Below are 72,089 nucleotides of genomic sequence, written 5' to 3'. Positions count from 1 at the left end.
TTCTGCTGATTATGTGATTGCTCATGACAGAAAGTACTTTTGAGATCCAGCTTCAGTGCTGCTGCCATAAAAAAAGCTTATTTAGACCAGATCAGCAATGAGTTTTGACAAGATAACTGTCCCTTTTGTCAAAAAACATTAGTTTTCTCATCTGCGTTGGGGGATTGAATTCGATTAGGTCATTCATCATGATGATTTGGTCATTTATAGACTGCTGCTGGTGACGTTATAAACTATAATTTACAGCTTAAGAATTTTTCATTAATAAAATACTAACAACTTTTGACAAACAATAAAACATGTAATTCTCCCTCTTCATTGTGAATAAATCTTCACTTCGTAATGTTTTGTGAGGAGCCAGAGGTATTCATTTTAGTTTATACTGTATATTTGATTTTTAAAGTGCCAGTAGCAGTTGACCCTGATCACTAGGTAGCTGCGCGGTACTTATACATGTTTTACTGAAGTTAAAAGTCCTCTGCATCTCAAACGGTTTGATGGTGAGTAAATTAACATACATTTTCATTTTTGAGTGAATTTTAATCATCACTATTAAAGTCTTCTTGTGGTTGATAATTGCAATTGCCTGTTACCAGTGTCGTAACTTTGTAGTTGTACTTCGCCTTGGGGTGCCCAACTCACATGCATTTATTGACTAATCTGACACAACCGGCGTAAGCTGAAACTTTATTTGCTAATCATGTCCACAGACCAGGAAAAATAGCCGGTTTTACACTACACTACGATCAACAAATAACCTCACATGACAGCAAGTTGCCTCTTTCAGCTCTTGCCATTGAGCGTAAGCCATTTTTATACAAATCTATGGTGGCCGAGAGAGTTTGACGTGCTGCAATTTAAGAAAACACGAGCAGTTACAAAAATTGAGAAAAGATCTTCATCAGTTTGACAGCACACATGCTGCAAGTCATTACAAAGTAAACACATTTTTAAAAAACACGCTGCATTTTTCTCACAACAAAAACAAATTATTAAAACGCACTGCATTTTCTCACAACACAAGCAATTTACGAAAACGCTCTGCATTTCTCACAACACAAACATAACAAAACACAACGGAAGTATTTCAAGGGGACCCAAAAACGTGATGGACGCCACTGTGCTGCGACTATTGCTCTGTGAAGTTGTCGGAGATCTTGAAAGGTGAGTTTTTTGTTTGTGTACTTTAATACTCTTATTCCCTTGTCTTTAGTATTTATTAGCCTAAATAACCACCTAAATAGTCAGTCACCGTATAAATCTGTATTTGGTCAGTCCAAACTTGTGTCCAATTACTCTGTATTTCATTGTGGACTTGTATGTTAAAAAAATAGTCACATTTATACAATGCCTCTAAAATGTCATTTAATAAAAGAATTCAGATTGGATATGATTTTTTCCATTGTTTGGGGTCAGTTCAATTCAATGGCGCAATAATTCCTCATTATTTGTCTTTTTTTTGGAAGAGAGAGAGAGCTCAAGCAACACTGTGAGGATTAGTTTTTCATGCACAAAGAGATAAATAAATACAAACTCACTCTTTTTTTACTTCATCTAAGAAAGCCCTGTTAGGTTTCTTTAGTGGGTTTGTCATGGCATTCATATTGATGTTGGTTCTATATATGAGGGTTTTGTCGCACAGTTAGCTTTTGGCTGATCTCCACTTAGGCTACTAAACAATATGTGATCATTTATATGTGCCAGTGCATCTCAATTGGATTCAGATCAGGACTTTTACTAGGCCACTCCAAAGTCTTAAATTTGTTTTTCTTTAGCCATTCTGAAGTGGAGTTTAGCCATTCAGAACCCAGGTTTGCTTCAGCTTGAGGTTCCTTACAGATGGCCGGACATTCTCCTTCAATATATTTTGGTAAACAGCTGAATTTATGGTTCCATTTATCACACCAAGTCTTCCAGGTCTTGAAGCAACAAAACAGCTCCAGACAATCACTCTACCACCACCACATTTTACTGTTGGTATGATGTTATTTTTCTGAAATGCAGTGTTATTTTTACGCCACACATAATAAAACACACACCTTCCAAAAATTTCAACTTTAGTCTTGTTAGATTATTTTCCAAAAAATCTTGGGGATCAACAAGATGTTTTATGGCAATGCTAAGACGAGCCCTTGTGTTCTTTTGGCTCAGCAGTGGTTTTCGTCTTGGAACTTTGCTCTACAAAGCATATTTTCCCAGTTTCATTCTTATGGGGGAGTCATAAACACTCACCTTAACTTAGGCCTGCAGTTATTTGGATGTTGTTGTGGGGTCTTTTGTGACCTATTGGATGAGTTGTCGCTGAACTGAGCTGTCGCCACAACTAGGAAGTTATTCCACTGTTCCATGTTTTTGCCGTTTGTAGATGATGGCTCTCATTATGGTTCACTGCAGTTCCAAAGCTTCAGGAATGGCTTTAGAAATGGCTTTTATCCATTTTCCATTTTCTTTGGATCTCTGCATGATGTCTAGCTTTTAAGGATCTTTTGGTCTACTTCAATGTGTCAGGCAGGTCCTGTTTAAGTGATTTATTGATTGCGAACAGGTGTGGCAGTAATCTGGCACTGCATGTCCCTATTTTTACTGCAGCACATTTTGGAAAATAAAATATTTATATGATGGCACATTGTGCAGCTTTTGGTTAAAATTATCATTTGAAGAGCAAAGTGAGAAGCGATCTGGTTCTTCACTGCTTTCCTTGCAATAAGAAGAGGAGAAAATCATGGCAAGATGCCTGTGGATTAATAAAATTTGCCAAAGACTTTGTTCTTTCCACTTTAGCTCTGATGTTTTTGAGGCTTTTAGACCAGGGCTACTGAATTTTTTTACCGGTGGCGATAGATAAAAGCATAACATTTTGTCAAACCAAATGCTGTACAGTCAATTTTCCTCAGATGGGGTCTGGATATTGAGGGAAAACAGACAAATCCTCAGGTTCCCCTGGAAATAAGCTGGAACTTTCTCCTTTAGTGGCATCATGACAAGTCAGCCTTTTAGATTCTGCCAGGATGGCATCTATCATTTCTTGTATCTTCTCATTTTTAAAGTAAATATTAGTATCAAAAATGCTTCTATTAATAGAAAATTTAAACAAAAAGTCACACATTGTGCAGCGCCACTGATTCGATCCAAGACCAGTGATGAGATGATCCCAAGGTTTCCATATCCTGGACCAGGCCGTATCCTGAGCAGCAGCTGTGGTGGTCATGGAGGAGTGGACTGCATGAGACTGTTCCCTGTTCAAGATTCATGTGATGCTCCAGGGACAGACGAGCCTTCGCTAAGGTCCAGTTTCCAGCTTTTGGTGCCTTTACTGCAGCTCTGCACAAAAAGTTTGACCAGTGGAGAAATGGTCATGCCCAACTGAGTCTGGTTTCTCTCGAGGTTTTTTAATTCTTCACTTTTGCCAACTGGTGAAGTTTTTTCCTCACCGCTGTCGCCACTGGCTTGCATGGTTCAGGATCTATAGAGCTGCGCATCGTTGGATTTGCTCTTCAGTGTTTGGACTCTCAGTAGTGATTTTTAAACCACACTGAACTGAGCTAAAATGAACTGAACTTAAACACTGAAAACTGAACTACACTGTTTCAATTTACTATGATCTTCGATGTGAAGCTGGTTTGACACAATCTACATTGTAAAAGCGCTATACAAATAAAGGTAAATTTAATTGAATTGAATTGAATATTGTGACACCGTGTTGGTATTTCATGTTCCTAGTTGTGTTTTCCAAGCAGCTCTTTTAGTGCAACCATGATGTCATGCACTGCGTGCCTAAAATGGTGGCCCTCATAGACTAAAATGTGCTAAAAGATATGTATATTTAAAATGGTGTTAATCTTGTAATCATGTTTTTTTATACAGATTTCAGTAAGATATATTATTTGTTGTATTAATACCTGGGGGTTTCTTTTAGGGCAGACAAGAATTAGCAGTTTTAAACATGTTGAATCTAATTTCACTAACACAATTCCTCTCAACATTATCTAATAATTAAAATAAATCTCAGGGCTCCAGACTCTCCATTTGAGAGTTGTAGTGCTGGTGGCGCTGGGCCTTCCTTTGGTGGCACCAGCCATGGGGTGGGGAAAAAAGTCAAATGTAAAATACGTGTTTAATGTATTATTGAGCTTATTACAAATTGGCTTAAAACTAAAGTCAAGTCTGAACAAAACAACAATTCATGCCTGATTAGGAGCAACACTTAACAATAAAATTGCATCCAACAAATAAACTTATGTTGAGAGATTAATAAAATGCAACAAACACCTGCGCGATTTCTGACTGAAAGCACATGTAAACATCGTATCAGAATAGAAATGGTCCCATGTAAACAGTACACCAAATCTTTCAATCAGATTGACAAATAAGTGGGACCTTAAAAAAAATGTTGCACCAGCAGGAAAAAATTTACACGACCATTTGATCACAGTCTGGAGTCCTGTAGTTTAACTTTAAGTTTTTTTTAATATTAAGTTAAAAAATCTTAACTTAATATTTTGGTGGGTGGCATGGTGGCTCAGTGGTTAGCACTGTCACCTCACAGCAGAAAGGTCACCGATTCAAGTCCCGGCTGGGCCAGTTGGCATTTCTGTGTGGAGTTTGCATGTTCTCCCCGTCTTGGCGTGGGTTTCCTCCGGGTGCTCCGGTTTCCCCCACAGTCCAAAGACATGCACTAGGTGAACTGAATAAATTAAATTGGCCGTAGTGTGTGTGTGTGTATGGGTGTTTTCCAGTACTGGGTTGTAGCTGGAAGGGCATCCGCTGTGTAAAACATATGCTGGATAAGTGGGTGGTTCATTTTGCTGTGCCGACTCCTGCTAAAGTAAAGCAACTAAACTAAAGGAAAATAAATAAATCAATGAATGAAATTAATATTTTGCTTTCATTTCCAAAAACTCCAGATAAGTCCAGAGTCACATATCTGCCCTCTAGCAGTTAATGTCTAAAACTGCAATTTACTTGTAGAAGACCATTGTTTCGCTATTTTTTGGGGGGAGTTGTACTTTGGCTCTGTTTTTCTGCTTGAGTTAATCCTATCCAGTCAGTTGAGTTGTGCTTATAGGTTATCATCTCATCAGTTACAAATGTCATCATCACACCAGAGCCTAATATTGAACAGTGGGAATCATTAGCCTATAATTTGACTTCAAATTAAACTGTCAGATTCTCTTTGCATTTGCCAACTCATTTCTATTTGAGGTTTCGTTATTTTCACAGGGGTGATTTCCCAGAAGTTTGGCTTTTTATATGATGTTTTAACTTTGTGGCCACAGATATGAATTAAACCTTCATGGACAGTTGCAGTTCACACAACACTAATATTAAACCAGACTTCATTCACCCCAGTGGAAAACATGTTAACGCTGTCTGAATCATTTATCCCATACTTAGTGCACTAAAATGGTAATAAGTAACAGATTTCGACCACAACTTTGGCGTCTTCTGAGGATGGGATGATTCAGATTATAGAGAGTATTTGATTGGACAGGAAATGTGATGAGAAGTGGAATTGCAGTATGATAACAACAAAATCACAGATTTACAACAAATTTATCATTTAAATGTGAATATCATCACTGTTTAAAAACACACTTAGATAATCTTAAGACTAACATGATATCAAGACCCAAGTTAATTACATTTTGATTTCAGTGGGGCTTTAACCTTGATCCGTTAATATTTACGTAAAGTTTACTGCTGTTATTTTAATTTCAGTGAGATACTGTAATACAATTTATAAAATTATCCCTCTGACATCCATAGTAGAAAAACTAAATACTATGGAAGTCAATGATTTTTCTATATTTCCAATATTCTTTCCAATATTCTTCAAAATATCTGTAATGTTGAAAAAGCAATAGAAGAAACAAACTCAAACAGGTTCAGATCTATAAAATATTCAATTCATCTTTATTTCTATAGCGCTTTTACAATGTAAATTGTGTTAAAGTAGCTTAACATAGAAGTTCTAGTAAAATGAAACTGTCAGTACAGTTTTCAGAGTTAGTTCAGTTCAGTGTGGTTTATTTTTCACTGCTGAAAGTTTCTCTTCACCAATTGACGAAAGTTAGGGGAAAAAGCTCCCCAAATGATACCCCCCAAAAGATCTAAAAATGCAACAGCAGTTAGTTAAATTCCTTGTTTGCAATAAAACATAAAAAATAATATCAATAATAAAATAATAGAAATTATAAATAATATAAGGTTATATTTTGCACATAGTCTATTTAAAGGTCCAAAGACTCAACCTGTTTATCATGTCTACAGTGTTCTTTGTTTAATTAGACTAAATACGCTGACAGGAAAACTTTCCAACATATGTCCATACATATACACATATACACATATATACAAATGTCAGTAGCTTAACTCATTCCTTTAATTCTGCATCCGTATAGATCTCACAAGGTCACGGTCTCATGTCAGAGTTCGTACAACTGACTTCTTACCTTCAGAGTCCACACATGTCTGTAATTACACCCCAATTGCTTCCCCAAACTTGAGGTATGGCTGTGGTTTTTTTTGCGCATGTGTCGTTCTCTTTGCTTCAAAAACAGGTGTGTGATTCTAAACAATATTGCTCAAGCATTTAAAGGAGGCTCCATTGACTTTTCATCTTTTCAACATGTTTCCACTTTGACAGTTCTCAATGAATGGAACGTAAACATACTCTTTCGACGCCACTGAATTCAGTGGCTAAATACAATGGAAGTGTTTGGCAAGATGTTCTCTGTGAATTCTAACTTGAGTCAGTGTTGAGAAGGCTGAGGTTCTACTATTCAGATATAATAAAACCCCTTAATAAATGAAAGAAATTAAGGTGTTGTCGAGGATTTGAGTAAACACCAAAGGGGTTGTTTTGAACCTGATACCACACTTTTTTTATCCATTTTTTTAAAATAAGGCTGTTCTCTTCACCAAGACTGAGCCAAGTCTAAATGAAACAACAAATTCTGATTGATTAAGAGCAACTCTTCACATAAAAATAGCGTGCATCAAATAATGAAACTCATGTTGACAGAATAATAAAACGGAGCAAACACCTGTGCGATTTCTAACTGAAAGCACATGTAAACATCATATCAGAATAGAAATGGTCCTGTGTAAACAGTACACCAAATCTTTTAATCAGAATGACAAAAAAAGAGTGCGATCTCCAAAAACAAAAAGTAGTCACACCAGCAAGAAACAGGTCACAGCCTGAAGTCCTGCAGTTTTTGGAAATGAAAGCAAAATATTAATTCAAGAAATTACTTTTATACAGTAAAAGATTATCTGTGAAATTTATAGAATTTACTGTATGAAAATATTTTCTTAAATTAATATTTTGCCTTTTTTCCAAAAACTCCAGATAAGTCCAGGGTCAAATCCGTCATGTCTAAAACTGCATTTTACTTTGCAGAAGAACATTGTTTCACTTTTTTTTGGGAGTTGAACCTTGGCTCTGCTATTCTGGGGTGCGTTTCCAAAAACCATCATTAGCCAATTAAAGTCACAAGTTGCATGGTTACAAACATAGTTTGTTGATTTGGCATTTTCCAAATCCATCGTTCCAGCGAACATTCGCAAATTGTGTCGCAAACTTGTATGCTTGCGACTACACCTTTGGAGCTGTAGTTAGAAACAGAGTTCCTGGCTATGTTCTATTCCCAGTTATCCCCCCTATTCATTTAGAACATTCTAACATTTAAACTTGGAATGATTAAAATAAAACAGCATTAAAGTCATCTCTCTTATTTGCTTTCATAGTATTTTTTAGTTCAGTTTTAGTGATCTTCATGTTTATAATTGCGCTCCCTTCGCAGTGCACTTTGAAAACATTGATGTCATTTTGAACACAGTCGTGGCTCATGGCGAAAGCTATAGGTGACCTATTATTTAAAAGCGGAATTTATGTTACGCCTCCAAAGCTTGTGAAAACAAATAAATATAGCATACGTTAATGCTTTTAATTTATATTATTTATTAAGAAATGTATCTGTACTGTATATGACATGAGCTTGTTGGTTAGAACATTTCTGCAGAGGTTTACATGTGTCGAATTGTAAAAGTGAACTTTTCAAAAAAATTTTAATTAAAAAACAATATCCTACTTGTCACGATCGGAGTAAGGGGAAAAAGGGGCGAGGACCCAAGTGCAGGGTAAAGTAATATTTATTAATTAAAATAAAACAAAACAACAACAAAAACCACCCCGAGGGGGAAAACACTAAACTATAACACAAACAGAGAAACAAACTTGACTGGGTTGGCTGGACGAAGCAGGGCTGGACAGGGATCAAGACTGGACCACATACAGGACTGGAAAATATTGACAACGAACTGGCACAGGACAGCAGACATGAGGAGAATATAAGCAGGAGAAATTAATACACAAACAGATGAACATAATTAACTAATAATGGGTTAACAAGGAGGGTGGGACTAGACAATAGACGGAGAGCACCTGACACAATGAGACAACACAAGCCAGGTGCTCACATTAAACAAGACTAGAACACGCAGCCAATGAGAGAACTCATTAACCGCGTGTTCGTATGACGAGACACTGAAGCACACAACAAAAGCACGCGACCCATGTAAACACAGAGCCACGTGCTTTGACAACAGACGCAAGACACGAGCACACGATAAGTGAACACCTTACCGTGCGCTCACATAAATGCAACGCGCATGTTTCACCTCAGCGCCAACCAAAACCGAAACCAACAAGACAGAGACGCTGAGAATGAAACAGCGCGATGCTGACGAAACAACACAAACACGAGTACAAGAGCGCGCGTCCCAAGGACGCGCAGACCCCGCGCGCCCGCGTCAAGCGGGAGCGCGCACGGTCCGCGCGCACCTTTGATGACGCGCACCCAGACAATGACAAAACAAGTGCTCGACCCAAGAAAACTCGAGCCGAGCACTACAGGACAAGACAAAACAGAGCTAGAGTCCGGACTCTGCCACCAAAACAAGAATTTACAAGACCAGAGTGGCAGAACCCTGACACTAGCCCCCCCAAAAGGGACGCCACCTGGCGTCCCTAAAGGGAACATCCAACAAGGTACAAGACAAACAAGAAACACCACAAGACAACAAAACAGGCAACATCAACAAACACAAGACAGGGAAGTGAACAGGCACGACACCATAAAGGGGGGGGAGGGAGGGGAGCCAAGCCAGACCCAACAAAATGAACAAGGGAGGGATGGGAGGGCAAGGCCAGGGAGGGACAGGAGGTACAGTCCAGGGCGGGACCAGAGGGACAGTTCAGGGCGGGTTCAATGGGTCAGTACCCCGGCAGGAAACCAGAGTGGAGCCGGAGGGTCCGTCCAGGGTGGTAGAGGGGCACACCAGGGAGGAGCAGGAGGGACGACCCAGGGACAGTCTGTCAGGGGAGACGAGGCAGGCTGCCTGATGGGAGCAGGCAGGGCTGGAGGCCTGTGGGGAGCCAGCAGGGCTGGAGGCGGCTTGACTGAAGGCCTGAAGGTCACCGACTGGACAGGAGGCCTGTGGGGAGCCGGCTTGACTGGAGTCGGCTTGACTGAAGGCCTGCAGGGCGCCGGCTGGACAGGAGGCCTGAGGGGAGCCACCAAAGCTGGAGGCGGCTTGACTGAAGGCCTGAGGGGAGCCGGCTGGACAGGAGGCCTATGGGGAGCCGGCAGGGCTGGAGCCGGCTGGACAGGAGGCCTGTGGAGAGCCGGCAGGGCTGGAGCCGGCTGGACAGGAGGCCTGTGGAGAGCCGGCAGGGCTGGAGCCAGCTGGACAGGAGGCCTGTGGAGAGCCGGCTGGGATGAAGGCCTGCGGGGAGCCGGCAGGGCTGGAGCCGGCTGGACAGGAGGCCTGTGGGGAGCCGGCAGGGCTGGAGCCGGCTGGACAGGAGGCCTGTGGGGAGCCGGCTGGGATGAAGGCCTGCGGGGAGCCGGCAGGGCTGGAGCCGGCTGGACAGGAGGCCCGTGGGGAGCCGGCTGGGGTGGAGGCCCGTGGGGAGCCGGCAGGGCAAGGAGCCGGGCTGGGGCCGGCAGGGCAAGACGTCGGGATGGTGCCGGCAAGGCAAGGAGCCGGGCTGGGACCGGCAGGGCAAGACGTCTGGATGGAGCCGGCAGGGCTAGACGTCTGGGTGGTGCCGGCAGGGCTAGACGTCTGGGTGGTGCCGGCAGGGCTAGACGTCTGGGTGGTGCCGGCAGGGCAATGAGCCACGCTGGGGCCGGCGGGGCAAGACGTCTGGGTGGTGCCGGCAAGGCAATGACCGGGGCTGGAGCCGGCACGGGGCGGCGCTCTGGGGCTGGAGCCGACACGGAGCGGCGCTCTGGGGCTGGAGCCGACACGGAGCGGCGCTCTGGGGCTGGAGCCGACACGGAGCGGCGCTCTGGGGCTGGAGCCGACACTGGCGGGCGCTCTGGGGCTGGAGCCGACACTGGCGGGCGCTCTGGGGCTGGAGCCGACACTGGCGGGCGCTCTGGGGCTGGAGCCGACACTGGCGGGCGCTCTGGGGCTGGAGCCGACACTGGCGGGCGCTCTGGGGCTGGAGCCGACACTGGCGGGCGCTCTGGGGGCTGGAGCCGACACTGGCGGGCGCTCTGGGGCTGGAGCCGACACTGGCGGGCGCTCTGGGGCTGGAGCCGACACTGGCGGGCGCTCTGGGGCTGGAGCCGACACTGGCGGGCGCTCTGGGGCTGGAGCCGACACTGGCGGGCGCTCTGGGGCTGGAGCCGACACTGGCGGGCGCTCTGGGGCTGGAGCCGACACTGGCGGGCGCTCTGGGGCTGGAGCCGACACTGGCGGGCGCTCTGGGGCTGGAGCCGACACTGGCGGGCGCTCTGGGGCTGGAGCCGACACTGGCGGGCGCTCTGGGGCTGGAGCCGACACTGGCGGGCGCTCTGGGGCTGGAGCCGACACTGGCGGGCGCTCTGGGGCTGGAGCCGACACTGGCGGGCGCTCTGGGGCTGGAGCCGACACTGGCGGGCGCTCTGGGGCTGGAGCCGACACTGGCGGGCGCTCTGGGGCTGGAGCCGACACTGGCGGGCGCTCTGGGGCTGGAGCCGACACTGGCGGGCGCTCTGGGGCTGGAGCCGACACTGGCGGGCGCTCTGGGGCTGGAGCCGACACTGGCGGGCGCTCTGGGGCTGGAGCCGACACTGGCGGGCGCTCTGGGGCTGGAGCAACCCTCGCTGAAGAGGCCTTCCTCTTCAGCCTCCGCTTTTGGGTGCGGGTTAACCCTTGGGGGTTGGTCATAGGCTGGGAGATGGTGCTCGTGATGGTGGTGAGAGATGGCCTCTTTCCTCTCCGTTTCAGAGCAGAGGACAGCAGAAAGCTGGGATCAGGAGTTTCACCCTGAGCCGCCTGACGAACCAGATGCTCCACAAACTGATGGTAAGACAGCCCTCCCAACTCAAGCATCTGCTGGATATTGAGGGGCTTGTCGAGGGCATAGTTGAGGAGGTTCACCAGGGCTTGGTCATTGAACCCCAGCCCCTCTGCTGCCACACCAAATTTAGCCGCAAACTTTCCCACCTTCATGCCACGTTGCCGCAGTGACTGCAGACTGATGAGCTGCAGCATGCGGCTGGAGAACGGGCTGTCTTCACTCTGCTGGGTCCTCATTTGGCCAGTTCGTACTGTCACGATCGGAGTAAGGGGAAAAAGGGGCGAGGACCCAAGTGCAGGGTAAAGTAATATTTATTAATTAAAATAAAACAAAACAACAACAAAAACCACCCCGAGGGGGAAAACACTAAACTATAACACAAACAGAGAAACAAACTTGACTGGGTTGGCTGGACGAAGCAGGGCTGGACAGGGATCAAGACTGGACCACATACAGGACTGGAAAATATTGACAACGAACTGGCACAGGACAGCAGACATGAGGAGAATATAAGCAGGAGAAATTAATACACAAACAGATGAACATAATTAACTAATAATGGGTTAACAAGGAGGGTGGGACTAGACAATAGACGGAGAGCACCTGACACAATGAGACAACACAAGCCAGGTGCTCACATTAAACAAGACTAGAACACGCAGCCAATGAGAGAACTCATTAACCGCGTGTTCGTATGACGAGACACTGAAGCACACAACAAAAGCACGCGACCCATGTAAACACAGAGCCACGTGCTTTGACAACAGACGCAAGACACGAGCACACGATAAGTGAACACCTTACCGTGCGCTCACATAAATGCAACGCGCATGTTTCACCTCAGCGCCAACCAAAACCGAAACCAACAAGACAGAGACGCTGAGAATGAAACAGCGCGATGCTGACGAAACAACACAAACACGAGTACAAGAGCGCGCGTCCCAAGGACGCGCAGACCCCGCGCGCCCGCGTCAAGCGGGAGCGCGCACGGTCCGCGCGCACCTTTGATGACGCGCACCCAGACAATGACAAAACAAGTGCTCGACCCAAGAAAACTCGAGCCGAGCACTACAGGACAAGACAAAACAGAGCTAGTGTCCGGACTCTGCCACCAAAACAAGAATTTACAAGACCAGAGTGGCAGAACCCTGACACTACTTATTAATAATAATAATCATCATCATTATTATTATTAATATTATTATTAAAGTAGGATTTTTTTCATTTCCTAATAAGTAATAAATATTACATTTCATTTCTTAATAAATAGCCTCATTATTTATTTATTTATTTATATGATTTATATATGAGATTAGAATACGTGTTAGCTTTTGTAAGTGATTTTGTTTTAGAATAGAATGTGGAATTTTTTTGATAATATTTGTAAAGGAAACATAAGCGCTACACTGTATGTGCCATTTACACCTATTTCAACTAATATGGAAAGCGAGTGCATGTTTTTACCAAAACCAATATTGGATTTTTTTTTATGCATGTGAGCATGTAAAACAATTTAATTTGCACAAAGAAATTATGGGGTTCTTCCCTAAAGAAGTTGTTACTCCACTCCTTTTAGAGCATCATTATGGGCGTTTTATGTTATAATAACGTGGTTCAAACGATGGTTCTGCGACAGAGAAACTACGGTTTTGTGAAACATCATCGTTCATTTCCCAAACGATGCATCTCACTATGATAGTTCAGCCGTGAGTTATGTCGTTGTTTGGGAAACGCACCCCTGCTTGAGTTAATCTGATCCAGTCAGTTGAGTTGTGCTTACAGGTTATCATTTTATCAGTTACAAATGTCACCATTAGCATCTTATTAGCATAATAATCGCTAATCACACCAGAGCCTAATATTGAACACTGGGAATCATTAGCCTATAATTTGACTTCAAATTAAACTGTCAGATTCTCTTTATGTTTGTCAACTCTTTTCTATTTGAGGTCTCGTCATTTTACAATGGAAAATACAATACATTTTTTCCATTTTTAATCAAAATTGGAAAAAATAATTAATATTTAAAATAACTGCTGTCTTATTAAATGAATTTTGAAATTTTATTTATTACTGTCATTAAAAGACTTTAATAAGACTTTAATAAGCCACTTCAGTCTTGTAATGTGAAGTGACACTGGACAAAGGAGCGTGGATCCAAATGCAGGGTTTATTATGCAGAGAATGGTCAGGCAAGCAATGGTCACAATCAGAAGCAAACAGATGTATGTAGGTAAATCCAGAGTCGTAGTCAAATACACAGGCGATATTCAGTACAGGCAGGCAGCCGGCAACGTAAACAAGCAAACAATGCAAGAGTCAAAAACGCAGCAAGACAAAGCAAGGAAAACACGTCGTAATGTTCACAAAACTGTTTAACAAGACTCAGCAATGAGGGTCAGAGTGAGCCGTATATATGGGAGTGTACTCAGTCTATGAGCAGCATCAGCTGTGGAAGTGTAATCAATGGAGACTTGGAGCAGGTGTGTATGTGTGTTGCATGACTGGAACTTGTTGTCCATATACCAGCAGCTTTGTTGTCTGTTAGCGATCTGTACAGGCTGAATCGCTGGTGACAGTGACAAGTCTACGGTGATCCTTCAGTATCTTTCTAATGAAGATTTGCCACTCAACTGACATTCTATATTATTATTATTATTATTATTATTGTTGATATTGTTATTGTAGAAATGCTAATTGGGAATTGAAACAGCGACCTTCTTGCTGTGTGTCATGATCACTACAGATGCTGCTAAGAACTACAAATCCCTTCAGGCCATGTCACACACACCAAATGCTGATCACGACTGATGACACACACACACACAGCTGAGACCTGTATCACTGATCATTCGGACTATATATACACCTCACACATACCAGCTTATCATGGAGTCTTTGATGCATGTACAGTTGAGGCCAGAATTATTAGCCCCCCTGAATTATTAGCCCCCCTGTTTATTTCTGTTTAACAGAGAGCAAATATTTTTCAAAACATTTCTAAACATAATAGTTTTATTAACTCATTTCTAATAACGGATTTATTTTTTCTTAGCCATGATGACAGTAAATAATATTTGACTAGATATTTTTTAAGACACTTCTTTACAGCTTAAAGTGACATTTAAAGGCTTAACTAGGTTAATTAGGTTAACTAGACAGGTTAGGGTAATTAGGCAAGTTATTGTATAACGATGGTTTGTTCTGTAGACTACTGAAAAAAACATAGCTTAAAGCGGCTAATAACTTTGACCTTAAAATGGTGTTTAAAAAATTAAAAACTGCTTTTATTCTAGCTGAGATAAAACAAATAAGACTTTCTCCAGAAGAAAAAAAAATGATCAGACATACTGTGAAAACTTCCTTGCTCTGTAAAACATAATTTGGGAAATATTAAAAAAAGAAAAAAAATCAAATGGAGGCTAATAATTCTGACTTCAACTGTACCTTGCATGTCCTAGTGTCTTGTTTTTTGCCTGTTTGTATTTTTGATCATTGCCTTGTTTATAGTTGTTCCTGTTTTGACACCTAGTATGACCTTATGCCTGCTTTTTGACCATGTGTTTGGATTGCCCTTTTTGTACCAGCCACTTCTGTTTGCCTTAAATATAATCTTATTTTACCTGCACTTGGATCCTCGTCTCTGTTGTTCCTTGTTTTGATCCCACGTGACACTGTGATGCAACCATGCTAACTACTTAGCCACCTTGCCAGTCTCATCAAAAAAATCTTACAAAGTAAAATATATCATGTTTCCTCAAAAATATAAAGCAGAAACAAAAAATGTTTTCAATATTGATAGTTATAAGAATCATTTTAATGACTGCGTAGTGCGTGCCATTAACATCCATATTAACCATAAAATAAAATATGAAAAAATTCATTTTGATCAAATAAATGCAGCATTGGTGAGGAGAAGGGACTTCTTCAAAACAATTTTAAGTCATAAAGTAACTCTTGACCAAAAATTGACTAGACTTTTTTATTAACTGAGTTCCAGTTTTAGATGTTGTGATGTGGCACTCGGCCAACCTAATTTAACTGCAGTAAAAGTGGAATCACTCGAGGGCGTTCGTCGCTTTCCAACTCCTCTGCCTGGATCGCAATCACTCGCAGCGTGAGAAAGCCATTCTTCACCTGTCAGACTGTGTTTGGGTCACGGAAAAACAACAGAGCGAAATGTAAAAGAGAGAGGAGAAGCAGAACGGAATGGGAGAACATCACATGCTCATCCGGATTTTAAGGAACCGTTACAGTTCATTAGTTTATGTTGAAGATTCTTGGAACTTTTAAAAGCCTCCAAAAATAGGCTGAACCGTGTGTGTGTGGAGAGACAGATCAGATAGGATATGTTTGCATGTGTGTGTGTGTGTGTTAGTGAGACTGTAATCTCTGTCCTTCCATCTCTGACACTAAAGCTTTTTATTTACCTTTCACTCACTCACATACTCATGCTCACAGACAAACGTCTCTGTGTTCATCAAAGTGTATTTCACATTACAATTGACTTCAGCTTCACTGGCACGATCACCGATCTCGCCTTCTCTCTCAGACACATGCTAACTCCATTTTCATATGAGAAACATATTCAAACCAAACCCCTGGCTATTGAAGCAGTTCTATCATCCAGTTTTTCTTCATTCAACACTGTAGTGAGCTGTCTAGATAGACATCATAGATATGCTACAGATGTCAAGGCCTTCCAAAAAGTATGCAGACACATTAAAGGGTTAGCTCACCTAAACATGAAAATTGTGTTATTACTTACCCTTGTGTTGATACAGTGACCTAAGACCTTCGTTCATCTTCAGAACACAAATTAAGATATTAAGAGCTCTATATTTGACCCTCTATAGATAGAAACAGCCATGACATTCTCCAGAAAATCCAGAAAAGGAACCAAAAATATTGCTAAAACATTCCACGTGACTTCAGTGGTTCAATTGTAATCATACAAAGCTCCAAGAACAATTTTATGCACCAATAAACTGTAAAAACCACTTTGTTTGCCAATGTTTTCCATATTAGGTATGCTTACATGTTGCGCTTCTTACTCTAATGATAATACGTTGCACTGCCCATATAGTAAACATGCATGTGGAGGATGAGAGAGCTCCTGGATTTCATCTAAAATATCTTAATTTGTGTTCTGAAGATGAACGGAGATCTCAGTGGATTAAAACAACATGGGATTAGTAATTAATTAATTTTTTTTCATTTCTGGGTGAACTTACCCTTTAACGAACCACCACAGTGTAAATTTGACTCTTTGCTGTTTTTAAAATGGATATAACAGACCTTTAATTAAACATTTAATTTACAATTGCCAAATGTTAAAAGTTGTTTAGATAAAAGCAGATCAAAACAGTTGCATCTTTAGGTATACAGGTATACACCGACTCCTGATGGTCCTGAGTGTTAATGCCGCCTTCTAAAAAAACCTCACAACTAACCCTGAGAAAACTATTTAAAACACTGCATTATGCACTCCAGGTCATAACTGGCCATGCCACATGGTAAAGAGAAACAACACATGTGCACATTTGGTCTTGTGTGGTTGTCAAGAGCACCATTTTTACAAATTTACATTTTTGTAGCTTACATGGTGTCATTTTCAAAACTTGAAATCCATTTTCATGTTCAGTTGTATGCATAAAGTGCATTTTTATTTTTATTTTTTACCAGGCTGTTAGCTTAATAACATGCTATTCTCAGAGGTGCTAAACATAGTAACCCACTGTCACAAAAAATGTATAACGTAATTTAGTTAGTTAACTCATTGGGGTTTTATAGGTTACATATTTACACTGACTTAAGGCAAATTTAAACGTGAGATAAAAGAGAAAAAGGTTTGGGTGGTTTGCATATCTTAATGTTAACAGTTAATAAACTTTTCCTGCACACAGCATGCACTACTGGGTAAGTAAACTTTTAAACAATTAATAATTTTATTTTATGGTAATTAACTGTTTACCTTCATGGTTTCCACAAAATACAGCATAACTGTTTTCAAGATTAATAATAATATTTTTTAGTTATTGTTCTTTTTTATGATTATATGGTGCTAAAAATACAGCTTTGTCATCAGAATAATAAAATAAAGGTTAAATCTGTAAATATAAATAAAAATCTGTATTTTGAATTGTAAAAATATTTCAAAACAATATAGTTTTACTCTTTCAAAATATGATTTAAGGTGATAGCAAACTCTTTAAACTTTAAAAAGCACTATGTGTGGTGTTATAGTGCCATTAGTCAGTTACATATAAAGATAAATGAATTTTTTATTTGGGTATGACAGACTATATATATATATATATATATATATATATATATATATATATATATATATATATATATATATATATATATATATATATATATATTTATATATATATATATATATATATATATATATATATATATATGTATATATATATATATATATATATATATATATATATATATATATATATATATATATATATATATATATATATATATATATAGGGTTGCACAATGAAACTGACACACCTGGTTTTAGACCACAATAATTTATTAGTATGGTGTAGCATCTCCTTTTTAGCCCAATAAAGCATCAATTCATCTTGGGAATGACAGATATAAGTCCTGCACAGTGGTCAGAGGGATTTTGAGCCATGCTACTTGAAGAATAGTGGCCAGGTAACTACGTGATGCTGGTGGAGGAAAACATTTCCTCGCTCCTCAAAAACACCCCAAAGTGGCTCAATAATATTTAGATCTGGTGACTGTGCAGACTGGTGGCTCAGTGATTAGCGCTGTAGCCTCACAGCAAGAAGATTGCTGGTTTTGAGTCTCAACTGGACCAGTTGGCGTTTCTATGTGAAGTTTGCATGTTCATTGCGTGGGTTTCCTCTGGTTTCCCCTACAGTCCAAAAACATTTGCTATAAGCGAATTGGATGAACTAAATTGGCTGTAGTGTATGAGTGCATGTGTGGATGCAAGAGTGTATGCAGTACTGGGTTGCAGCTAAACATATTCCGAAATAGTTGGGGGTTCATTCTGCTGTGGCAATCCCTGATAAATAAGGAACTAAGTCAAAGGGAAATGAATGAATGACTGTGCAGGTCATGGGAGTTGTTCAACTTCACTTTCATGTTCATCAAACCACTCTGTCACCAGTCTTGTTTTTTTTATTGGTGCATTATCATTCTGATACACGACACTGCCTTCAGGATACAATGTTTGAATCATTGGGTGCACATGGTCCTCCAGAATGGTTCGATAGTCCTTCGCAGTTACACACCCATCTAGCACATGTATTAGGCCTAGGCAATGCCATGATCATACCTGCCAACACTCATGTTTTTTCTGGGAGTCTCCCGTCCGCCACCCTCCCATTTTGTTATTTCTCCCGGAAAACTTACACCCCCATCATCCTCTGCTTCATGCAACAGTCTGAGTGCTACGATTTTTTGGGGGCTTCTCCACACCGTTACTTTCCCGGATGTGGGAAAGACAGTGAAAGTGGACTCATCAGAAAACAATACATGTTTCACACTGTCCACAGCCCAAGACATTCGCTGCTGGCATCAAACGACATTCGACATTGGCACGAGTGACCAAAGGTTTGGCTATTGCAGCCCGGCTCTAAGTATATTGACCTGTGGAGCTCCCGACAAACAGTTTTGGTGGAAACAAGAGAATTAGTGGGGAGTTGGGGGAGGGGTTAAGGGGGGCTTGGTGTTGGGGTGAGGTGTCTGAATAACACAGTTAAGAACCGGGTAAGAAACTGTACTATAGACCGGGTTTCAGGCAGCCGATGCGATTGGATTTTATACCAAAGTCTGTGACCTGGGGGTTTTACAGACTGTACCAAAAAGCTGAGGCCTGGGGTTGGGGGGGTGGGGGGGGGGGGTGGGGGGGGGGTGAAATTACGGGAATTTTCCGGCCGAAATAACAAAACAGGAGATGGGTCTGAAATTTGGTAGACTCCCGGGAAAACTGCAGCTTAACACTATAGCTGCAGTCAGGCTAGAGTTTGAGCTTGCGAAATTCTGTCTTACGGAGCTGTGAAAAGGGGCGGGATTAAACAAGATGATTAGACATTAAAAAAGTGAGCGATTGGTCCATGTTTTAAATTCCTGTCCAGAGAGGTCATATTTTGATCCTCAGTTGGTCTCATGGAGTCACGTGATGCGATTTTGCAGGTCAGAGTTCACCAAGCTTGAACTTTCCAAAGCAGCCATCTGCGAAACTTGACGCACAAGCTTGCGTTTCGGGTCTAAATGAGAATGAATGGAAGTCTATAGGGAGAAAAGTCCAGTGTGACCTCAGCTTTAATACGTTTTGAAACAACAATTAAATTATTGGTTTAATTGGTGTTTCCGTTTCATTGTCCAACCACTGTTGTTTATTTCAGAAACCAGGCAGCTGTTATGTCACCTGAGTTAAGATGCTGTCTATGTAGGTGGCAGATAGCAAGTATAGCTCACTTAGGTGCAACTTTAAGCACACTGCTAGTTGACTCACTCACCCACGTTCACACACACACACACACACACACACACCAAATTCTCTGTAGGCAGTCCAAAACAATCATCCATAATCTTTTCTGAAAGCATGTTGAATAACACTAAAACACGCCACGGTACATTAAAGTCTGTTTTTCCTCCAGGGCTAAGTCAACACTCATGTACATAAAATGCACTGTGACTGTGGTTACCGACTCTTATCTGGGAGGATCAATTGATTAGGCAATAAATCAGTCAACCTGTGCCCCAGGTTTCCCCCGCACCGAGCGGTTTCGGAGAGTTTCAGCCCAGCCCTGAAGCGCGGCGGGGGCGCGGGCGCGGCAGGTGGGAGCCGTGAGGTAACAGGAAGGGCTGGGCCACAGGTGAGAGGCAAAGACAAAGCGGCAAGAGAAAACGAAAAAGGAAAAAAAAAATGCAGATTTGAGGAGGCACAGAGAGAGACAGGCAGACAGAAAGAGAAACAGGAATGCAGAAACTCCCCATAGGCAGCTGCGCAATCCTCTGGAGAGAGAAAAAAGGAATTTTTATGTGCTGCAGGTGATCGGGGCTAAAAGAAAGCGTGTATGTGTGTGACGAACGATTATTGGAGAGGAAAACGGGGGGAAGACACTGACGAAGAGCAACGGCTGACCGAATGAGAACGGAGGGAGCGATAAAGACTCTCTAAATAGGCTTCTGCTGATGAACTGATGACAGACGCGTGATTTAATACGTGATTGGCAGGGGAGACTCGCGCTCTGCTCAACATATGGCAGAAAGATCCAGGCGCGCTCGATGGCACGAGATGAGAGGTTTCGGCTTTTAAAGTAAAACAAATAAAACTACTTTACAGTCGCACAGATGCATAAACAGTCACACACACATTCACTCGAGCTGATTCAGAGCGACACGTGATGACACACACACACTCGCAGGCGCACAATGCGATCTTTGTTGCTGATGTGTGGTCATCCATTTAGCGGCCGAAGAGCGACTGGACTCTGCATTACGCATTTCACTGATTCTTCGGCCGTGTGTGTGTGTGTGTGTGTGTGTGTGTGCGTGAGAGAGAGATTCCCCAAACCAAACTCATTTTTTCCCGTCATTTCTGATAATTGCACATAAAAGAACGCGTCACACCCCTCTCTCTATGTGTGTGTGTGTGTGCCGTGATAACACCAGCGCAGGTGTGTTGCTCAAAGGGAAACACAAATTCTCATTGATCCTTTAATTTTACCCCAAACATAGCCTGAGGAAATGAGACATAAGCACCTGAACATTCGCTCATTTCAAATGCTGCTTGATAGTGTTTATACTGTAATGTTTATGCCTTAAGTGACAGTTTAAAATGTGACATTTTAACCTCAGATATGGGCAGTGCTGTAAAGTAACACATTACAAATACTCAAATTACTGTAATTGAGTAGTTTTTTTATCGGGAATTGTAATTTACTAAGTAGTTTTAAAAATGTGTACTTTTACTTTCCCTTTAGTGCATTTTTAGTGCTGTATTGGTACTCCACTACTTTCCTTCCACCTGCAGTCACAACTTTATTTTTTCCTGTCTATGGTGATTAGAAAAATCAGTCCTGCGATTCCTGTCCAATCAAATCGCACATAGAAAGTAAATCACATCATACCGAAAAACCTTAAGACATGCAGCTAACTGTTTGGAAGCATTACAAGTGTCCAAGATGTCCAAAATCTTTAAACGCAATGACCCAGAGACTAGACTGAATGTCATTGATGAGAAGATGGCGGATGTTTTCTGTATGCACTACAGAATATTACATTTACACACACGCATCAGGCTTACACAGCGTAATACTACTCACTACTCTTAAAAGGGCTACTTTTTACGCATACTTTGAGGAATATTTACAACAGATACTTTACTCACAAGTAATGGTACTTTTTCCACCACTGGATATATGGGTCAAATATGGATAAAAAATTGAGTTTGTCCATTTCCCCAACAGAATAAAGAAAAGGTTTTGAACGACTTGAGAGTGAGTAAATAGCACGCAAGGTTTCATTTTGTGGTAAACTACCCTTTAAAAAATCATGGAGTGCATGACTGTAAGTACACAGGTGAATTGTGTTTCCTACACTGTAAAACCCAACTGTCAACTTTATCAAATGAAATGAGTGTAGTTAACTCAAAATTTACTGAAAGTTAATTCTCATTTGAAAAGAGTTTTGAACACAGTGTTGAAGGTAATGAGTTAATATACCTTATTACTTCAACTCAAATGGAGTAAGTTCACAGTACTCTTATACAGTTGAAGTCAGAATTATTAGCCCTCCTTAATTATTAGCCCCCCTCCTGTTTATTTCCCCCCCAATTTCTGTTTAGCAGAGAGATAATTTTTTTCAACACATTTCTAAACATAATAGTTTTAATAACTCATTTCTAATAATTGGTTTATTTTATCTTTGCCATGATGACAGTAAATAATATTTGACTAGATATTTTTCAAGACACTTCTATACAGCTTAAAGTGACATTTAAAGGCTTAACTAGGTTAATTAGGTTAACTAGGCAGGTTAGGGTAATTAGGCAAGTTATTGTATAATGATGGTTTGTTCTGTAGACTATCAGAAAAGTATATAGCTTAAAGGGGCTAATAACTTTGACCTTAAAATGGCTTTTAAAAAATAAAAAATTGCTTTTATTCTAGCCAAAATAAAGCAAATAAGACTTTCTCCAGAAGAAAAAAATATTATCAGACATGCTGTGAAAATTTCCTATAATACATCATTTGGGAAATATTTAAAAAAGAAAGAAAAAAAATGCAATGGGGGAGGCGGGGGGCAGGGGGGGGGGGGTGTGGGGGGGGGGCTAATAATTCTGACTTCAACTGTACTTATATTAGTTTTTTTTATTCAAATGTTTTGTAGCAATCGTTTCCTCAAAAGGTTTTAGTTGCCTTAACTTATTGGGTTTTATAGTACTCAGTTGGTTTGAGTTCTCTTCATTTATTGGGTTTTACTGTGCTCAAATTGCTTCGTTTACTGAAATGGATTAAGTTCACAGCACTCATTTGGATTAGTTTTTAAACTTAAATGGTTTGTTGCAATTGGTTTCCTCAAATGGTTTGATACACTACCGGTCAAAAGTTTGGGGTCAACATGATTGTTAAATATGTTAAAATAAGCTTCTCCTGCTCACCAAGGCTGCATTTATTTCATCAAAAATACAGTACATATTGTAAAATTGTGAAATGTCATTGTACTATGAAATTATAAAGTAGTTTATAATTTAATTTAATGATTTATTCCAGTGATTTTTTTAATCAGCTTCATTACTCCAGTCTTCAGAGTTCACGATCCTTCAGAAATCACTCTAATATTAATTATTATCATTATTATTATTATTATTATTATTATTATTATTATTATTATTATTAATGGTAATAGAAACAAAGCAATAAAGAAAACAGTTGTTTAAAATTGTATTAAATATTTAACACTTCTTTTACATTTAATAAATGTTGCCTTGATGAACAGACTAATTTTGTAAATAAAAAACATGAAAAAATAAATAATACTGACCCCTGACCAGTAGTGTACATGTTTTTGCTTTTTATTTTGTATTTCTTTCGTCAAATTCATGTAGAATGGTACTGTTTCTAAAACAATGTCAACTGTTCACAAAAGTTTTAACATAAAAACAAATTACTTTGGATTCTGAAATGTATAGGTAAAGTATAATCAAAGTCTATTTATAGTGTTCTCATTTATATCTCTAAGTAAACTTGTACATTTTTACCTATTTATTATATTTTGGGAATAAATTTTATTAAGTGAACATAATTACCCTTTTGCTTTTGAGCATGAATGTGCGTGAATGTCCATTTTTTTAAACTCTTAAATGTTGAAAATTAATTTATATGTTAATTTACAATATCTGTGAATATTAAATACATACAAGTACAAGTAAAATACATAAAAGTACACCCCTCACAAATCTATCTTTTAAGTTTGTATAGTTTATATTTTTAACAGGAAGCTATGCAATATTATATTTGTGAATTTACATTAGATTAGTCAGTACTAAAGCCAAATCAGCAGCTTATCTAACAAAATAACTAACGATAACAGTCCAGAAACAGGAGCTTATCTAACAAAATAACTAACGATAACAGTCCAGAAACTAGTACAGCCAGATTTATATGTTATAGAAAAATATTAAATACAAATTTAAAAAAGAGCAAAAATCAAGAGCGGCAACGAGATTGAAAAATTTAGTTGAAATTTTGTTGGTTGTATTTTGTTGTTGTTGTTGTTGTAATATTTAGCTTGAATTTAATTATATAATCTTTCAATTTCTAAATATGTTTGGTGACTAAAATATTATTTTAATAAATATTTCTGTTTAATAAATCTGTTTTGTTTAAATGCACTAAAAGAAATTGCCTAAATTCAGTGAGAAATAAATGAAAATAATCATTTTCAAAATGGGCTGTACTCAATTACTGCTGAGCACTGTAAATAAGTGTAATAGCTAACTAAATTTGTGTGTTTATGTGTGTGTGCGTGTATATGTGTGTGTGTCAGTACTAGGTGAGCGCTAGGGAAGAGGAGAGGCGTGAGAGAGAGATAGAGGGGAAGAGAGGGATGAGAGGATGTGGGATTACATGAAAGAATGGAGTGGTCATAAATTTTGCTCAGACAGACGAATAAAACTCTTGCTATTCTCCCAGTCCCTCTGGTTTTCCTCAAGGGGTAAGAGTACACACACACACACACCCATAGTGTAGCCAGTAAAGGTCTTTTGTACTCATTGCAAAAAAACATGTGACATCATACAGTCGTACCCCAGAGAAATAAATAGTATTAAATAAATATAACAGACATATACACACATACAGAAAACACTGTACAGACTGTACACAAACACTCATATCTATACACTCTCTCACCTGCATTTTAGCTCATGTTCATGTGTGAAATGCCTTATCTGAAAAGCAAAGAACTGTGGAAGTACCACGGTAAATGAATTGTAATGCTATAGTGTGTAAATATATAGGTATACCATTTCTAAGTTCTTCTAAAAATACCATGTGAGAAAATATACCACAGTACTGATTGGTTGGCATTGTTCTTAAACAGTAATTCCATAGTACTTTGATCATGGTGCGAAATTTCCCTCCTTTTCCTTTTGCCAAGAATACTATGGTACATAAAAACATGGTTTCCTACATTAAATCCCTGACTCTTCATTGAAGTGTCATATAAAAACCATAGTATATTATAATATACTGTGATTAGTTACTCCACATTACTACTAACACCATGGTACCAAGGCAAAATTATTGACATACTGTATCATCTATTCCATGTTTCTACAAAAATACCAATTCCAAATACCAATACCAAATACCATTTCTAGAAAACGTAGTATTACCAAGATATCAAAGTTTTTGAATAATATTTTATCAGATGGCCGATATTCTGTTGGTACACACGCCATCTGAGCATCAGATTAGTGCATCTGTTACCAAATGTGTAGGTGTGTATTTGCGTCTGGAAAAAGACGAGTCAGTGAGGCATTACTGACTCAGTTTGTGAGGCAGCAAAAATCCATTGTTTCTTTGGTTATGCCACATTTCCTCCACTTTTGCCCATTGACCCTTTTACTACTGCATGACTCCAAACATGATTCACTTTCCTTCTGCTGAATCACGTCTCGCTCTCTCAATGGGCGCTCTCTTTCCTTTGTCTGTGACGTACAGGCGGCTCTTTTCTGTTTGGTGATTTAATGCAAAGCGTGACCATCTGAAGTTCTTAGATCTCCATCCATAGAGCATGAATCAATCTGTTTCTTCCGCTCTGCTACAAAACCTAGCAGGCTGCTTCCACAGACGGCATTCCGTGTTCCTGATGTGGACACGTTTGGGCCCAAACCTGGTCGAACTTTATCTATGCCTTGCAAATAAAATGCACTGTAAACAGCCTGAATTATGACAAATCCAAATTCAAATATAAATATATTTCAATTGATGTCACAAAACATCAGTAGTTCAGTGTAGCTGCTTGATTATTCCATCCAACAATTATGCACTTGTAACAGAGACCAGCTAGTACTCTGCAGGTAAACCTCAATCCTCTGACCTCTAAAGGTGGTCTAGCGACAAACGCTAGAGGTCATGGTCTTTAGCCTCCTTGGTAGAGTTACCAAGTGGAAAGTGGAAAGTCGCCGGTTCGATCCCAGCTCAGAGCGGGTTGGGTGGTGTAGGATCAGCTGGGTTACATTGCTGCTGTGACCTGGATGGGAGTGAGGTTTAGGGGGGTGAGTGTAGCAGAGACCAGCTAGTGAAGTGTTGTACAGGTAAACCTCACTCCTCTGACCTCTAAAGGTGTTCTAGCGACAAACACTAACCATCGTCTTTAGCCTTCTTGGTAGAGCAACCACCTCCCATGCGGATGGTCGCCGGTTCGATCCCAGCTCGAAGCAGGTTTGGTGCAGGACCGGCGGGGTTACACATTCTGTGGATGAAAGTGAAAGATTTCTCCATGCAGGTTTAAATTGGTCACATAGTTTCACCACTAAATCTTTTCCACCAACACAGTTTCAGTGTGAGGTCCTGGCTTATCTGTTCTTGACAGTGACATTTCTAGGAATTCTGAGCCCTATGCACAGGTAAAATTTGGTTTCCCTGAAGACGTGGTACAGGGGAATTGGATAAACTAAAAATTGTAGTGTGCATGTGTGAATAAGAGAGTGTGTATTGGTGTTTCCCAGCACTGGGGGTTCATAAGTTTCATAAGGGGTTCAGCACTCTCAGGGGTAGGTTGTGGTAGGATTGGAATAATTGGAATGACAGTGTGGTGACCCCTTAATAACGAAATAAAGTTAAAGGAAAATTAGTGAGTGATAGTGAATTCATTGTGGTCTCTTCTAGTGTCTTCTAGTCCTATGTACTCTGTCCCCCTTTTCCCCAACTTATGACACCCCTGGTCCTAAACCCTGAACAATTTAGCTAATAGCAAATGCTGTGAATGGTAAAAAATGAAGTGCTGAGCACTTGCAGAAACAACTAGATCTGCAATAGTTGGGTGTAGTGTAGACCAAAGCGACCTGGTTTGAAATGAATCTTTTGAGTGAATAGTGTACATTGCTACACTGCTGACAATAGGCAATGCATCTTTGTTTATGGCCCCAAAGGTGACCGCACCTTGTTAGAATCAGCTCACTAAGTTTTGGACCCAAGCCTCTGTCATCTTAAACACGCAGTCGTTTCTTCAATCTGGTGAAGTCTTTTGCAGATCTCCACAGCCAACTCTGCAGCTCTCTCAGTACCCAGAATCCCTCTACCTTCCGTGAGAAGTCATTTGGGGTGGGATGGGATGACAGCACAGGGGCCGCCAGTAAAGTGTGAACCTCAGAGACTGGTCCTCCATACTGATAGAGGAGCGAGAGCGGGGAGAGCCCAGTGTGAGAGGATGGGATAGAGCGAACAGATCTGCGAGGGTGCAAGGATGGTGAGGAAAAGAGTAAAGGCTGCTTTCGGTATCCATCTCCAAATTTTAAAGATGTGTAATTCATGGTGTTCAGTTTTATTGTTTTCTCTTCTTCCACGCTTAGCAGTCTTCTCCGTTTGCCCCATCTCTCCATTCCTTCCTCCTTCTCACCCTCTTCTTTGGTGACCCAACTCTCTCCTTCTTTTCTTCTCCCTCTTCTCCCCCTCTCCGCCCTCTCCTTCTCTCTGTCCCGCTTAAGATCCGCCCGAGTCGTTCCCTCTCTCACACCCGAGGCAGTCTTAGTGCCTTGATTTCGAGGGACGTAACTCCGTAAAGGGGCAGGGCTGTTCTCACTCACGCCCTGAAACTGTGATGACATGGCTGGGGCGTATCCTTGAGCAGGGGTGGCGTATCCTGTGGAGGATGGCAGGTTGGTGTAGCCCAGGGCGTTCATAAGCCCAGATATTGAGCCAAGCAACCCGCTGAGGCCAGAGCAGAAGTGCAGGAGGGAGCTCTGAAGGTACGGGCACAGGGTGGAGCGCGCCAACTCCCTCACCGCACAGAGAAGAATGCTGTATGCATGCTGGTTCTGTGCCAGACGAGCACCATTTTCCAGCCCGCGCCATAAGTCCACACGTGTTGCTGCGCTGGGCACGGACAGAGACGAGCTGTTGGGACGTGGAGGAGAGAAGCCAGGATCACTGAATGGAGGCCCGAGATACGACAGCTGAGAACCAGAGATGAGAAGAGATATTAGAGAATAATTACACTAAGTCATTTAAAACACTGAGATTTTCAAGACCATGGTATTTTAAGAACATGTTTAACAATGTAGTTTTCCCATCTACTGTACATCCTTATTAGCTTTGATGGTTCTAAGACCTTTAACATCCAATAAATTACAGCCTGATCACCCTGTAGCTCAAGACCGGTTACTCGCTGAAGCTAAGCAGGGCTGAGTCTGGTCAGTATCTGGATGGGAGACCACATGGGAAAACTAGGTTGCTGTTGGAAGTGGTGTTAGTGAGGCCAGCAGGGGGTGCTCAACCTGTCTGTGTGAGTCCTAATGCCCCAGTAAAGTGAAAGGGACATGATACTGTCAGTAAGTGCTATCTTTTTGATGAGACGTAAACCAAGGTCCTGACTCTGTGAACATTAAAAATCCCATGGCACTAACCCCGGTGTCCTGGCCAAATTCCCTCCATTGGCCCTTTCGATCATGACCTTCCAATCATCCCTATCCACCGAATTGGCTCTATTACTGTCTCCACTCCACCAATAGCTGGTGTGTGTTGAGCGCACTGGCGCTGTTGTCCTGTGGCTGCTGTTACATAATCTAAGTGGATGCTGCACACTGGTGGTGGTGTGGAGAGACCCCCCTCATGATTGTGAAGCACTCCATACACAATATAACAATACACATTACCTCACCTTAGCTTAAATCACGGGTCACCAAACATGTTCCTGGAGGGCCAATGTCCTGCTGAGTTTGGCTCTAGCCCTTATCAAATACATCTGAACAAGCTAATCAAGGTCTTACTAGGTACTTGAAACTTCCAGGCAGATGTGTTGAGACAAGTTAGAGTTAAACTTTGCAGGGACAATGGCCCTCAAGGATCAAGATTTGTGACCACTGCATTAAGTCTTTCCATTCCACAAAAGTTTTTTACAGTGGAAATGGGTTCTTAGTGTTGACATATTCTTCACACTAAGGGAGAAATGATGTGAGAAACCCAAAATTGTATTCTATTACATTGCCATACATTCTCCTTTTTTTGCAACCCATTTTTAAGAGTGTGTGCTCTAAAAGATTACAAAATAAACACCAATGTAGACGACTGTGGCCAGTAAAATGCTGTCTAGACTAACCACGTCCCCTTAAATATTAAATACTATCTGCTATGCGCTGGAAAGTAGCAAATCAAGGGATTTGGCATATTTCTATTGGTTTTGTGGTTGTTTGCATTGGTTTGTTGGCCTGTCAGCGATAGTTCACTCAAAAATATCCTGTCATCATAGTTTCTTCCATATTGTGAAGATATAGCATAACTTAGGGAATTTGGAATTTGGTTCAGTCCACTGGTGTTTTTATTTCATTTATTTTATTATCATTATTATTAATATTAGGTCCAGTTTTGACATTTTGATATATTAAAAAAGATAATGATAAAATTTCAAGTTATTCAAATATTCCTTAAAAATGCTTTTTTAAAAGGAATTATTCACTGACACGTTTACATCACATCTCTGTTTTGAAATCTGATGGGAACCACCTCACCTCCCTGTTTCATCATTAAGTAAACACATAAAAACAGTACACCAGTAAAACTGCAATTAATTTTACATGTTTTGTTTAACACACCATTAAATGTTAGGCAATTCTAGTAACGAATAATGTAAACTAAAGGATGTCTTACAATGGTCAGGAAGAGAAGGAAAAGAGATTGAGGGGGAAGAAGAGCATCCACAGGAAAACATCTATAAACAAAAACGTCATCCTCACACGCTGATAACACACACACACCCAAGCACACAAACAGACTGTGACTCACGTAAGTGTCTCTGATCTCCTTCAGCTGGTGGTCCAGGTATTTGGTCAGCTCGTATGTTCTCTCGATAGAGCTCCTCTCATTGGACAGAATGAGTGTTCGGTCCAGCACCTGAGCATTGCCCACTGCGACAGCCAATAAAAGCAGCACAGCAACCTGATCAACTAAAAAACAAACAGGGAATTAGAGAGGTAGTTCAGCCAAAAACGAACAGTCACACTTTATTTAGATGGCCCGTTCATTGAATTTAAGTTACATTGCATCTACCTGCCAACTAATTCTCTATAGATTATAAGTAGACTGTTAGGTTGGGGTTCGGGTTAGGGTAGGTGTAATTTGACATGTACTTTCAAAGTTTCTTATAGTCAGTTAAATGTCTGTTGAAGGAGCAGTATCAGCAGATATTAAGCAGACAGTCTACTAATACTCAAATGGACCATCAAAATAAAGTGTTACTAAATGAACACTTACTCACCCTCCATTTACTGACCCTCAAGCTATTCCAAAACTTTATGACTTTCTTTTTTCTGTTGATAACCTAATGAGGTATCTAATGTTGGAAACCAGACAATACTGACATCCACAGCAGGAACAAAATAGTATGGAAGCCAATGAGACCCAGATTGCAACATTGTTTTTGTGTTGAACAGAAAGAAACTCAAAATTTTGACATATATGATTTTTTTTTTCCTGTGAATTATTCATTTACATTATGTGAGAAATAGATCTGTCTCTAATCGTCTCTAAATAAATGTTTGCTTTATCTGAGATTATGCTGTCAATTTTTGTGAATTTCTGTATAAATTAAGTTGTAAGTTATAGTTTGATTACGGAGATTACAATTTCACGCAGATGTATCTGGCAGTGCTACTGCACTGTGGTAGAGTGTGTTTGTAGAGAAAAGAGAGAGAGAGAGAGAGAGAGAGAGAGAAAGAAAGAGAGGGGATCTTTGCAGGATTACAGGATTATTAAAGGGATTTATGCTCTAATTGAAAAGGGTCATACTTTTACATATGGTATTTTATACCAGAATGTTTTCCATGTACCTTCTCTGCAAAAATAACAATCCAGTATTGTAACTAATTCCAGTTTACATCAAATTACATTATTGATTTTGTGAGCTATTCATTCATCTAAATTTCTTTCATTTTTCAAAAAACAAACATCTTGATTCAAACTTTTAGCCTTAAATTTATTTTCTTTTTACACTGTAAAACCCAACAGTCAACTTTATCAAATGAAATGAGTGTAGTTAACTCAGAGTTTACTGAAAGTCAATTCTGCTCATTTGAAAAGAGTTTTGAACTCAGTGTTGAAGGTAATGAGTTAATTAAATACCTCATTACTTCAACTTAAATGGAATAAGTTCACAGTACTCTTAAACTCTTGAGGACCAAGGTGTTTTTTACATGCATTTTTATTTCTCTTTGCTATTTGAGCTTATTGGAACCTAATTAGAATAAAAATCTAAGTATCATCTTTTGATACAATGTACTTCTAGAGAAAAATGATGTCCATATATGTGGACTTGTGGTGCGAATTTACATAAAACACATTTTCCTGACTGTTTTTTTATGCATATTTAACTTAGACATTTTTTCAACTTGCTTTGAATATCAGAGAGTAAAAACAAATTTTTTCCCCATTTTGGACAGTTAAAAATAGGGTTTGGGACATTTTATATGCTGCAAAACAGTTGCAGGATGACACTGTATTTATAACAAAATATAAAGCATTCAAAGTATTTTAAATAGACACTTAAGAGCTAAAATGTGCTGTCCACGTATATGGACACTCAATTCCTAGGAGGATATAGATTCTTTTTTGACTCAAATGGTTTGTAGCAATTCTTTCCTCAAACGATTTGAGTTGCCTTACCGTATTGTGTTTTACAGTATTCAGTTGGTTTAAGTTCTCTTCATTTATTGGGTTTTACTGTGCTCAAATTGCTTCATTTACTCAAATGGATTAAGTTCAGAGTACTCATTAGGATTAGTTTAGAACTTAAATGTTTTTTGCTATTGGTTTGCTCGAATGGTTTGAGTTACCTTAACATTTTGGGTTTAACAGTGTACTCATCAAAGACAAGAAATGTATTTTCAGCTTCGAAATAACAAAATATAAAAATAAATGTTTAGTTTAAGTTTAATTTAATGTTTTTCTAAACAAAAAAATTCACTAACAAACACTTTTTACCATGATTTTTGGAAGAAACCAACTGAAATGTCAATTTATATACCAAAAATACTTGTGGATCCTATTTAAAATAGCATTAATTGTCATTATAAACATATTTATACCCTACCAATATCCTTTAAAACACTAGTTTATCAACCAGAAGTTTTTAGTCATTCAAAATATAATAGAAAAACACTTGTTTTTTAATATATTTTAAAGTTGTTAGACTTATTCTTTAATATATTAAGCACGTTGCTTTGTATTTACAGAAATACCTTATATACACTGTAAAACCCCAAAAAGTTATGGCAACTCAAACCGTTTGAGGAAAGCGATCACTACAAACCATTTGAGTTAAAAAAAAAAAAAATCTATTTGAGTACTGTCAACTTACTCCATTTGAGTTGAAGTAATGAGGTTTTTGATTAACTCATTACCTTCAACACTGAGTTCAAAACTCTTTTCAAATGAGTAGAATTAACTTTCAGTAAATTTTGAGTTAACTACACTCATTTCATTTGATAAAGTTGACTGTTGGGCTTTACAGTGTAGGAATGATGGAACATAATTTCACCTATATTTTTACCTTTTTTACTTGATGCAAACACCACAAGGAAACACTAAAGGAACAATTTGTCACTCAATCACAGCTCTAACCATAAATTCAGAGGCCCAAATTTTATTTGAATAAATGAGCTAATTTTAACAATCTCCAAAAATCATCTCATAAATAATCCATTATAAATAACCTTAGGATCTTTTTTCTTGCAAAGACTTGTCAACATAAGTGTAAATCATCAAATCTATAGTTATAACATTTGACAATATCTTGTCATGCATTTTTTCCAACTCAGGAGTGCGTGTGGTCCTCTAGTCTGGGACACGCTTTTGTTTTGGACTTTGTGTGTGTGTGTGTATGTGTGTTTGCAACTTTCTGTTTTGGATTATGTGTATATACATGCCTGTACACAGACTAGTGAACTTTCTGCATTTGGTATTGTGCGCAAGCCTGCGTACAGAAAATGTGCCCACCCAGAGCCCCTTTTACGCCCATGTCCTCAGAAATCACACTGAGAAAATGGCAGCAAATGAAAAGCAACCTTTAAAGTTCTGCAAGGGTCAGCTAGTGCTCCTATTATGAGTGTGTATAAGCCTCGGGGAGTCCTTCGGCAGAGACACATCTCATCCAGTGTCTCTCTTCTTTTTCTTTTTTTGTGTCAAGCATTCAGAGGAACACGGCAGAGATGTGTAATTACTTGTTGGAGGCATTGTGTTTTCAACAGGTGTGAAATATGTGCGCCTCCTCCCTTCTGCTTTTCCTTTCTCTGTCCGTCTCCTCTTCTCCAACCCCTTCCCCCGTCATCCCAATGTCCATTTTGTCCTCCGTCTTTCCTTTTTCTTTGTCACAATCACACGTTTTCCTTGTTTCTGTCTCCTATATTCCCCCTGTCAAGTTCTCCAGGTTGTTTTTTTTTATCTTCACACACACACACGCCTTTCCTCCCCTTCTTTAAAGTGGTTTATCTCTTTTTTGCCCCCGGCCAAAATAACAACAGCTTATTAACCTCGATTAGCCCTGCCAGTTTTTCTTTTCAACTCTGTTCCTCTCTTTTTTTCCCTTCCATTCTTTCTCCTCTAATTCGCTCATTCTGCTTGGAGAGGGAGGAATTCTCGTGAAATGCTCTTCTAAAACAGTGTACCTAAAACACACACACACACGCACACACTTCACAATGACACACCTTTTCCTCATGATAATCGTCAAAGTCTCTCTGTGAGATTAGTAGCAGGGAGTGGAAAAGTTCAGCAGTGCATCTCAGATCCTGATCCAATATCAGCTTATTGAAAACATCAGATAAACTGAACTGAATGATGTTTTCTGTGAGTTACAGTAACGCATTAAAATCTAAATCCACTCAAATCTTCCATTAAAGTCATGTAAACTTTGACTGACATCTTATTCTTATTAGAATTGTTTTACGTTCCAGGAGAATAACTGAATAAGGGTACTCTGAGGAACATTTTATTACTCTAAGGTTTCTCTTGCAGAGTTCAAGAGGCTTAGTGGAATTCACTATTGTTTCATTAAGTATTAACATCGTCTCAAAAGTTTGCACTCTTACATTTCCAAAGGGAATTTTTTAAAGCACGATATAAAAATAAAGGGTTTTAGTTGGCATTTGAAAACCTTCAGGAAACTTTCCATTCCTCAGTGGTTTCTTTATGAAATGGGTTTCAAAAGGGTGTTTTGCCACCAAAGAACCATTTTGGTTTTCTTTCAGTGAAGAGATTTTAAAGGTTATTTGTAGAAACGTTGATGCCAATAAAAACCTTTTGTTATAGTAAAATCCATAAAAGAAACATTTTGGTTTTCCAAAATAAACTTTCTGTGAATAGTTTTTCAACATTTTTTTTGTTGTTTTTAGGACAACAGTATAGAAAAAGATCTGCAAAGATGCTGTTTTAAACAAATCTGTGTTTTTGAAACTAATGACGACACAGAAGTCAATGATTGATTTGAATTATTTAGCCTGACATATTTACTACTCCAACATGATTTAAATGTTTCTCAAAATAAAATATATTGTGTTCAAAGGGAAAAAAGTTTTTGTTTTTTACCAAGACATTTAAAAATATATATATATATATATTAGAGCAATGATCACTATCAGACTGTGATATTTTTATCCAAGGATATCATACCATCAGAATATTATACCGGCCCATGCCTAGTTCATATTGTTTAATTGTTTGTTGTTTTAATTGTACTTTTAAGAAGTGGTCACTGTGAAAAAAATTGAAACCAAAATGAAATGACGTTCTTTTCAATAATAAAAAATATTTATAAGAATTTTAGATCGTTTAGAATTTCATAAAATAAATAATAATCTTCGTGACATCTGATAAAGAGCTGATCAGTGGGAAACTCTCTATGATTCCTTTGAGTTTTTTTTAAACATTATTAGTCTCTCTCTCTCTCTCTCTCAAAAGAAAAGTTTCTTTAATGGCATTCATAGTTTCACGAGGAACGTTTAACATTTATGGTAACATTTCATTCATAAAGTTTATTTTGAGTGGAAAAAAGTAGACTCTTAATAATTAAAGGACCATAAAAATACCGCTGTGTCCTCAAAAACCCTTCAGTAAACAGTTTTTAAATGAGTTACTTTTTTGTACAATATTTGAATATTCATTTAACATTTGAATATTTTCTTTTAATATTTTAATATTCTTTAATATAATCTAAAACATATTCACTGTATAATGAAAGATGCAAATAAAACACTATTATTATTATAAGTGAACCTGAAACCGTCAATTTGTTTTCACACTATTGAAAAAAAAACTTCTTAAGAGCAGTTAACTCAAAGGTTCTTGAGGGAACCAAAAACCGTTATTTAATTAAGTTGCAGAGAGAAATCGTTTCATTTTTTATTTTTTATTTTAAGTATTTAAGATAAAATTAAGCAGGAAGCACAATTTTAGATATTGAAGATATCCCTCTTTTTCTGCCACACACTATAAAATGCAATTAAATATTAAAAATAGACAGTCAATTAATTAAATATAAATATAAATTCAATGTTATGATATCTATTTTTTACAGTTTACAAATAAAACAATTTTTCCCATACAAAAGCTGCCATTTATTGTCCCTGCATGGCCAAAAATAAGCATTCAGATTTCTATCAAAAAATAAAGGCAGACAATTTGACATTAAATTAGTGATATTTAATTCTTAAGATCCTATCATCATCTTTGCAAACGTTCAGCCTCTCTGTTGATCTGAAAACTTCTGTTTTTCTCACAGCACAATGGATATTATTGAGAAGCTTATGAAGAATGTTGTTCTCCCTTACTGCTTACTTGGATGTACTGTAAGCACAACAGCTCTAAAACAGAGTTCTGGCATATTTACATAACCCCTGAAACAAATCCCTCACGACTTTATTGAATAGCAACAGCTTTCATTAGGACAGATCTGTGTGTGTGTGTGTGTGTGTGTGTGTGTGTGTGTGTGTGTGTGTGTGTGTGTGTATGTGTGTGCGTGTGTGTGTGCGTGTGTGTGTGTGTGCATGCATGAAGCCTACAGCTGGCAGCAATGATATGATGTCAAATCGGTATATCAGTCTGTCTTTCTCTCCGTCTCACACACATGCACACGTAGCCTCTCGCCTTCCATCTTCTGACTGATTTGTTGCCTCTGTGTTAACACTAAACAGACGACTCTTAGAGGCTCCAGTCAACAATACCAAGAATTCGGCATTATGGTGCAATATCATAAAACATGTTCCCTCCTATCACATCATATAAAGTTATATTGCCCATATGATGGGCTGGTCAGTTCAGCGCACAAAGAGCCTAGTCTTCCATATTCATGAGCTTGAGTGTGTGTGTGTGTTTGTGAAAAGGGTCAGGGTCATGTTGTGTGTCTGTGTACAGTTAAAGTAGAGATTTATGTGCAGTCTGTACTCAATCAAACGTGCATTCCTCCACTGACTAGACACACACACACAACTGGATGTTAGAATATAATACACACATGATGGATGTGGATAGCTTCGAGATACATCACTCACTCATTCGCACACTTGCTCCCCGTGATCCCTTACAAGAGGACGTACACTCCTCAATCTCCCCTGGATGCTTAGTTTGAAATTTAAATTGATGGAAGTTGGCCTGAAACATGCTGGACTTTGCCAAGGACCTTCAGAACAAAGCAGGAACGGATAATAAAACCTGTTTCCATGAACTTTCCTCACACGTTCTCCATCTCTGATCTTTCTTCCCATGCCCTTTTTTGGTCCACGGTATCTTTCTACCTCTATAATTACCTTCCTTTTTTTCTCCTCTTGCTTTTTTTAATTATCTCTTCCCTCCTTCCCTCCCCCTCACCGTTTCCCCATCTTTCTGACTCAAGTTTCTCATTTAACGACGGCCGAAAATAAATACGACGAAATGAAGAGCAACGTCCGATCTGGAGGATCAAATATTGAAGTTGAAAAGTTTGAGATGGAAAGAAAGAAAGAAAGAAAGAAAGAAAGAAAGAAAGAAAGAAAGAAAGAAAGAAAGAAAGAAGTGGGAGAGAGAGAAAGGGGCTTGGTGAAGCGAGGGGCCATGTTAATTTGGGAAAAATGTAAACAGCATGTGTAACTGTTCAAACCGTGACCAACTCATTTTATATCATTCCCCTGTGCTCTCGCTCTCTCTCCTTCTTCTTTTAGAGGGAATCTGGGCTGCGTTAACCCTCTTTCCTTTCCTCCATCACTCCATCTCTCTCTTTCTCCTTAAGCCCTGCACTTCCTGAAGCTCTTCATCCCTCTGCCTCACTTAAATCCACACACACGTACAAACACACACACTCTCTCTCTCTCTCTTTTCCCCCAAACCGACTGTCTTGCCTGCATCTTTGCGTGGATTAAAATGCAAATACAAGGGGCACAATGTGACATGTTAATGGTTGAGGCTTTTTTTTCTCAGGCCATCTGTGTGAGTGTATTTGGCAGTTTGGGTTGTGTGTGATAGATGCATTGTAGGGGAAAAGCATGCATGTGGGACAAAATGAAGTGGAAAAAGAGACTGTGTGTGTGTGCGTGTGTGTGTGCGTGTGTGTGTGTATGTGTGTGTGTGTGTGTGTGTGTGTGTGTGTGTGTGTGTGTGTGTGTGTGTGTGTGTGACCGTGACAGAATGCTCTGCTGCTTTGTTCAGGCGTAAATCGCATCATTTCGTCACACACTCTTCCTCCTTTTTACAGACAGGGCTCCCTGAAGACAGGTGGTGTGTATGTGTGTGGGTTTGTGCGTTTGGACCCTGACTAACATGAATCATGTACTTTCTCATATCAGTGTCGGTTAACAAGACAGGGTGAGCTTGCCCTATGAACCGCACGCACTTGAGAACTAGAATAGAAGCATAATGTGCATAATGTGTCCAAGTGTGTGTGTGTGTCTGTCTCTCTCTCTGTGTGTGTGTGCAGGTTTGTGAAGAACAGATTTATGAAAATAGCCTCAGATAGTGAAACATGAGGAAAATGAACTTGTGAGGACTTTTGAAGAAGTCTTCAATTTGAAAAGCTCATAAATCACGAGTTTTTAATCATCAGGTTTGCGTGAGAGTTGGAGCTTGAGTTTAAACAATGTTTGAACAAAACGTCTGTGAGATCTCTTCTGAGGAAAAATTTTGGGTTTTTTTGTAAAATACATTGTTATAAAAATAAGTTTGTTTGTTTAAACTACTCAAAATAATTAGACAGAAAAGAAAGTACAGAAAACAATCCTGTTTGTTTAAACTACTTATTTAAAATGAGCTGAAACAACAATTCTTGAGATTTTTTGCAACAACTTAATTGCTTTATGTTCAATCCACTTAAATTTGTACAAACTAATAAGTTAACTTAATTCATCTGATTATGTGGATCCCAGCATTTTTTACAGTGTAGTTTTTAGTAAAACTACCCCTTTCTTTGTATAAATATTAAATAAACTGCTCTTAGACATGTCACAGACACAACTGCTCTCTGGTGATTTGAAGTGCTTAATTTATACTCATTTATAAGTCACTTTGGATAAAAGAATCTGCTAAATGAATAATTGTAACTGAATTTAGACCTATACACTCAAATGATGTTTGCTGTTTAAAATGAGCTGAAACAATGCAAATATTGAGGTTTTTTGGGGTCAACTTACTTTTTTTATGTACAATTCACTTAAATTTGTAAATATTAGTAAGTTAGTTTAATTCCTTCATGTTTCCTCCACACAAATCAATTGTGTGGAACAAAGCTTTTTTTTTTACAGTACAGATGTGTACTTTTACCATTTCATCACATTTGTCATCCTCATACCATGTCAATAATAGCACCTCCTACGAAAATTGATCATGGTTTTATTAGGCTGTAGCAATCATGTTTTGGCTACTATTGTATAACCACATTTTACTAACATCATAGTTAAAGCCTGATTGATGTAGTGGTTGCTATTGGGTTCTGTTACTACACTGTAAAAAATCCTGCTGCCATCAATTTTTAAGCTGAATCAAATTAACCATATGAGTCCATTGGACTTATATTGTGTTAAAGTGACTTAAAACTTAAGGTTGTGTAACTTATAAAATTAAGTTAGAACATGGTTAACTCAGTTTGATAAGTTGCAATGAACTAAATGACACATGCTGTCATGACTTATTGATCCTATAGTTTTTACAGTGTACAATAACTACGCTTTTTGGATTTATTTGTAATAAAACCATGGTTGTTTTATATTTAATTTAAACTTAAGAAATTATATAACTTCTTTGACAACAAATAAATCTTATCAAAAACAAGTTTAATCAGAAAATACTTCTTTAATGGAAAAATCACATTACACGTGTTCAGTTTTCGCGCCAGCGTCACCTTTTGTTTGGCTGATTTGCAAATAAAACAAATCGATTATTTATATGAAAAGCAATGGCTAGAACTACGAACGTTTCATTAACCTAGAACTTTAAAGAAATGTTCTTATTAGCTACACTGGTTTATAGGCCTCAAAAGCTTTTAGAGTATCTGTGTTTGATAAATAGACTTAAAATAGACTTTAAAAAACGTGATAGAAATGTTCTCCTTCCGGCGCCAAATAAACGAATTACGATTGAAAGTTAAAAGCAAAAGCCGACTAATAAAAAATAAAAACAAACAAATACATGAACTCATGTATAAAATATTCATAAAATGAACTCATATAGTAGCAATTGAGAATTAGTAATAAAATTAATCAAAATGATAATCAATTAATCTAAATTGACTCTGAGAAGCAAAAGTCGGCCATCATCACTTACCTTTCCAGCGATACATTTTAATTGGACAAAATCTTCTATTTCCCTTCTTATCCGGTTATTTTTTCTTTGAGATCTCTTATGTAGTTTTGGGATTGGACATAATCACTCCTTTTATTTTGTGCGCTGTCCGGTGCTTTAGGAAACTCTCCTAAAGTTTTTCCCCCTCAAACTTGAATAGCGCCTGCTGGAGCGCACTAAACAGGAGAAAATAACAAATATCTGACGCGTGAATTAAAAAGATGTCAAATATAAAGTCTGACTGTGAGCGCGCGAGATGATTGACAGCTGCTGGGAGACTGATTAATCCAGGTGTCTGTCGATGAAACTCTGACTGACTGACTGACTGACTGGAGTGATTTTATACACATGCCTCATAGAAAGTTCTGTCCCCCTCTCCTCCTTCCCCAGTCCCTCTCTTCTCCTCCTCCTCTCCTCAGTGATTCACTGTTGGTTCATCTTCTCTGAAATGAAGGACCCTGCACGAGACTCGCAAACCACAAAGCTGGGAGGAATTACACTTCTGACAGATATTTCATAATTCCTCCGTTTATTTTCTGGTCTGCAACACGTGTAGTTTTTGTCGGGTCCGCTGACTCAATTATAACTCGGCGTTGAGTAATTGACTGAGAGTGGCCGGTGTTTGGACTGGTGTAGCTGTTTTGTGACCCAGTCTTTGCTTGTTTAATGTGTCACTCCTCTGGTATTAGCGCTATTGACAGTGAGATTATCGAGATTATGTGCACTTGTGTATGCGTGGGTTTTTCACAGGTGTGTGTAAACGGCGCCGGCGTGAGGATAAATAAACGCTTCATTTCACCCCTGACATTAAGAGAACAGTCAGGAAGAGATTAACACGATGATTATTGCAGAACCTGTGATGTTTGACTGATCTGCGGTCAGCTGAATCGGGATGCGGGCGTCCTCTGCTGTTTGACACTGGCAAATTACAGATCGACTGTCATCATACAGTATTTTATGATGATAATAATAATAATAATAATAACAACAATGGGCTTGCCTAATAATAATAGGCTAATAATAATAACGGGCCTTCCTTATAATAATAGTAATAATAATAAAAATAATAGGCCGTTAATAATAATAAAAACAATAATAATGATAATAATGGGCTTGCGTAATAATAATAATAATAATAATAATAATAGTAATAACAATAATAATGGGCATGCCTTATAATAATATATAATAATAATAATAATAATAATAACAACAATGGGCTTGCCTAATAATAATAATAATAATAATAATAGGCTAATACTAATAATAATAATAATAATCTGTCTGCCTTATAATAATAGTAATAATAATAAAAACAATAGGCTGTTAATAATAATAATAATGGGCTTGGCAAATAATAATAATAATGATGATAATAATAATAATAATAATAATAATAATAATAATAATAATAAGCTAAGAATAATAAAAAGTTAATAATAATAATAATAATAATGGGCATGCCTAATAATAATAATAATAATAATAACAATAATAATAATAATAATAATAATAATAATAATGTGCTTGCCCAATAATAATAATAATAATAACAATAACAATAATAATAATAATAATAATAATAATGAGCCTGCCTAAAAATAATAGGCTAATATTATTAATACAATTTAGCAAATTTATGGATAAAACAGTAGGTCAAGAAGTAGCTATATTTTATCTGTACAAAAAGGCAACTTTACAATAAATACTTTAAATAGGGTTCTATCATTAGAGAGCTTCATTAGAACTTTAGCTGATCAGAGATCCTTATAGACTATTTTGAGGGATGTAAACAAAAACAATGGTCCCAAGGTATTTCCTGTTTTGCATTTTAAATTTCTATAGCTTCTGAGAATCATATAGAAGAGCCACATATTGATAAATAATCAATAATGACAGCTGTTTTAACATTAAGTTAAATGAATTGTCTCTTGTTACAGTTATGAACTTGTTTGATAACAAGCAGGAAATGTTCATGGCTCAATGACATCACCACATTAAAACGGTCTAAAAAAATAAATCTATATGCTTCTAAACATTTTGAACTTGTGAGTCAATTACAGCAGGCTAGCATTAGACTATTTTAGCACCATCATTTGAAATCATTGTAGGCCTACATTATTACTCAATATTTTACAGAAAGTATTCAGCATTTAGAAAGACTTCCAGTTGCAAGTGTGAATTAAATAGTTTTAAATTTGTCTTTTTGATTTAGGCTTGTGTGTATTTTAATAATTTTAAATTGTTTATTGTTTTAATAAATTACATTTAAAAACACAAAATAATTTGTCTATTCATTTGTCCATTAAAAATGTATTTATTTAAGAAATATTAAACTGACAAATTGAATCTTTGAGTTTTATTTTTATGTGGCACTCCTGGTCCTCTATAACAGTCTGCTATATAGTACAGTGTTAAATATATAAATGCAATAAATAAACTTTATTTTAATACTATTTTAATAATACTAATACTTATTTTTACTTACTCTTATAATATCTAAATATATTCTTATTGTTTAGTATTGGTAATAATTTGTTTGAATAATTAAATATATTTGAATACTTATTGAAATAAACATAATTTTTTTATCTACGGATTTTTTTATAATTATAGACCTACTAATTGTATTATATTTATAACATTCTATAATATAGTGAATAAATATAAGTTTTTTTCTTTAATTACTATTATCAATAATAATAATAAGTCCGCAGATTTTTACCCCATCATTGATTCTGTTTATTTACTTGTGTAAATGTGTGTAAATCTATATTTATTCAGTTTTGAAAGGAATTACAGTAATAATATTGACTAATATGTAAAAATTCATATGATTTATTTACGATACAGTTTGTAAAGTAATATTTTCTGTCTTTTAGTAGATATATTAGATGTATGAGACACTTGCTTTGTTTACCAAATGAATTGGATCTAATTGGATTTGCAATGTAAACATTAAATAAAGTTAAAAAGCTATTGCTTTTTATTTCCTATATTGAAAGCAAGTTTTAGTTATGATGCTCCCAAAATAATTCCACATAAATCCGCAGATTTTTTTACACAATAATGCGTAGAAATAGCAAAAAATGTCCACAGATTCCTTCTGGCCCTAGCAATATGTATTATTTAAGTTATTTTAATTATTTACTATTATTAATAATATGTTGAATAACAGTAAATATATATTTAGTCATATATGAAGCATTTTAACAATTTTGCTTTGTTCACTTAATAATTTTATTTAATTTAATAATTCAAATTTTATTGTAAAGAATTACGATTTAATATGATATATACATTTTACTAATCTTAAACGTTTTAATTATAATACATAATTTATACTTTTTGGTTTTTACAATCATGGAATGATTATATAACGTTTATAATACTGGAATTTATTTATTCATTATTCAGTATTACTGATAATAATACATAAAAAGTATGCTAAATAATAAACGCATATTTAATAATTATCTGTTATAATAAATATCAAATAGATCTCTTTGCTGTCAATTGTAGTCAATTATTTAAAAATATATGTTAAATTATTATAAATATTTTATACAAATATTTTAGATTTGTTGTTTGTTTTTACATTAAATCTAATTCAATTAAATGCAATTAATAAAGGTGAAATCATACACTTTATAATAGAAACATATTACTATAACGTCTATGGGTAAAATAATAGACATTTATAATCTATTATATCATCATATCTATGTTATATCATGTCTATGGGTAAAATAACCATTGTGAACCCAATGCCATGGAAACGCGTGACCCTTGAGTTCTTCTTCCGGGTCACGGTGTTCGGAACCCGGAGGTTTGACGCGGGAAACCGGAGAATAGAAGGTCCTCATCGTTGTGTTTATTTGTGTATATTTCCTCAAATATCTTCAGCCACCGGGAAACACCTTCATACCTTTGTGAAGTCGTCCTTCACCCAAAGTAAGTAGTAAAAAAGTGAGTATAATGTACTTTTGCGCCCGAATGCATGCGGTTGCAGGACTCACGGCTGCTCCACATGTACGGCGGAGCGGATACTGCGGCGGCGCTTCAGAACATGCTCTACATAATTAAAACATTATTATAATCATATTTTACACATTTAGTGCCTTTAAATGCTGTATAATTATGTTTATAATTCAACAATTTGCTTGTTAAATGGGTAATAAAATGTAAAGTCGGTCGCTTATTAGCTTATAGACACACACACACACACACACACACACACACACACACACACACACACACACACACACACACACACATACACAACTGATCTGATTTCACAAAGATGAAGAATGAAAGCGGCTGTATTTCTCAATAGTGTCGGTGTTGATACAGATAACATGTTAATTACAGAAGAATTAAAGCCTTCAGAGTCAACCAGACTGATGCAGACGCGGTATTCTGTAGTTCTCTATTGTGGTTAACATTAGTGTGTTTGTTTTACAGAGATGGGAGACACTTTGGAGTTTAACGACATTCATCAGGAGGTGAAGGGATCTTGGGTAGGCGACACAAAGCTTTTTTTCACAGAGGAATGAGGTTTTTAAAATAACATCGAAACTAACTTACAAAAACTGAAACGACCCCTGGGGGTCGCAGTTTAACGTTTCATTTTAGAAAAGCCAACTGTGCTGAATGTCAGATTTTTTTTATAATCAGAGCAATTCCATGCAAATGTCTACACTGTCTTGAGAAAAATGAGGTTTTCACCAAAATATCAAAACCTTTTCTATTATTTTTGTATAAGCATGTATTCTACAGTACTTTAAACATACTCTAAAATGTCTCTGTCAATGTTTTTAAACAATTATATTTGATTTACCAAAGTCACACAAGTGGCGATTTTACATCTGTCACATCCATAACAGAGATATTTTCCCTCATAATTAAAAAATCTCAAATTAAATAAAATCTATTATTTTTGTTGTATAAAGAGACAGCTCTCATTTTGATTGTCATTATTTCTTTTGGGTTGTGCAGATTAATTCAGAAATTTTCTACTAAGTATGCTGTAGACTTCAAACTCGCCGACTTTTTTGGTCACATCCATAACGCATGTTTATTTTCCTCATTTAAACTATTAAAAATGTTTACACATTGATATTTTTCTGATCCCATAACTCTGTGGTTGTTTTTTAAAATATGAACAGATGTTTCAGTAAAATGTTAACATATACTTTCTATATGAATTTATGTTTTGAATTTTTATTGCAAACGTCACAACCGTAATGCTGAAATTGCTCAAAATGATCAACTTTGTTTTAAAAAATTAAGTGTTTTTTTTTAGCAAGTAAAACATCTCCAATAAAGCTGGGGTTCATTTATGTAATTAGGTCTATGTTTTATTTGTAATGGAGGCAATAAAAAAGCTTTATATTATTTTTAGTGCTGAGCAAAGATTAATTGTGATTAATTCCATCCAAACTAAAAGTTAGTTTTGATATAATATGTGTGAATTATATACATTTATTATTTATATGTAATACACATACATAGAAACAAAACTATACAAAGCAATTTTGTAACGCATATTTAAATGTGTATATTTAATTTGCATCATATACATATATTTTATATCTTAATATAAAATATTTTTTTTCAAATATATGCATGCCTGTTTGTGTGCATATACATAATAAATATATGTATATAAATATTTGTATATAAATACATGTACACACACATTGTCAAAATAATAAACCTATATTTTGAATGCGGTTAATTTTTTTGCCCAGCACTAATTATATAGTTTTTGATTAATAGTGATAATTTGCAATGTCAGTTTACCTGATCGTGCTGTTTTTTTTTTTTGTCAGGAGAAATAAGAATAGGAAAAATGGTACGACTGACTTTAGAGGAACTATATTGTGTTGGATTATATAATATGAATCTATATGACTTATTACTGATCATTTATGAATATGAATGATCAGTAATATGAAGTGAAACACAAACCGCATGCTGCCATAAAGTTTTATTTTGTCAGATCTAGGTGTTAATATATTGCTATTTATTTCAGTATTATTTATATTATTCCAAACAAAGCACTTGTTACTCAAAAGGCAAGATTCACAGTCAGTTATATGTGAGTGGAATATTCTAGTTTGCTAGCACATATACTATATTTTGTAGCATATATGCGCTCTTGGCCTTTTCACTGCACTCCAAAAACTACAAAATTGCTAAATCTATTTTTTGGCCAAGTTTATGTTCTCACATTTTCAAAATCTGTGAATATTATAAAAAAAATCTTTTAGTCTGGTCCAGCTTCATATTTATTTATTTATTTATTATTTTTTATATTTATTTGTTGATGACTTCTTCAGGGAGAAAAATTATTGAATGTATGAAAAGTAATGTATAGCTACATGCACAACTAAAGTTTAAATGATTTAGAATTGCTCACCCCGTGTTTGTGTTTGTTGTCAGAATGATGGGCGTCTGAGGTTCAGCAAGCAGACTGTGGTCTATAAAAGCCATAAAACAGGGAAGGTGGACAGTATTCCTGCTCCTGACCTCTCCGAGGCCCAGTGGCGTCGAGTCTGTCTGGGTCATGGGCTCAAACTTTCCACCAGCACTGGACACATCTACAAATATGACGGCTTCAAAGAAACAGTGAGTCTGTTGGTTGGTCCAATGATTATGTAAATCCATGAATGTAAAGTATAAGGTCACTCAAAAATTCCAATGCTGTCATTTATTTTCCAAATACTGTCATTCAGTTCCTAGTGTTGGTGCAATGCTTTAAGGCCCTCTTTTCAGACCACAAACCGCATTCCCATGCTAGTCCATGGTAATGAAATGCATCAAGCTTTCCCAAGTGTCCAAGGGGTATATGAAAAACAAAATTAAATGTTATTTATTTTGTAATAAAATTCTAACCTAAACCCATGGTCTTAATCCGTGACTGTGCATTCATGAAACTGTTACAGGCATCCCACGAGACCTTGAAAGTTTGTAACTCTGAAGGTTTTTGAAAATAAACATGGATACGGGTCCTTGAAAGTTATTTTTGTCTGTAATATATCCTTTTTGCTTTTAAACTGAAATGTGAAAGTGCAGTGTGTGAGATTCAAGATGTTACAGGATAGCTTTGCTCTGGGCATAATCGCTGTTCTCAAATAGTGGATTTGCCCTGTATGTGTGTGTTTGGATGATGATGATGATGATGATGATGTTGTTGTGTATGATGTTTATTTTTAAACAGTGCAGCGTAACTCCACACTGTAACATGTAACAGAGTCAAGGTTTGTTAGTTTGCTGTGAATCTGGATGCATTGATTAGCATCTAGCACTAAGCTAACAGCATCATCATTTCATCTGTACATGGGGGAAAAGGCAGCATTGTGAGGATCAGGGATTGCTGGTTTGTGTAATGTTCAAGTGATCGTGAGGGATTCGGTAACCCAGTGCCAAGCTCATTAGCACACAGATGGACACACACACTCACACACACCTGGTGGAGTGACATGTGGAAGCGATTGTGCAGTGCTGGATAAATAAACAGGCTGATTGAGCGTGCTCCACATCAGCCTCCGGCCGGATTACACACACCTCCGCTATCCCACAGGGCCGAGTGCCGCTGCCAAATCTCTTTATTAATGAATCCAGGCCTGGATGAGAAAGAGAGTCAGGGGAAGTGAGGCATTAATTCTGTTTATCTCTTCCTTCTCTCACTCTCGACTAACTTTTTGCATTTTTCCCCACTGCAGGATTATGAGAAAATCTCTGCGTTTTTCAAAGCGAACTACAAGGTGGAGTTGGAGGAGAAGGACATGTGTGTGAAAGGCTGGAATTGGGGAACTGCCAAATTTGCAGGTACATATACACACGCAAATAGACATGCTATTGGAAATGAAAGGGATGGTCAAAAATTTGAATTGTCATCATTTACTCAGCCTTCACTTGTTCTAAACCTGTTTACGTTTCTTTCTTCTATTGAATACAAAAAAAGATATTTTGAAAAATGTTGGAAACCTGTAACTATTGACTTCTATCGTGTTTGTTTTTCCTACTATAGAAGTAAATGTTTACTGGTTTACAACATTCTTTAGAATATCTTAATTTGTGTTCAGCAAGATTATAATAGTTTTATTCGATTTGACTTTTTGTTTTCAAATTCAGTTCGTTTTAATTAGTTTTTAGAGACGGATTTACTAGTTTTTAATAGTTTCTGTAATTTAAAAATAGTTTGAGTTTAGTTTATATTAGTTTCAGTATTAGTTTTAGTTTTTTTTCTAAATGAGGATATTTGTTAGGTGCAAGATTCAAAATCATCAGAATAAATATTGTATAATAAAAACTTAACCAAAGATACATTTTTTTGAAAGATGTATTCAGAGGACACATGAACACTACCATTAACACTAATTGTTTCAAATGATTCAGTTCGATTTGGTGAACTAGTTCAACCGGTTCATTAGAAGATCCAGTGAAAAAGAATGATTCGTTTGCCATCACTAATGCGGAAATAAAAACCATTACTGGGCACAAATGTTTTAAATGAACACTTTTAAGTGTCTGTCGGGGTCGTATTTAAAGCTGTCACTGTGCAGCTATCATGTCCACATCTTGTTTTTTGTCGCGGAAACAACAGTGAGGATGACTGGAGGAGAACCGGCTTGATCTGGCCAATGGCAGCACGAGTACAGACTCTGAGGTGCCGTAAGAGTCAAACACCTGGCAGCACGAAATAGATTTACTTCTCAAAGGCACACAGTAAACTTAAGTATTAAAACGTTTACAAAAGACGAAAACAAGGAAGTTTTTGCTATAACTGTTATTGCTATAAAATTAAAGTTAGTTTTGTATATACAAAATACAGTTTCAGTTCTAATTTTATTTTCATTTCAGATAACTAAAATGTTTTTAAATTCTAGTTTTCATTACATTAATATAACATTCATAACATTTGTGTTCAGCAGAAGAAAGAAACTGTAAAAGGTTTGGAACCACTCATGAGTGAGTAATTGGTTGAGTAATTTTTATTTTTGGTTGAAGTATCACTTTAAGGGTTTATTTTTTGGCTGATAACTGATGAGTAAAAGAATATATATAAAAAAAAAGAAATTATTTTAGTTAATTTAGTTAAATGAGTATTTGTTGCTAAACTTTGTAAAGTTTTATTTTAGTGTTGTCGGATTATTAGTATTTGTGATGGATAATGGTATCTTAATGAGAAACGCAAGTCCTATATACATAACAATTTTAGCTCATGCTCATAAAAACAAGTGAAAAGTGACAATGAACACTTAATGCAATAGCACAACATTTTGTTTTAATACAAAAAACTTATCAAGAACCTTTAAGTTTTGCAAATATTTAACCGTTTTCAAATTATTAAAAAGTATTAAAATGCTTGCTTTTCTTTAGAATCATGTGACACTAATGACTGGACTAATGGCTGCAAAGTCCTTTATTATCACAGAAATTAATGGCATTAGAAATCTATTCAACGAGATAAATTATTGCACAGAATTGTGATTGTAGTTCTCAGTATTACAGTTATGGTGTTTTTTAAATAAATGTAGCTATTTTTTTAACACACACACACACACACAAACACACAAATAAAAACTTCCTGACCCTAAACATCTGACCAACAGTGTCAAATATATAATAAAATAAATCAGCAAACAAAGTAATGTGTGATCTAGGGCAATTAAAAAGCCTTTTGTTGCTAATATGTTGAGCATTTCTGGCTCTGTCCTCAGGCTCTCTGCTGTCTTTTGATGTGAGTGACAGTCCTGTCTTTGAGATCCCGCTGTCCAGTGTATCCCAGTGTGCAACAGGCAAGAACGAGGTGACGGTGGAGTTTCATCAGAATGATGATGCTGAGGTTTCACTCATGGAGGTCCGCTTTTATGTCCCGCCAAACACTGGAGACGACGGCTCAGACCCTGTGGAGGTGTGTGTGTGTGTGTGGGTGTGGATGGAAGAGCCTTAGTCAGTGTGTGTACTCCTGTTGTTAATGCTGAGGATTTCACTCTCTCACAGGCGTTCGCTCAGAATATTCTGTCAAAAGCAGATGTTATTCAAGCTACTGGAGACGCTGTGTGTATCTTCAAAGAGCTTCAGTGCCTTACGCCGAGAGGAAGGTGGGTTGTTTTTAAAGTGTTTTCGGACTGACCATACACCACTTTGACCAGACTGCTCGACTAGTTTACCTGAGCATTTATTTCTGTCATTAATGCTGTTTTCTAGAAAATTATTTGCGTTGTTTTAATTGACAAACGTGCACAGGTTTGAAGAAGTTTAGCTAGAGCTCATTAAATATGGTCTAGTAAATTAATATGAATTTCAAAGTTGAATGAAAGTTGAAAAGGTTTGGATAATGTGTCGTGTAAAAGAAATACTTTATCATAAAATGACAAATTTTCTATATTGAATTTGGACAATACAGCAAAAAAAAAGAAAGAAGTTTTATTTAATTTTGAGTTGATATTTATTTTTTAAATTAAGATCATAAAGCATGATGTTTTTTTTTACTTTGAACAACAATGGTCTTAGCAGCAGCATATATATCGGCTTCTTAATAGAAATCAGTGGTGGAACTAATCACAAATTTCACGGTTCAGATTACATTATAGTTTTTGAGTCACGGATCTGACCCTTTTATGGATGAGTAAAAAAAGGGAGACGACAAATGTAATTCGCTTTCCATTTATTACAAAAACAATATGGCGAGACACTTGGTTTTAACAAACAGAACTTAAAACCTTTAACTTTATTAAAATGAAGAAAGCTGAAAAAAATAAACTAAAATATTCAGTGTAAAAAATTCACTGTTACTACTACTACTATTGCTGATGATACAAAATGTGAAAATCTAACATAATAATTTGTACAACCCATATTTATTTTCTTTTTAAATGAATGATTCAGTTCTTCACTCAAACTTCCTGTTTCATTGCTAGATGTGTCATTTTTGAAGAATTATTCAAAAAATTTTATTGCATTATTGAATTATTGCATATTTTTGATGGCTAATTGTCGCCACCTACTACTTAAATGTAATTCCTGTCTACAACTTTCATTTTTGAGCATCGTTAAATGCATGACGGCGATTTTAACCTTTACCATAAACATCAGTGTTTTTATCTAAACTATAAACGGTTATCCCACTACTTCAGTGTTATTTGACTGTTTGTAACTTCATAACTAACTCAAAAGACTATCAAAATCTCTTTTTTGATTTTTGTGTTTTTCAAAAACAGATTTGAATGCAGCGATCTGAAGGATTAATAAACATATGCAAATAACCATCACTTATAATTTATTGCATGGTTGTTGAGATCCTGATCTTTTAATGATTAATCATGCAGCTTACACTGAGTGCATTAATCCAGACAAAACAAGCAGTAACAGAAAACACCTTTAATGAAACCCACCAAATCCCGAATAACCTATCACAACATCTTCCATCATTATTATATTTTAAAGGAAAGCCTAAATGCTTTCATATATGTGATTTGAATGATGCAGGAGGTGATCTCTCTCTGTGATTGTTACAAATTTAGGACTAATCTACCAGTAAAAAAAATTATTAATCTGCCGGTCACGTGTGTTCTGAACCATGGGTTGTGATCTGTACGAATCACAGATCAACCGTGATCCGTTACACCACCTAGCCAAATAGTTAAATGAAAGATTATTGTAGCTAAAAACAAATGCAAAGAAAATAAGTATTTTGTGAGTTTTTACTTTGTCCACGTTTTCTGTGGACAGCACAGATCTGCTTGATGTGCCCGTATTACCTGCAGTGGAAAACACCCTTTAGATATTGGGACAGAGGTTTCTGACACTGCAAGGAATTGGGCTCATAAGCAAGCAGTGTAATGGTGCTTAATTAATGTAAACTAACTAAACTGTTAAATAATACCTGGCTTCCTCACCTATGTTTTTAATAAGAGTTCTGCCTTTATTGGAACATCACAAGGCAAACAAATTTTGAGTGCTCCGTTGCCAACAGTTGCAGAAAGAGTTAAATACAGTGATGCAGAAGGGCTCTCACTCACTCACAACTGATTGTTTTATTTGTAAGAGCACTGGTATTATGGGCAGCATTTGTGTTATGACATATTGCAACAAACTTCTCTGGTGCGGTGGCACTGACAATATATTTTACTTTAGGCTTTTATTATATGTACAAATGACCTTAATGAATTGTTCGGTTTGTAATGTGTATCGAACTGAAAGCTCCTTACCAAATCATTACACCCCGAGTATACTTTATATATCTGCCTGTCTTTGGGTGTATTGTTTCCTATGTTTGACTGAGTTAATGTTCCTCTATCAGGTATGATATCCGTATCTACCCGACCTTCCTGCACCTCCACGGTAAGACTTTTGACTATAAGATCCCCTACACCACTGTACTGCGTCTCTTCCTGCTGCCACACAAGGACCAGAGGCAGATGTTTTTTGTGGTGAGTTTTATGTAGATCAGTTGAACATTTTTATCTATCTGAATCTGACTGAAAAAATACTGAGCGCATGTGCACAGTAAAATAGCTTGCTGGCACCTGCTTGTTAAATGTAGACTCACAGCTTTGTTTATTGTAACTTTTCTTCATGGTTATTTTAAAATGATTTTTCCTTTTATTTTGTAGATCAGCCTTGATCCGCCTATTAAACAGGGTCAGACTCGATACCATTTCCTCATCCTCCTGTTCTCCAAAGATGAAGACATCAGTCTGGCTCTCAACATGAGCGAGTGAGTACACTGCAGTTTCTCAGTCTGTCAGATGTAAAGCGCTGTTGGCTTTGCTGACTGCATCTGTGTCTTCTCTTCCTCTCAGAGATGAGGTGGAGAAGCGTTATGAAGGGAAGCTCAGCAAGAACATGTCTGGTCCGCTCTATGAAATCGTCAGCAGGGTCATGAAGGCTCTGGTCAACAGGAAGATCACAGTGCCTGGAAACTTCCAGGGGTAACGCATATATAGATGCTTAAACACAAGACTTTAATGTTTCTCATATGTCTCAACCCACAGAGAGATGTGACAAACAGCAAAGATTGAAACATTTTAAAATGGTTAGCACTTTAGTTTGGGTCTGGCAGGAGCGCTTTTAGCTTAGCTTAGCATAATTCATTGAATCAGATTAGACCATTAGCATCTCGGTCAAAAATGTAAGTTAAATAAAAGTTGTGATAATTTTCTAATTTAAGGCTTAACTCTTTGTGTACCAAGACTGATATAAAATGACAATTTGCTATTTTCTATGCAGATTTGGCCTCAACTATACAAGAACTATACTCTCAATCTGGTGTAATAATCAAGAAACTTTGTCTACGATGTTTAAAGAAGTTTATTTTGATGAGGTAAAGGTTGTAGTAATATTGTGAAGTGTGTCCCCAAACTAAAGTGTGACAAAAAAAGCAAAAATGGAGAAACATGCAGGCAGCAATGATATGAGAGCAAAATAATTTTCTATATTTGATATTGTAAATTGGTAATTACCAACCTCTAGTTTTCATATGTGCAAGTACATATAGATGAATTGTTGTTCTTCAGGAGTTTACAGATGTTTTTCTTTCTGTGTGTTTGTAGTCACTCAGGTTCTCAGTGTATAACATGTGCGTATAAGGCGAGCTCAGGGCTGCTCTATCCTCTGGAGAGAGGCTTTATTTATGTGCACAAGCCACCAGTTCACCTGCGCTTTGAAGAAATCTCCTGCGTCAACTTTGCCAGAGGAACCACAACCACACGATCATTTGACTTCGAGATTGAGACCAAGCAGAACAACCAGTTCACCTTCAGCAACATTGAGAGGTAAACTACATTACCCTAAAATCCAAACATCTTTACCCAGAAAGCACAGACAGCAGTGGTTTTCATCTTTTGGTCACATGTACCAGTATATATGATTCGGTATGTCAAACAAAATAAAAAAAACACACACATGGATTGGTGGTAAACAAGAGAAACAAATTTCCCACACACTGCTAGTTTTGTTGCTGTGTAAATACAGTTTAGGCTCAAAACATTTTCTATAATTATTATATAATAAACTTCCCAGTTGATTTTGTTGGTATTCGTTTTTTTGGCATTACTGTTAAGTTTAAGGTATTTTTTTGTGTAATCAGACAAACTAAAGTGAATTTTTGGAATGTTTTTACATTGTTTTTATTCAGAATGTTTTTTACAAGCAAATTGGCCAATTCGATACTGATTTCTTTACCTTTTTTCTTTTTAGAAACCAGAAAAATGTTAGGAAATGTTTATTTGCTTTTATCTTAGTCTCATTACTCTGAATCTGCAGTGATTGCATATTAGAGACAACAACTGCATTTTATCTGCACCAATCATGATCTGCACAAAGGAGTGCCATATATTGAGTTGATGGTGATTTTAAAATATTGTATAATTTTAAAATATGAAAATGAATATATGCTTGGTAAACATGCAAATTCATTGTCTTCCAGCAGGGGGCACCTAGAATACTGCTGGTGTAACAGCAGTTGCTACAAAAGCTGGTCGTATTTAATATGGATTATAGAGAATCTATATGAACTTTCAATTATGATTGTATGTTTTCCCCTCATAAATGTTGGGGAAATTTACTTTTGAAAGTAAAGCATTACGATATTTAGTTACTCTCCAAAAAAGTAACTATGTAGTTGCATTAGTTACTTTTTATTATAAGTAATGCATTAAGTTGCTTTGGAGTTACATTTACATAACTTTGCCTGAGGTTTGATCTCTTTCAGAATTTGCAGGGTTTTTTTTCCATTATTTATATAGGAGCGCTGCAATTAACAACACGCTATATAACCTACACCCTCATTTTTCCTATTGAAACACATCAAAAAATCATAATTTTAATGTTTTTGTAATAAAAATGTTTTAAATAATTAATATTTTATAATAATAAAGATAATGTTTTCTTCTGAGAACTTCCTGACCTCAGAGCTATAAATGCTGTATTTATAGATTAATTGCTAAGCTTAAAGCAATGTGTTTGCTACTTCAGTACTTTTAAATTAAACTGAAACCAAAAATTAGCCTGTTGCTGATTATGCGTTTTTGTTGTTTTTGTTTGTTTTTACCAAAAAAAAAAAAAATCATTCAGTTGCATGTTTTACTGGAGGGTTATTTGATAAAAGGTCTTTTATACTGTACATGACAATTTTTTTTTTCAATTAAATCCACTAAATGTCTTGTCTGCAGCACCTTGTCATTTTTCTGTGCTTTATAATTCAGAAATAATCCTCTATTCTGCTTTAATAGGGAAGAATACGGAAAACTTTTCGACTTTGTCAATGCCAAAAAGCTGACTATCAAGAACAGAGGATTTAAAGAGGTAATTTCTGTTCTTTCCAAGACATTTATTTTGCTTTAATTATATGCATGTCATGGCTGGCCAGCATAATCAAGATGAATTATTAGTATTATAGTTAGAATAATAAAAAAGATGGCTAGTTAAATGCTCCTCAGATTATTTATTGGCTGTTGGCAATGTTTTATTTATTTTTTAAGCCAATACAAGTTGGAATATGTAGTAAATTTGTTACAAATTTAGCTAAAATGCACTGTTAAAGCGTCTTTTTAAGTTAGTTTATTTAAATAAGCTTAAAATACTGTTTTGTTTTTTGCAAAGATTTGTTCTGTGCAGAATTTATAATATTACAAAATTTATGTTTTTTTTATTATTATTATTTTTTTTTTTCCAAAAAACAGTTTTTTATTTTCTGTTCAAACTTTTTTTGATGTTTGGCTCATTTTAAAGTGCCATGTAAAACTGAGAAGAGAATGCAAATAATTTTGAGATAAATACAAAAGAGCAGATCAAACATGCAGTATCAGTTTTCTTTTTTATTATTCAGATTCAGAATCGGAAGAATCAGAATTGTTATTATTAAAGTGAAATACAAAGAAATAAATGATCAGGAGTAGAAAAACAGTTTTAGATATAAAAATGGGTGTGACTGGAAGCTTTTGAAAAGCAACGTGCACTATTATGGCACATGCCTGTTTCCCGCTCTTTCAGTTTCCCTTATACATGAGTGTAAGATGTCGGATGTCTGCAGCAGAAAAGCATAAGTGCTTTGGTCAGAGTGGAAATGCAGTCATTTACATGCTTGTATAGCACAATTAAATTAGCAGTAACCGTAATAGCGCAAGGATGTAAGTACCGTTCATGAGCTTAATCACAGTATTGTGTTCATGTGGAGTTAAATTTAATCCCTATGCTACTTTAGAAGAAACTAATTCATATGTATCTATCGAATAATGCTCTTTTCTCTCTTATTCATTATGAGCTTTACATTATTTAGAGTTCTGGTTAGTGACATCATAGTTGATATTTGACACGCAGCCCAGCCTTAATGCACATTTCTTTTTCTTTGAGCTTTTCTTATTCTGACAATTGAGTGTTAGGATCGTATTTAGTTTCAAATGTTATAACTTAATAGATGATGTTAGGAGCTTTTCTCTCGGCACACCCAAACGAACATGTTCACGCGCGGGTGAACATGCAGTCTGAAATGGATTTTAACTAAATAAACAATCTATTCGGTTGATGGATTTGCGCTCATGGGAATAAGCAGGAAAAGTGTTTGAACCTCTAATTCTGCGATCCAGACTCAGTGTGTGTTTATGCTAAAGTGGCCCTGATGGTGACTCGACATTAACTTCCTGTGGACGCAGTAATGTGTTACATTGACATTTATTTAGTGAGCTGTTTGTGTGCTCTAGGGCATGAAAGGAGCGGAAGACTACAGCGACTCAGATGAAGACCAGCATGACGCTTATCTGGAGAGAATGAAGGAAGAGGGCAAGATCAGAGAAGAGGGAGACGGCAGCGATGACTCTGAAGGCGACAGCGGTACTGATGCATATGTGCTAGAATACACCATGCAAACCATTAGTCTAGATTATGGGGTGCTTTTTCTTTTTATTAAAAAAAAAAGTTTAGATAATTTTTGTATTAAAAGCTTGACTCCTTTGTAGCTACATCGTGTATTAAAACCAACCGAAAGTTGCTATTTTCTAGGTCGATAAGGCTAAGAACTATACTCTAATTCTGACGTAATAATCAAGGAACTTTGCCGATGTACCATAGCTGCAGGAGGTGCAATGATGTAATGACTGAGTGAATCTTTAAATAGGAAGATTATAATAAAAAAATTATAATTATAGGGCGAGATGCTAGTGGTCTAATCCAGGGATGGGCAAACTCGATGCTGGAGGGCCAGTGTCCCACATAGTTTTGCTCCAACCCTGATCAAACACACCTGTCTGTAGCTTTCTAGTGATCTTGAAGACACTGATTAGTGTGTTCAGGTGTGTTTGATTAGGGTTGGAGCAAAACTCTGTAGGGGCACTGGCCCGACCAGGATCAAGTTTGAGCATCCCTGATCTAATCCAATTCAATGATATAAGCTGTGGTCACACTGCACTTTTCTATTCATATGCACGCGAATATGTCAAACCGGAAAACACAAGCTTGTGTGACAAGTTCGCAGTTTGCTGCATTAGAAAGTTTAAGCTTGGTGAACTCTGACCTGTAAAATCGTATCACATGATTGCGTTAGACCAATCGAAGATCAAACATGACCTCTGGGCAGAAATTTAAAACATGGACCAAGAGCTTGCTTTTTCGTATGTCTAATCATCTTGTTTAATCCCGCCCCTTTTCGCAGCGCCGTACAACAGAATTTCGCAAGCTCAAACTCTAGTGTGACCGAAGCATTATGCTAAGCGAAGCTAAAAGTGCTCCCACTAAACCCAGAGATTCTCTGAATGGAAACGAAAATGGTAGAAACTCAACTGTAAAACTGTAAAATGAATTTCCAAAAAAAGGTGTAGTGTTCCTTTCAAATACATTTTTTTGTCAACAAAATGTCTGCCCAAGTAATTATTATGATGAAGCTGATTTAACAGATCAAATTTTTAGGAGAATCTATTCTATTCTATTTTTTCTGTTAAGATTATAACAGAATTGTACTTACTACTTTAAAATGATTATATATTATTACTTTCTGAAAAGTGCTTTATACATGAAAGTTTGTTTTTTTTTTGTCACAATTTCTTTATATTAAACCAGTTGAAGATGCTGTTTCTATTTAAAGATGACCATTTTTGTTTTTCTGAAATGAAACGGAAAATGCTCATTCAGAGACTCTTGGGGCAGCTCTGGAGATGAAGTTCATGTCTTCATATAGACCTTTTTCTTGGAACGCAAAATTACCCATTATGCTTTGCGTGTATGCGCATGGAGAATGCTAAGAACTTCCGGTCGGCAACTGGTGCGTGTAAACAGTCACATTTGGACAACTTTGAAACGATCGTTTTAATCTATTTTACCTGCATTTATCTTTAAACTGATGCTGTTGTCGATCAGCACCACCTCCTGGACTGATCATTTTAAAAAAATGCGATCTAATAGGATGGAAAACAACTGCTGTGTGGCATTTTCCCCTCGTTGTCAGACTGCATCTTCTGCTGTTTAAACGAAACCTCGTCATCACTAAAGTCACCTGTACTGTCTTTTCTTTTATTATTTTATATATATTTTATTATTTTATATATATATATCACTAAAGTCACCTGTACTGTCCCACTAGCACAGATTTAATAACTGTGACAAAGTGAAAATAAATTGACATTTTGAAATGACAGAAAAACACAAACCGTGGTAAATACAACACACTAAATGAAACAAACGGCTCACGATTAGAATGAACAGCAAATCAGCGAGCAGAGTATCAGTAACAGACTTTTATTGGTCATTTTTGTAAATTGCATGACCTACATACCTGTTAAGTTTCATGGCAGTAATCTGGTTTGTTCTATAATGCAGTAAAGTATTGCTTGTGTGCGCAATAAAACCCATTTTCGGAGCGCAAATTACCGGTTGTAAACGGAAGTTCTTAGCATTCTACCGGAAGACGCTGGTCACTATGGTGACCTCCATGCAGTAGCTAAGAAAAAGGTCTATAGAATCAGAATCTGTTTTATTGCCAAGTGTGCTTTACACATGTATGGAATTTGATTTGGCTACGCAAGCTTCCAGTGTACATGAAGTGACAACACAAAAAAAATACATATATTAGAAAAGACGACAAACATTAGACAGAGATGCAATTAGAGCTCTGGATGAGGAATTGTACGGACAGATTTATTATAAATATACAAGTTATAAGGTGCGCTGTACAAGTGTGTATAGTATACTGAGAGGATGAAAAGAACAACTATTAGATGTTAATTTGAGTGTGTGCTGAAACTAAAACCATTCCATTTATTCACTCAGACACACCAAACTTGGAGACCTAATATTTAAATGGGTGTTTTGTGGTTTAATAGGCACAGACACTAGTCTACATCATAATTGAATCAAGTGTACAGCAATACTTTTGATAAATTCATCCAGTTTTTTCCTCAGTTTAGACATCAAAAACATGGGATTTGTGGCTGTAGTGTGATACAGTAATTACACCCTAAATTAAATCTTGTTGGTTGAAGTTACCTAATTGGTGTAGTTAATATCTAACATCTTCCGGCAGATGAGTCTTTCAACCCTGGAGAAGAGGATGATGATGTCCCAGAAGAGTGAGTGATTTTTAAACTGTCTTTTTTTTATTATTTCATATATATTTTATTATTTTATATATATATATATATAGTTTAATTTATGATTGCAATAATATGATGTTTGTGCAGGTATGACAGTAACGCTTCAGTGAGTGATAGTGAAGGAGATGATGGAGACAGCGAGGATGAAGGCAAGAAGAAAAAAGTTGAAAAGAAGCCCAAGAAAGTGGTGAAGGAGAAGAAAGAGAGAAAACCACGGAAAGAGGTCTAGGACTATTTTTTTCATGTCTCATCAATATGTCAAACATCAGTATTTACATTTCAGTATTGTATTGTCATGAAGGCATGAATAATTATGTGATTGACTTGCTGAAGAGTTTGTTTTTGTCTATTGAAGGCCCCCTGTTATGGATTTTAAAGGTTTTTGTATTGATGGTCTCCTACAATAAGTTTACATGCGTTCATGGACAACTCAGAATCTGCTTTTCTTTTGGGAGAAAAAAAACACCATTTATTGTGCACTTTGAAGACCTGTTAACCTCTTAAGGCCCAAGGTGTTTTTTTACATGCATTTTTTTATTTCTTTTTGCTATTTGGGCTTATTAGAACCTAATTAGAATAAAAACCTAAGTATCATCTTTTGATATGATGTACTTTTGGAAAAAAATTATGTCCATATATGTGGACTCGTGGTCCGAATTTACATAAAACACTTTTTCCTGAATTTTTTTTAATGCATATTTAACATTGAAATATTTTTTGAACTTGCTTTGACTATCAGAGTAAAAACAAAACAAAAATTCCCATTTTGTACAGTTAAAAATAGGGTTTGGGACATTTTATATGCTGCAAAACAGGATGACACTGTATTTCTGTAACAAAATATAAAACTTTCAAAGTATTTTAAATAGCCACTTAAGAGCTAAAATGTGCTGTCCACGTATATGGACACTCAAGCCCTAAGAAGATATTTTATCAAAGTGGTACACATTTCTGTTTTTATATTAAAGGAACTTTAAAACAGCACCCAATAAGCAACACACTGAAATATGTAATGTATTCACTGACAGTTCAGAAAGCGAAACGGCTATTACCTCTATTTAGCAGACTTTATTAAAACTCTCTTCCTCTTTCTGTGACCAACAGAAAAAGGTGAAGGATGCAGCTGCTCCTAAGAGACCCATGAGTGCTTACATGCTGTGGCTGAACGGCAACAGAGAGCGCATCAAGAGTGAGAATCCTGGAATATCAGTCACTGAAATCTCCAAGAAGGCTGGAGAAATGTGGAAACAGCTGGGAAAAGACAGAAAGGAGGTCAGATGCAGTGAAATCACACACGCAAACACCATAAGCAGAGAAAACTCTCATTTAAGAGGAAAGGTGTGAATACACAATGAACAAAGTGAATAGTTTGAGGTACAAAAATGGGAGACCTAAAGTGTAGTTCTGAAGAATAATGTCAGAATTAAAGGTGCAGTAGGCGATCTGCCAAAATGCTAACCGTTAGCATAATAGTTTTGAAAACACAGTCTCTCCCCTGCTCTTTAAAGCCATGCCTCCTGAAATCACGAACGCACACATTAAAGATGGCAGTAGACAACCCACTAGAGCATGTCATTCGCCAGTTAGAAAACTTCATGGTACTTTATAATACTACAATTATGAATGAAAAACTGTATTATGTCTAGCACATTTTCAGTTGTGTAGCAAGCAAAACTTGTCATAATGTGCAATATTTCATGCATGCAAGGATCACTGGTCTCATTCTCTGACTTGCCGTGTCCTAAAGTGACTAATGTATACTTGGTGCTTGGCCAGCGGGGTGCAAGAATTACACATATTACTAACCCATACTTACATGCTACTTCGGACGAATACATTTTAGTTAGATGAACATTTTTTAGTTTACACCTTGCCCAGAATATAAAAATGCATATAAATACATTTAGATCATTTACTTTAATCATTACTATTGGAATGTGAAGAGACTTTCAACCAGCACAACTTAAAATGTTTCTGAAGACAATCACCTACTGCACCTTTAAGAGAAAGTTTTTGTTGCAATTCTGAGAAAAAAATAAGATTTTAAATACAGATATAGGAAGAAAAGTCACATTTTTAGGAAAATTTCCAAATTCTGAGAGGGAATAAAACAAAATTTGGAGAAAGTTGCAGATCTGAAGACAGAATGGGGGAAATTAAATCTCATTTCTAATGAAAAAAGTCAGAATTTCAATTTATAAAGTTTTATTTTTCAAAAATAAAGAAGAAAGAAATGGTGGTGATTCTGAGCAGTAAAACCAGTTGGGAGAAATAAAGTTGCAGTTCTTTAAAAGAAAAAAAAAAGTCTCAAATGCAAGAACATTTCTGAGGGAAAAGAAAAGTTTGGAGTCTTGAGAATATCCTCTCATCTGAACTCATCTGAACTTAATCTTGCAGTTGTGAGGGAAAGTTTCTAAACTGCAAAGTGGTCTAATCCATTTCTCAGTATTGGCAGATCTAAACAGAACTGTGAGGAAAAAATGTATTTCGATTTATCTCCTTATGGGGAAAAAATGTTACATATTTTTATATTTATCTTTGGTATGTAGCTGGTGAACATTTACTTGGTATATCAACATTTGTACTCTACAGAAAACCCTTTACATTTTGCTTCCCAGTTTTTTGGCTCTCATTTTAGCTCTGTGGCAAACTCAATGTTTTATGCATGAAGCTTTGTTTTTGGAAAATTGCTTGCTTTCCTGCAAATGCTGACTGTGTGTGCACCACTGAATACATTTATTAGCCACTTACTGAATTATTTGCCTGTGGTTTGCTTTATTGTGCCACACAGATTATTGAGGCATAAACTGAAGCTGTTCTGGTAGTAAACTGACTTGTTTATGTGATTCAGCGGTATGTTCTGCTAATTGTGTTTTACAGGAGTGGGACAAAAAAGCAGAAGAGGCTAAGAGGCAATATGAAAAAGCCATGAAAGAATACAAAGAGAGTGGAGGAGGAGCCGCCGTCGCTGCTGCTACTAAGTGAGCCTAATGCTGTTTTATTATCTGTTGAGCCATTTCATATTTTTTCTGGAAACCTAAGGATGTCAATTTTCCTGGGTCATCTCTAAAAATAACAATCGAATAATTAAGAATATTAATACTGCAAGAAGTGTCTACTTCAGTGATGCTTGAGCATGACAGGATGTGCAAATAACGCTCAAATGCAAGCACACTCAGCCAAAGGAAGTAATAATACTATATTTATAAATAATAGTAGGATGATTGATAAATAGTGAAAAATAAATTATAATCTAAGGATTAAAAGGGATAGTTCACCCCAAAATTACTCTTATTCATGTTGTTTTGAACTCTTAAGACATTTTTTTTATCTTTAGGGTTCATTTTAGGATATTTTTGATGAAATCCGGAGCTCTAACCCTTCATAGACAAAAAATGTCGTAAAATATTGAAATAAGTCCATAAAGGAGCTTGTCAGAACTGTCCATCTCTCATTAGTGTGGTTCAATTGTAATTAAACGAAGCTATGAGAATACTTTTGTATCCAAATAAAACCAAAATAACGTCTTAATTTCTTCTGTTCAGTGTCAGTTCAGGTCACGTTCATGTGAACCACAACAAGTCCCACTAAACCGGACGTGTCCGTGCATTGTTTACAAGCCAAGGAAGACAATTGCTGTAGATAAGAGCATAGTCTTTGTAAACATGTCTGAGGATTTCCACAGAGAGGAACACTAGCAGTCTTACTCAAACCAGAATATGCAGACGTCTGGAATATACGTCAGCAGCATATGAAGAGCTGTATGATAGCAACACATTTGACAGTTCTGTCATACAGGTATATACATATACAATAGGTATTTCAGCATATTTTTTTGTAAGATTAATTCAAAGTTAGATTAGTTTGTTAATTAACTTAAAAATTTTGCAATAAATCCAACTTATAGTATAGATACTATACTGCATGTAGTTGTGGTTTTCCTTCAAATTATTATTTTTTTCTTAAATTTTCTTCAGTAGTCTTACATTTACTCTTTACTCTCAAAAAATGCAGAAACCCTGAAATGTTTTGGAATAAGTGAGTAATGACAGATTTTTTTTTTCTTTTTTTGGCAATCCTAACCCTTTAATGACTGGTTGTACAGTGTTTCAATAGCTTTGTCTCACTGTCTATACACTGGGAACTGGGCATACTTGTGTCTTAAGCAATTTATATTTTTGTTTGTGTTTTCTTTCCAAATGTGCATAGCATATTGCTCATATTAAGAAACATCTAGACTGTGTCCTGTGTTCGGGTGTCCTGTGTTCGGGTGTCCTGAATTTCATTCTCGGCTCGCTAAACTCTCCTGTCCAACTACTGTTCTATCACAATAAATGCAAAAAAAAATCTTTAGAAAAATAAATACAATGACATAATGCTTGCTGTGCCACTGCCTGACAAAAGTAAGAGCAACAAATAATACTTCTAGTTAATCATTTGGAAAAGTGGCAAAAGGCAGATTTTTCTAATGAATCATCTGTTGAACTGCATCCCAATCATCACAAATACTGCAGCAGACCTATTGGAACCTGCATGAACCCAAGAGCCTCATAGAAATCAGTCAATTTTGGTGAAGGAAAAATCATGGTTTGGGGTTACATTCAGTATGGGGTGTGCAAGAGATCTATAGAGTCTATATCGATATCAACAGCCTTAGATATCAAGACATTTGTGCTGCCCATTACACTACAAACCACAGGAGAGGGCAAATTCTTCAGCAGGATAGCGCTCCTTCTCATATTTCAGCTTCCACAAGTTTCTGAGAGTAATGAAGGTCAAGGAGCTGCAATATTGGCCAGCCCAGTCACCAGACATGAACATTACTGAGCATGTCTGGGGTAAGATGGAGGCATTGAAGATGAATCCAAAGAATCTTGATGAACTCTGGGAGTCCTGCAAGAAGGCTTTCTTTGCCATTCCAGATGACTTTATTAATAAGTTATTTGAGTCAGTGCAGAGATGTATGGATGCAGTCGTCCAAGCTCATGGAAGTCATACACAATATTAATTCTTTTTCCACTGCACCATGACTTTATATTCTATACTGGACATTATTTCTGTTAAGTGATAAGACTTTTTTCTAAGCAGAGTCAGACCTTACTGTCCTAATTAAATAATAAAAAATTAAGGCATGATCAACCTTTATTTTGGTTAAACAAGCGTAATCTAGAGGCCTTTGCCCTTCATATAAGCCTCTTCTGATACCAAATGATCAAGTAAGAGTCAAGTTATTATTTGTTGTTCCTAAAACTTAGATGGTTGACAAGACTTCTGTCAGGTAGCGTAGATGTGGTAAAACGGAACATAACAACAGCTCTACAGAGTAAACTGATGCACTGAAAAAAGTGTTGCATGCAAAACTGTTGCAAACTATTTATTTGTGTTGAATTTAAACAAACCAATTAAATTTAATAATGTTCAACTTAATTTGTTTGTTTAAATTCAGCCCAAATAAATTGTTTACGACCACTTAACGTAAAAAAATTGAGTAAATCCAATTAATCATCTTTGTATAATTTTTTTCAGTGTGCTGCATTCTGTTTTCGATTTTAATAAATAAATTGGAATTGGAGTTCAAAAGAACAGCATTTCTGAACATTATATTGACATGGTCATTTGGTTTGTGCGTTTAGAGAAAAGAAAAAGAAGGGAGGAAAGGTGGAGGCTAAGAAGAAAAGCGGAGGAGAGAAGGAGAAAAAGAAGGAAGGTGCAAATGAGAGCTTTAAGAGTAAAGAGTTCATCTCCAGCGAGGAGAGCTCATCAGAATCTGACCACGACAGAGGCAGCAAACGCAAGGTGTGTAACTCCTGCTTTTCCTCTATGGTTTATTGCTTGTATTTAGATCTGCGTTGTTTAAGCAGTTTAATCTGTCTCAGGCTTCTGATGACGACGACGAGGAGGAGGAAGAAGCGGCGGCCTCTACTCCAGCAAGCTCAGAGGAAGAGTCAGGATCTGACTGATGTCCTGCTTGGCGATCAGAGACATTTCCACATCTCAGGTTTCACACAGCAATCACTGATGGACCAAGACTTTCCTCCGTGCCGCGTGCTCCAAGCGCACTGTTACACATTTTACATTCAGGCTGAGACCTTGGAAATTGACGGGTAACGTTTTCCCCACTGCTTTTGGAGAGTGACATCACTAATGCTCTCAGAATATTTTTTGTTTTGTTTCAGATATGGTAGAGATTTAATTCAGGGAAGTGTGGATTAGACCTGCTTGTAGAGGGTTTTGCCTTCTTTTTATTACAATTGTCTTTATCAGAATTAATTGCGCTTCAGTAATTTCAGTTTTTTTTTTTGTACTTTAAGCTATCAAATCGTTAATCGCTGTTTTGCAATAAACATTCAGTGAGTAATTAAATGCCTGTTTCTCCCTGTGTGTGACCAGTAGATTAGCCATCAGTTAATGTCATGTGATATCAAGAATACTGGTAAAAATTGGCATACAGTATAGCAGGTTTCCACACAATTCCTTTGTCATCTTAACACAAATCGATTAAGTTAACTCAATGGTTTTTACAATTTTAAGTTGATTAGACATAAAACAATTAAGTTGTCCAAAAAAAAGCCTCAAGAATTGTGTTTCAGCTCATTTTAATGAGTAGTTTAAACGAGCAGCAAGAATATTTTTATGAGTGTAAGATGAGCAAAATCATTGTGTGTGTGTGGTACAGCAATCGTGCCACAAAAATTCATGCATAAAACAAATATAAAAAACAAGAGCGATGTGGTTAATCAAGAATTAAGCTAGTTTAATTTCCTAAAATGGGGAATTAGCTTTCAGAAAATCTCAGATATGTATGGTCTGGACTAGGAATGGGACGATAACCGTTTTCAAGGTGTACCGCGGTTTGGAACATTTTCTGCTATATCGCTCCTCCGCTATATGTAAGGTTGTTTTAATTTTTTTAGGACAACAGTATCTCCAGCAGAAAAGATATCCAAGAAGCCATTTTAAATTGTACTGAAACCTGTGTTAATGAAACTAACGAAGACAGCAGAAGTCAAGGATTCATTTGAATTGTTCAGCCTGACATGTTTACTGCTCCAAAATATTTAAATTGTTTCTCGAAATAAAATATACTTTGTTCAAATGGAAAAAAAGTTTGTTTTTTTTACCCAGACATTTAAAAATATATATATTTTAGAGCAGTAATCACAATATCGTGAAACCATCAGAATCTTATACCAGCCAATGTGTAGTCTGGACAAATGTGATTTCCTGCAAACCAGGGCCTACTTTAACAGTGAGATTAGGTGTTTGGAGAGCCATTCCCTCAACTTACTCAATTTGGTTATTGACATAAGAACAAAGACAATAGGAGACTTGTTTCAAAATTGTATTCTTCCATCCAATCCACCAAGGAACACTCGACAAATGAAATCAGGCTAAAATGGGAGAGAGAATCCGACCTAGTTGTCTCAGAGAAAGATTGGTTGGATATCTGCTCTGTACAGACCACTTCTTCCAGCTCTGGAATGTGGCGAGATATTTTTTTCTGGAGGAATCTTACTAGATACTTTATAACCCCCAAGGTAACATGCATGAAAACACTGGAGAAGGATAGGGGACAGTGTTGGAGGAAATGTGGGGAAGACTTTTTTCACCATTTTCACATATTTTGGAGTTTGTCAGTCATACTGGCGGGATGTAAGCAATACAGAATATTTTTGGTGATGGAATGGACTTCAACAATTTACCTGGGGAATATTGCAGCCAACTGAATGGTAAAAGATTATTAAAAATACTTTAAGCAACCAGTAAGAAAACTAACTCATAGTGGCTACAACTCGAACCCCCTACAAAATCTGAATGGTTGGATGTTGTATCCAATGTTCAAAATATGGAGAGGATGAATTTTTCTTTAACCCTTTAAATGCCCCACCTAGAAAAAAAATTGGATTGCATTTCTTAACTCCTAATGGCACTAGTTAACACACTCAATGCATTTTTTTTCTTCCAAAAATTCTAAAATATCAACCTCTTCCAAATGGTAGATGTGTCAGTTTATGATAAAAGTACCTGAATTAATACAAATACTATGAAAAATCTGAAAAGTGTAAGACCAATTTATTTAAAAACAATCAAAATAAATCATTTTTGAATACTAAATCATCTTTATTTTTTGAAGTAAGCCATAAAATATTTCAGATTCTCATTTAGCGTGTTTTCCTGTTTGTTTGTTTTTATAATAAAACCAAAATCAAGTGTAGTAGTGCAACAAGATTGTTTGTTTGATTTTTATTTTTATTAGTATTTTTTTTTGCAAACCTATAACGCTATTGTGTAAACCATTATTTAAAAAGTCATTCTTAAAATGACTTAGATGGTTAACCATTTATTAGAGCGGCAGTAAAATGGTTAAAATTACAAACAGACAAATACCTGCAATATTGGTAGAAATGGATTGTACTTATGCCTTTGCACAGTGTAAACTGATCTTTATTCAATTTTCTTTATTCCTCTGTATTCAGGGTGTCTGCGGGTCTTAAAGTTATTGGGAATATTGGGATGCTGTGTAGTTTTTTTCGGAAATGGATAAAATCCTGCTAGATTTGACATGACGCTGCTTTATTTACTGCAGTAACCAGGGAAACGCAGTTATTCCTGCTGGATTAGCGTTTTTATTCAGTATATAAATAATGTATTAGTTTACAATTAGTATTTAGTATTTAGTGTTTATTTTTTAGTACATATGTCGCAGATGAGGACCTAAAATATGGAGCTAATAATATGCCAAAACTATCTGAATTTGAATTGTGTTAATTTGAATTATTGACAATTGTCATTTAATAAATCTGAATTTTTATATGCCGGTAAAATTGTTTTGAATTTGAATTACTCAATGTGAATTTGAATTTCATAACTTGAATATTGAACATCTGAAATGCAAGACAACTGAATTTTTTTCAAGACTGAATTTTTATAGATGTATTTTTAAACTTCATATTTTTTTGACTGCAGATATTGGGTTTGTAAAAATAGTTTCAAATTTTCAAGATGAAGAAATTCAGAACATCAAATTCAATATCCTAAAATTCAAACCAAAAATTCAGATAGTGAAAATTCAGATTCAGCAGAAAGTAGGTCAGGAGTCATCAACAGGGAAGAGTAGATGATCACTGAAAAGTCAAACTAAGCATTTTGACCAATCACGGAGCTGCGCGAGTTTACTGGTGTATGTGGGGCTCAGGAGGACACAATTCGTCTGTTAACTGACTATCGGGGGTCAGCTATCTTCAGTAGTTAGTGTAATAAGTAATATATATAACCAAATTCATATATTTAATTCAATTACATCTCATTGGTTAATCAATTTTATTAACGTTTTTTTGAGGGATATAGAGCTGATTCTGACCTATACAGTAACCTCTGATGGGTTATTTCAGCAGACACAGGGCTCTTACACCTTTACCAAAATCACATTTAAAGACTTTTCAAGCTCTTTTCAGGTGCATTTTCAAACTTCTCTAGCATTTTACAGCTGTGGTAAATGACATATTTACATGCACAGAAAAGATGCTATTTGTTAAAATATTCTATAGTACAGCATATAGTATAAATAAAGTAAAATGTCGGTGATGAGGTCCTTAAATGTATGGAAAGAGTCTTTTAAAAAAGGCCTTAAAAGGTATTGAATTTCATTCTCCGATACCTGTTTATACCCTGGTATTGATTTGTAAGAAAATATATAGCCAGTCAACTGTTCACATAAGATGTGTTGTTGTATTTTTTCCTTTTTTCTTCCTTAATAAAAATAAGGTATATAAAAAAAATCTAAAATGAAGCAAGAGAATATATTGAGCTCCACAGATATTTAACAAAACAAAAACCTGGAAAAGGTTAATATGGGTTTTGGCAGTCAGTACAACAAGCTCTTACTGTTGATTTAAACTTAACTTGTTTTGAACCAACAATACTACTAAATAATGTAATCACACTAATTTGAATATAAAATGTTTGTGCCTTGTTTTATTTTTCAGAGATTGTGCATTATAACAGACCAGACACAAGGCTGGTAACACCTTTGTATTCGATTCCAGATAGCAAGATTCATGTGGCTCAAATCCGGCCCACACCAAACACTTACATCCAGCCCACACACCGCATGGAATGATGACACTTGGGCGGTACGCTCTTGTTTGTCAGATCTGGGCCACAATTAATCCATAGCAATACCACATATCAGCCAGAATTCAACCAAATGAACCAGAACTGACCCTATTTTGGGCCACAGCTTGCTTTCATTTTGGCCCAGATCCGGCCCACACAGCCAGTTTACTCCAGTATATTCATTCACCAAAGGTGGCCCACATATGTTTTAAGATAACTGGGCCACATTTGCAATTTTTTTCTCTGGGCCTCTTCAGGCTCACAGCCACATTAGCCAGAGCTTACTGTGCCAAATATGTTTTATAATAACTGGGAGACATTTGCACCTATATGTGAGCCACTTTGGGTTCGGACCCAGATTACCCTTAAATGACTATTCCACATTTTTTCCAACTGTAGCCCACATTTGTCCTCTGTCATTTGTGCCAAATTTACCATATTACACATGGGCCACATTAGGTTGACATTCAGATTTCATTTTGCCATAAGTGCCAAATATTTGTCTTAAATGGCCCATATATGAACTGGAATCTTTTGCCATTGTACAGGTGGACAACTTCAGGCTCATGTTCAGTTTGTCTGGGCCAAAAGAAGACCACCAGTGCCACATAGCTGCCTAAAGGGACCCACATTTGTATGCTATCAGGGATAATACTGTATTGTCTTGTTATTAACAGATAGTTTATCTCTCAAACTACTTCATAACCTGTAGAGAGGACAACATGCAGGGCATAATTCTGATAAAACATGAACTAGAGGGACAGTTCACCCCAAATTCTTCAGAATATCTTGTTTTGAGTTCATCAGAAGAAAGAAATCATAGGTTTAGAAGCACTTACACTCAAAAAATTACTTTTTCTGCTTGTTCAAACTATTTTGTGTGGTTTTTTTTTGGATAATTTAATTGTTTTATGTTCAATTCACTTATATTTGTAAAAACAATTGAGTTAACTTAATCGATTTGTTTAAGCATTTTTTACAGTGTAGTAAATGGTGTGGAAATGTAAGTGTTTTTGCACGAACTATCCCTAAAGTGCTGCACTACTGTGTTACACAAAATATTTTCCTATAGGGGTTGGCTGGTTTGTTACAACATGCCTTACCCAATGGGAATTTACCAGCTTCATAAAACGCTGATTTTCTCTGATAATTAGCTGCATGTCACAGATGTGGATTAACCTACAACTTTCTTTGAACTGTCTGCAGGTATGAGGAGAGTTACCTTATCTGTTCAAACTGGCTTATCCTGTAATTGGGGGACATTAAAGCCCATTATGCTCTTAATGAACCTACTTGAGTTGCTCCCAAGGCATCGTCTCCACACATGCCCTGCTGTCAAACATATAGGATGACTCAACCCATCACCCGTGCTCGTCCAGGTCAAGAAGATGGTTTTGTTAGCACTGAAAGGCAAGTAAATGAGCCCCATCAGGGGTATAGAGTACCAGTAATGGCTTACAATGAGAGCTTGTGGCTTTTAATACAGCTTGAGACCTTCATAGTGAAGACGCATGGTCTGCCATAAGCAAAAGGGAAGTTGAAAAAAAAAAAAAACATGTGGTTTTTAATATAACAGACGGGTGGAGTTGTACTTGATGTAAAGTGAAATTGAGTAGCATACAATTCTGTCCCTCTCAGGCAAAGGCTTTATTATTTAAATGATGCTATACAACTAATATATTCATGTTATAAACTGTGTAAATGTAAGCATTTAAAATAGGATTCAAAATTATTTCCATGATATTTTGTCATGGGCAGTGGTGGTATTTACGGTATGTTACTCTATTTTATTTAGGAAAATTTACATAATTCCTAAACAAATGATTGTACTTTTTAATTCACCACATTTACTGAAGCAGATTAAATTTCGTTTGACGAGACAAGAGATGAGATAGTGGTGTTAAATCTGTAAACAGACTGAACTGTCTCCATTAACCTGTTCAAAACCTGCACTTAATTAATTTGTGAATTGGACTGACACCTGTTGACACGTATACAACACACGTATTCAAATGATCTGTTCAGAGGGAGTCTTCAGTAAACAATTTACTGATTCAACTGATCTGTTGAGAGTGATGGTGTGTTCCAAACAGGACATTTTTCCTGTTTTGTGCTTCAGAATTGCTTTTGCATTGTCTTATTGAAACATGGGGGTGAAGGACACCTCCTTGACAGTGTCAGATGACTCAGAAGTGTGTTTAAAAAAAAAATCTTATTTTCGACCCCTACATCTGCACGAAGCTGTCACTCTAGAGGGTAAACCTTTTGAAGGGATTAGGGCATAAGGATGAGCCCTTCCGAATGGAATGCCATGTGAGTCTCTAGTAAATGATTAACTGATTCAAGTGATCTGTTTAGAGGGAGTCTCCAGTAAATGATTCAATGATTCAAATGATCTGTTCAGAGGGAGTCTCAAGTAAATGATTCACTGATTCATATGATCTGTTCAGAGGGACTCTCCGGTAAATGATTCACTGATTCAAATGATCTGTTCAG

General features: G+C 36.9%; 2 protein-coding genes across 2 annotated transcripts; one reads left to right on the top strand and one right to left on the bottom strand.

Moving 5' to 3' along the window:
• Positions 1 to 24,339: 24,339 nt before the first annotated feature.
• On the bottom strand, positions 24,340 to 40,257 carry clcf1 (cardiotrophin-like cytokine factor 1). Its single transcript, XM_056472660.1, has 3 exons — positions 39,865 to 40,257; positions 29,875 to 30,035; positions 24,340 to 28,049 (listed from the first exon to the last, which is right to left on the bottom strand). The coding sequence occupies exons 1-3, from the start codon at positions 39,878 to 39,880 to the stop codon at positions 27,084 to 27,086; spliced, it is 1,143 nt and encodes a 380-aa protein (XP_056328635.1). The 5' UTR covers positions 39,881 to 40,257; the 3' UTR covers positions 24,340 to 27,083.
• A 3,441-nt stretch (positions 40,258 to 43,698) lies between these two features.
• Positions 43,699 to 65,840, top strand: ssrp1a (structure specific recognition protein 1a). Its single transcript, XM_056472458.1, has 18 exons — positions 43,699 to 43,836; positions 44,347 to 44,402; positions 46,330 to 46,515; positions 47,613 to 47,718; positions 49,614 to 49,807; positions 49,897 to 49,997; positions 52,199 to 52,328; positions 52,512 to 52,615; positions 52,701 to 52,829; positions 53,451 to 53,672; positions 55,131 to 55,203; positions 56,598 to 56,727; positions 59,408 to 59,453; positions 59,565 to 59,700; positions 60,582 to 60,749; positions 62,358 to 62,458; positions 65,111 to 65,273; positions 65,354 to 65,840. Exons 2-18 carry the CDS (start codon positions 44,349 to 44,351, stop codon positions 65,435 to 65,437), a joined length of 2,127 nt encoding a protein of 708 aa, XP_056328433.1. The 5' UTR covers positions 43,699 to 43,836; positions 44,347 to 44,348; the 3' UTR covers positions 65,438 to 65,840.
• Positions 65,841 to 72,089: the final 6,249 nt, after the last annotated feature.

The sequence above is a fragment of the Danio aesculapii genome, chromosome 14 (assembly GCF_903798145.1).
Source record: "Danio aesculapii chromosome 14, fDanAes4.1, whole genome shotgun sequence".
Lineage (NCBI taxonomy): Eukaryota > Metazoa > Chordata > Actinopteri > Cypriniformes > Danionidae > Danio > Danio aesculapii.
This window is presented reverse-complemented; position numbering and strand designations above follow the sequence as displayed.

Coding starts and splice junctions, on each gene's coding strand:
- ssrp1a (XM_056472458.1), top strand. CDS start 44,349: ATGGGAGACACTTTGGAGTTTAACGACATTCATCAGGAGGTGAAGGGA. Junction 49,998..52,198: donor TGCCTTACGCCGAGAGGAAG/GTGGGTTGTTTT, acceptor TTCCTCTATCAG/GTATGATATCCGTATCTACC. Junction 53,673..55,130: donor ACCTTCAGCAACATTGAGAG/GTAAACTACATT, acceptor CTGCTTTAATAG/GGAAGAATACGGAAAACTTT.
- clcf1 (XM_056472660.1), bottom strand. Junction 28,050..29,874: donor AGGAGATCAGAGACACTTAC/GTGAGTCACAGT, acceptor TCTGGTTCTCAG/CTGTCGTATCTCGGGCCTCC.